The 72,089-nt window shown below is 42.9% G+C and overlaps 1 pseudogene; it reads right to left on the bottom strand.

The window, feature by feature from the left end:
• Positions 1-46,347: 46,347 nt before the first annotated feature.
• On the bottom strand, positions 46,348-46,465 carry LOC124796558 (annotated as a pseudogene).
• Positions 46,466-72,089: the final 25,624 nt, after the last annotated feature.

Raw genomic sequence — 72,089 nt, 5'->3', positions numbered from 1 at the left:
CAGCCTGGGGGATGTTTCCAGAATGAGATTGCTGCCATAGCTCATTAACTCCATATTTCGCCGCGCCGTCCTGTCGGATACGTTTGTCGTGCATCGCCGTTGAGGAGTGGGACAATCTGGACCAACAGTGCCTTGGTGAACTTGCGGACAGTATGCCACGAAGAATACAGGCATGTATCAATGCAAGAGGTCGTGCTTCGGTAGCTCAGATGGTAGAGCACTTGCCCGCGAAAGGCAAAGGTCCCGAGTTCGAGTCTCGGTCGGGCACACAGTTTTAATCTGCCAGGAAGTTTCATATCAGCGCACACTCCGCTGCAGAGTGAAAATCTCATTATGGAGTTCTGTGTTTATTTCTCGCAGTGTTGCTTGTCTGTTAGCACTCACAACTCTACGCAATTGCCACTTCTGACGGTCGTTAATTGAATGCCATCGGACACTTATTTGTCCGTGGTGAGAGGTAATTCCCGAAGTTAGGTATTCTCGGGACACTCTTAACACTGTGATCTTGGAATATTGAATTCCCTAACGATTTCCTAAATGGAATGTTCCGTGCGTTTAGCTCCAACTACCATTCCGCATTCCGTCGTGCGGCAATAATCACGTCGGAAACATTTTCACATGAATCACCTGAGCGCAACTGGTACCTCCGCCAGTGCACTGCCCTTTTTAACTTCTGTACGCGATACTAACCCCGTCGGTATATGTGATTATCACTATCCCATGAGTTTTGTCACTTCAATGTACACATCGATAATACGAATATAGCAGTGACTGAATTGGAACTGCTATATCGAACGGGGACATAAAATCCCTCTTTAAAAATAATTTTCTTTGTAACGGGAAACAAAACGGTGCTTTCTGGTGGCACTGGGCGTCACATGAACATCTGGTGAGCAGCGTTTGTTTGGGGTGACTCGACCTACACATTGCAGAAAAGGAAACTGCAATTGCCTGTCGATAGACCAGAGAAAATGTGCCAGTGGGCATGACTACTCTTTGGAGAGATATATGAAGGGCTTATTTCAATAGTGATACAAGTACATTTTTGTTTATTTTGAGATACAAGGTCCTAAAGTTACATGAGCGCTGAAAAATCTGCAGTTAAGATGAACCTTTCTTTCTGTTTGTTTGGACCATTAATTTCAGAAGCATTACAGGCAGAAAAGTGGAGGTAATGGACTTGTTCCACCATTGAAATAAGCCCTTCATATAGAGTAGCGCACTTAAACGTACGTTTCAACGCATATATCTTTCGAACAACAATACAAACTGAAAAACAACTTTCACTGGTGTGAATGTAAGGCAGGGGCGTGTGAAATGAAATACTATGGAACATTTCGGAACGTACGCAAATATTATTTTCGGCACAAACTAATGTGTTTTTAAAAAAAAATGCCCTGTATTATTTTTCACGCAATCGATAACATGAAAAATCACAAAAAGAATGGCGTTGCTTGCATCTCAATATGGCAATTTCGTCCCGAGAAATTGCAAAGCGAAGTTGACGCTTGGAATCAAAGAAACGTGCCGCTGTTGCATATCCCAAGATGCAAGAGTGACCCCCACGTTGCTCGTAATTGTGATGTGATTGACGTGCGTTGCAACAAAGACTGTTCTTATTTCCATTTACATTCTCATTAAGTGAACTAGAAAAAATACAGATGTTCAGTCTCACGCAATGAAAAATAAGAAAATGGCTTACTTGTTCATGCTTTTGTTGATCTTCTCTACAGTACTCAAATGGACATAGTGGTAACGAGAAAACGAATATCACCGGCCATGGCAAATATAATTAACAGCTGACCTAGGATCTAACGGAGGGGTAAATGGCAGAAGTACGTGAATGTGTGATTGGACATCTGTAATCTATGTTGTTGCAACACGGGGTGTATATTTAAAAAAAATAAGTTTGCATTGAAAATACGGTTTACAATGTCTCATGGTATTTACATGGTATTTACTTCTATGAATCGCCTACCTCACATTTACACCAGTGACACTCATATGAGAGAGAGACGTGGGAAGTACGGGAGGGGGTGCCAAGGGGGGCTATACTGAAGAAAAGAAGTTTCATCTTCTGAGAGTTTTTCGACACATTTAGAGTATCTGCATTTTGTTCTTCCTTAGAAAAAATAGCTGAATAATAAAATGAAAGATATGCTCGTTGTGTCGAAGACTTGACGAATTCTTCTCCGTAGAACGTGTCACTCATCAGTGAAGTATATTAATTTCGAGAGCGTGAAAGATACAGACAGTAGACTCACTCTGAACATAGAGAGCACACTGAAGTTTTGTGTGGCAATGATGTCCCGGCGACGGTAAACAGCTGTCGCTTCATGTAGTGATAGTCTACCTGCTTCTGGCGACGGGCGACACGCGCACATAGATGTCGCTGATGCTGGCAGGAGATCCCGGAAGCGGCTGAGCCCACAAATAGATGGCGCCACAGCCGCCGCCGAAGCCTCGGCCACGGCAGGTCCACTTGGCTACAACAACAAGCCACCGAACCAGGCCGGCGCTTCTCGAGTAGCCACTTGAGAAAACAGGCCGCCTGTGCCATTTGCTGATCCCTCTGCGTCTCTGTCGAGTGAATTGTAATAACTCACTACGTATTAGTGATAGCAACTTATTAGCAATAACTGTAAAGCATATTCATTCTTACGAAATTTGCTGTAAGCAACACAATACTTCCCTCAGCTGACAATAATTTACTCAAGTGCCAATGAAGATGAAGTAATCAATTAGTCATTTATTTGTTCCACTCCTGATCGTCGTTTCCGTCGTCTGTTTCTGTCTTTTGTCAGCTGTCTTCTTGATTTCAGCATAACTGCTGCATCCAACATCATCGACGACCTGTCTTACGTACTCAATATCTCGGCTTGCTTCTGTGACTCTCTCCCATTGTCATCCCTGTCACCAATGTTCTGAGAAACACTTCATGTCGTAATGGGTACCCAATCATCCTTGCTCTTTTTTTATTATTCAGTACTTGAAAAATATAGGAAGCTTCCAGTAGGGGAGGAGTAAACGAAGTGCAGCATATGCAGTGATAAGAGATTTGACTCAAATTAACAAATAACCAATATGATTTTGCACCCTGTCTGGCCAGCATGCATACACTACAATAATTCGATTTGTACACGCATCAAAAAAGTTTTGCATTACCTCGGTTCCGAGAGTTCCGGAACCTGTACAGAAAATTGGAATAGAGATCAACAAAAACATCATTTTCGCCCTTTTTATTGCTCATGAAGACCACACACTGTATGTTGTAATACCATACAGCGAGACCTTCAGAGGTGGCGGTCCAGACTGCTGTACACACCGGTAGCTCTAAAACCCAGTAGCACGTCCTCTTGGATTGATGCATGCCTGTTTTCGTTGTGGCATAGTATCCACAAGTTCATCAAGGCACTGTTGGTCCAGATTATCCCACTCCTCAACAGCGGTTCGGCGTAGATACCTCAGAATAGTTGATGATTCACGCCGTCCATAAACAGCCCTTTTCAATCTATCCCAGGCATGTTCTATAAGGTTCATGTCTGGAGAACATGCTGCCCACTCTAGTCGAGCGATGTCGTTATCCTGAAGGAAGTCATTCACAAAATGTGCACGTTGGGAGCACGAATTGTCTTCCATGAAGACGAATGCCTCGCCAATACGCTGCCGATATGGTTCCACTATCGATCGAAGGATGGCATTCACGTATCGTACAGCCGTTACGGCACCTTCTATGATCACCAGCGGCCTATGTCGGCCCCACATAATGCCACCCAAAATAGCAGGGAACCTCCACCTTGCTGCAATCGCTGGACAGTGTGTCTAAGGCGTTCAGCCTGACCGGCTTGCCTTCAGACACTTCTCCGACAATTATCTGATTGAAGGCATATGCGTCACTCATCGATGAAGAGAACGTGAGCGCTCCATTCAGCATGTTATTGGGCTCATCTGTACCGCGCTGCCTTGTGTCGTGGTTTCAAAGATGGTCCTCGCCATGGACGTCGGGAGTGAAATTGTGGATCATGCAGCATATTGCGCACAGTTTGAGTCATAACATGACGTCCTGTGGCAGCACGAAAATCATTATTCAAGATGGTGGCGTTGCTGTCAGGGTTCCTCCGAGCCATACTCCGTAGACTGCGGTCGTCCACTGCAGTAGTAGGCCTTGGGCGACCTGAGCGAGGCATGTCATCGACAGTTCCTGTCTCTCTGTCTCTCCTCCATGTCCTAACAACATCGCTTTGGTGCACTCCGAGACTCCTGGACGCTTCCCTTGTTGGCACAAAGTAACCATGCGGACGCGATGGAATCGTGGTACTGACCGTCTAGGCATGGTTGAATTACAGACAACACGAGCCGTGGCCGGCCGGAGTGGCCGAGCGGTTAAAGGCGCTACAGTCCGGAACCGCACGACCGCTACGGTCGCAGGTTCGAATCCTCCCTCGGGCATGCATGTGTATGATGTCCTTAGCTTAGTTAGGTTTAAGTAGTTCTAAGTTCTAGGGGACTGATGACCTCAGATGTTAAGTCCCATAGTGCTCAGAGCCATTTGAACCATTTTTGAACGTAGCAGTGTGAAATATGGTGGACCAAAGTTCGGCCATAAAGGGAAACCTTTGTGGAAACTATTTAACTCTGTAGTAATTCAGGCAATGAAGTCACAGTAGTTTTAATCTACTATCCACCATAAATTTTCATGGTAATCCCAATAAAACTTGAAATCGATCATATCTATAATAGTTTAGAATTCACTTTTAATGTGAAATTAACAAGTTTTGTAACAAAGACCTGAATGCTAAAATCTGAACGCTTTGGTCGATCTTAACGATCGTCATTTCATATAGAAGCCCATCATTAAAATGACAAATGTTGTAAATATCAGCTCTGTAACTTGATTTGTTTAAAAGGATAGTAAATTTAAATTGTCTGTTTTTTCAGTTATGCATCAGATCATCATTTCCTCCACACAAAACACATTGAACGATGAGAGTATGACACCTTATTGAATCAGTAGGCAACAGAATATTTGTCGTGAAGTTTAGTGCATAATACTTACTTTTGTTCTTTATTTATTTATCAGAAAGCACATTGGTACAAGCCTGCTGGCCATGACATACAAAGCTAAGACGGGAAATGTATTGGTTTTATGTAAAAGAATTTAACGTTTATTATGTAATGGATATTATTGTCACTTTATTTAGAACCTGAAGGTGGTCAAGCTTTGATTATTTAAATATTGTAGAATGAGCTGTAGCCAATCAGATGAACGGCTTCAGGAAAGGGAACTGCACTAGTCAATTGAGCGAGGATGTTCGGCGCGCGGGAAACGCGGCCGGGTACTGGCAGAAGGACAGTGCTGGTGGAGACGCGAAAGCGGACGGTCGGTCTTTAGGTAGCTAGGATGTGAAAAGACTTAGAAAATTTTGCGTTGTGTGGCATCGTGGGACTTAGTCTCTGAGCGGTGAGCAGCCGCACCCCTCTTTTCGCATAGTTAACGAGGTGGAGTATTGGACTTGTAATTCGCGATGAGATTGTGAATGGTCGAACAGTGTCAAATGAATATGCCCTCGAGAGTAACAGTAATTCTAAATACGACCACTTCCGCTATTAGTTTGCTTACTAACCAAATCACAACTGTGTGGCCTACATCATTTATGGGTCGTTAATTTAGCCCCCGTTATTATTATTAATGCCGTTATATGTTATATTAACGTTGTATGTTTCGTACAATTTCGCAAACTTGCCATCAGCAAGACAACTTAACCAAAGGGTCACAAGTGTCTAATTTAGAGCGTGTAATGCGACACGAACGGTTCAACCCCTAGACGAGTTTGAGTCAAGACATTTCGACGAAAAGGAACCGCATATGAGACCAAGAGATGAATACACTAAGCAGATTCAGAAGGATGTAGGTTGCAGTAGGTACTGGGAGATGAAAAAGCTTGCACAGGATAGAGTAGCATGGAGAGCTGCATCAAACTAGTCTCAGGACTGAAGACCACAACAACAACATGAGCCCGAACATCTTTAGGAGGTTAACTCGCCCACTCTTCTCGGAAAACAATAGGCTTACTCGCTTTCTCCATAAAACAATTTGTAATGCGATGTTTTTCTGCAGTAGGAAAGCGAAAATAATGTGCCGTGATTAAACGTTCGCCCATAATTAAATACTACCTCGCTATGGTCTTCTACATCACAAAGAGTCTGAAGAAGAAAGGAACAGCAGAACAAGAATGTGGCCACCACTAATATTGAAGCATGCTATCCCCAAATTTGTCAGTTTACACAGGATATTAATCAAACGGTGAAAGTATCACTGCTTTTGTCACAGTCCATAACAGGGCAGCGCGGGGTAGCCGAGCAGTCTTGGCGCCTTGTTACGGTCCGCGCGGCTGTCCCCGTCGGTGGTTCGAGTCCTCCCTCGGGCATGGATGTGTGTGTTTAAGTTAGATTAAGTAGTGCGTAAGCTTAGGAAACGATGACCTCAGTAGTTTTGTCCCATAAGACCTTACGACAATTTTTTTTCCCCTAACAGGACCATTTCTTTCACATTCGCATACCCTTTTCCAATCTAAACAAAAATAAATAAGCAGTTCAGCAACACACTTACCCCCCAGAATAAAAATTCATGAGGAAGTTAATCAAGCCACACGCTGAGTTATATAAGTTAGGACTGTACTCCCCAACCTCGACTGCATTCGGATGAAGCGCGCTCTCTCCATAATTATTCTCTACGGACCCAGCGACCATAGGATCCGTCACAAACAATAAGAATTCAATGTACTCACTCTGTATACGTGCTTGGTCTACAAATGATTTCATGCATCTGTAAACTCAGCTTCATTCTACATTCCACACGCAAATAATCTCAACTTATAATCTACACACGCAAACCTCATCTGAATTCGGATCTAGCAAGCTCTGTCTACATTGTCTGCGCAACCAGCGACCACCAGGTCCACTGGAGGCAGTGCATTTTCAAAGTACTCGCCGTTTATTCATGCTTACCCATTCAAAATAAATCACACGCGAATAATCCCAACTTATTTCTGCACTTCACTCGCATGTAAACTCAAGACTAGCACAGGCATAGCAAGCCTGGCTGCGAAGCATGCTTTTTGTATAAGACAAGAGCGCCTGGTTGATTAACTCGTTCCTACTCAATTTTCCTACGCAAGTAAATAACGGAAATCACCCACTCATTTATTCGCAGTATGGATTGGTGAGTACTTCAACCTAAATATTCTGCATATGATACCTTCGTTGTCAGCAAAAATAGCAGAGCACATAACTCAAGTCAACTGCCCGTCTTCAGCGCCAGCGTCCGAATACCCAACACGGTAGTACCAGCGACCAGTCCCATCTCCGCTAAGTTGTGGGTGGGATGGACTTTCTTTCAACCACAACCTACCACACCTGCAGAACCGTGCACTTTTTTGACCCGTCATTCCCGTTTTGCTATGCTTGGAAGAAAACACAAGTTGACAACCGAATGGGACTGCACAGGCAGCATCTATGAAAACCTCCTCTAACATCTGAGCAGATGAAACATTCCATGCCATTCAACAGTCAGACCAAACAAAAGAAAAATGAAACACATAAATATAATCACTAAGACAATAAGGACACTTGAGGATTGGTGAGGGATGTTCATTGGCCGGCCGGAAAGGCCGAGCGGTTCTAGACGCTACGGACTGGAACCGCGCGACCGTTACGGTCGCTGGTTCCAATCCTGCCTCGGGCATGGATGTCCTTAGGGTGTCCTTAGGTTAGTTAGGTTTAAGTAGTTCTAAGTTATAGGGGACTGATGACCTCAGAAGGTAAGTCCCATAGTGCTCAGAGCCATTTGAACCATTGATGTTCATTGAAAAATAAAGTAAGTTTGTCCATCCCTTCTCCATATCAAACACTGGTGCCACTGTACCAAAATGCAATGAAACTATGCGCCTGTCTCGAATTGCCGGTCTAGCTAAAGTGGACGAACCTGAAATAGGAAAACTGGTTCGCTTTCAACACATCTCCTTTGAAACAACCTTTTAAATGGGTCCTAATAATTTCGCAACGCCCATTCTCTACACCCATACAGATTACTGCTTTAAACATAGCTAATCACGACTCTTATTATACACAGCTTTACAAAAACATTCAATCCGAAATTTACAACAGTGTTGTAATAGACGCGGTTCACTCCATGGTGTCTATACAACGAATCTTCTACCTAAAAGAGAAGAATGCGGAGGTACGTTTATTTAAAAAGAATGTCGTTACCAGAATGGGTTTGTTTTATGATACGACAGTTGCCAGTGAAATGCATCTCCGGCAGCTATGGCCGAGCGGTTATAGGCGCTTTAGTCCGGAACCGCGCTGCTGTTACGGTCGCAGGTTCGAATCCTGCCTTGGGCATGGATGTGTGTGATGTCCTTATGTTAGTTAGGTATAAGTAGTTCTAAGTTCTAGGGGACTGATGACCTCAGATGTTAAGTCCCGTAGTGCTTAGAGCCATTTGCACATTTGAAATGCCTCATTAGAATATGGTGAGTATTATAATCACCAGAATAGCAAAGTAGTAGTTGGAACAATGATAAAGATTAGAACTCCCAAAACTGCTTCCCTATTAAGCTTTGAATTTACGGTTCGTCTACAAAACCGTGGTGCTGAAAGATTTTAGTGACACATGAGCTCTTCACTTGAAAACCAGTAACCAATGATAAAACAGACACAACTGCACACTGGCATACTCTCCTCCAGTTCACTGCTTCCACACCCAATAATTTGGCCGATCGTTAAAAAGGTAATACAGTTAACACAAACTCCGAACAGGAACATCTCAGTAAGGTACATATCAGCACACAAATCTGATGATTTATTTTTTACCAATCCAAAGAAATTTTAATGAAGGTACAGTTCCAGTTATTCACTCTTCGATACCATATGAAATTTTTTCTACCTCACCAGACATCACATGACAGCATTTCCGTCGTATAGCACGTCATTTCCTCCATGTCATACAAAAGGGAAGGAAAAAGAAAAAATAAAGAAGTGGCACGAAGGAATTATCTGAATAGGATAGAAATTGATAGCTCTGACCTACATGTACAGACAAACAACAGAGTACAATTTCACAGAAACTCGATGATTTACTCAAGAGAAACAGCTTCACAAATTGAGCAAGTCATTAACGCGTTGATCCATTTCTGGTCCTTATGTAAACAGTTGTTCGGCTTAGCATTGATTGATAAGAGTTGTTGGATGTCATCCTGAGGAATGTGCAGAATTCTGTCCAATTGATAAGTTAGATCGCCAAACTCCCGAACTGACTGGAGGTTCCTGCCCATAATGCTCCAAGCGTTTTCAATTTGGGAGAATTTCGGCGCCCTTACTAACCATCGTAGGGTTTGGCACTCACGAAGACAAGCAGTAGAGACTCACGCCGTATGCGAACCGGCATTATTTTGCTGAACTGTAAACCTAAGGTGGCTTCCCATGAAGATCAACAAAACTGGACGTAGAATATCTTCGAAGTATCGCTGTGCTGTAAGGGTGCCACGGATAACCACCAAAATGCAATGAAACGGCCCCCCAGACCATCACTCCTGGCTGACGGGCTGTAACGCGGATGACAACTTTACTTTTTATCGTAAAAATAATGACTCTACACGGCACTTATAAGTTATAGCATATGATTAAACAAATTAACTACCTTAGCTCTATGCGACATTCAGAATACAAGTGGTGCAAGCCCAGAGAAAGTATTTCTGAGATATCGGAGGATAAAGATAAAGGGGAATAAAAAAATCAGTATAAAATTTACAAACATAAATTTACTTTATTTTGAGACAGACGATTTTACTTTACTTGTACCATGCAAAATGGAATACATAAAAATATATATTGGAGACTGTAACAATGTTTGAAACGGAAAACGTGGAAATGCTTCAGTAGTCTTCTGAAAATAATTTCGAACAAAGTAGTACACAATATACCAGTTCCATGTTCAATATTTTCAGTTCCATTCATGTACTGACTAGATTTACCTGAGTAAATTCACATACATAACAATTCATTATTGTCTTCACACTCCACGTCATTTTCAGCAACCCGTTTTGACGTGTGTTTGCAATGCAAGGAATATGTTTGAAGAAACGGTGGTGAATGGAAGGAATCAAAGGTAGCAAATTCTTCTCCTTTGCGTCCGTAACAGCACGTAGTTGCTTGTAAAGACTATCTTGTTCTGGCAGCTGACGTGCTGATCTTCTTTATCTTTCTTCGCCAAATTAATTTCATAGAACTGTATGTCAGGATCGAGGTTGTTTTTGTATTTCAGTTAATGTGCACATGCCTTTACGTACAGCAACTAATTAATGTGTAGCCATCAATGGTTTTATTCCGACTTACAATGGATGCTTCTGGTTTCTTTGCAGGTAAAAGCGTCAATATGCATCTTATGAACTATTTTAAAAGGATTTTGCTTCTTGTATTTTTTTGCAGTGGCTTTCAGAAACATTAACACAAACAGTGACACAAATCGCACCTTTTCTTACTAACATGTTCAACGAGGCACTACTAACAGGCAGAATTCCAAACCTCTGGAAAACTGCTAATCTAGTAAATAATAATCAGTAAATCACAAGACAAAGAGCCAACAACCCCAAAACGTACCGACCGATGTGTCTCTTAAACACTCTCGGCAAGGTACAGTAAAGGCTCCAGTGTAACCGTTTACAATCGCACAGACGCCTCTTTGGCCTAAGTCCCCATCAGTTCGGCTTCAGGGAAGGTAGATCAATAGAAGACGCCGTCAACCAAGCTCTGACCGTTACAAATAGCATCACCGACAAATACGCGGCTTTTGACAACTTATGGTGGCCGCCCCTCTTCGCCAGATTAACGGAAATGAGGCTATCAGCTTCCCTCTACAATAGCTCCCTCGACTACTGCAGAGGCAGAGTGGCGGAGTGGAGGGCTGGTACACGGAAGGTTGTCAAGCGAATAACAAAGGGATGTCCACAGGGCTCGATCTGCGGACCAATATTCTGGGATATCGCAATCGAGCCCTTGCTGAACACCCTGGACAGTGACGACAGGGTAAGAGGTGTGGTAGCATACATAAATGACCTGCTCGTAGTGGTGTCATCCAACTCGAGAGCAACACTAGAGACAAAAGGCACACAACTGCTTCAGAAAATTAAGTTGGTGCTAAGAAAATAAATTAAAAATAGCTCCCAACAAAACTGTGTATTTACTGCTCAGAGGGACACTACAGAGGAATCCAATTCTAAAATTAGAGAATACTTGCATACAGAGGGAGCAAGCCACACGTCTTCTAATCCACTCGGCCCTTCCGTTTCATCCCATATGTATAAAAAACCATTATTTTTCATTAAATGAATGTATTTCAAAATGGTACACATACAGAATCCTCTTATAGTATGTGGACAGTTTTGGAAACTTGTTTTCGTTTTGTAGATCAAAGGTCAGTACTTACAAGTCATCTGATATACTTGCTGCATCTACTTTCAAATTCTCACTAATATGAGCAGATTCTCATAAGTGTACGTCGCTTAAGTGCGTCATGGACAGCAATATAGCTTCTTTCTGGTCCACTGAAATATTTACTGATGTTCTATGTTCATCACATTTCTGGACGTACATACTGCACTTTTTGGCAATGGCCAAATCTGGGATTGAATATTTTCTTTCAGAATTTTTGTTTCGTGTGTAATGACCGTGATAGGCAGGAAAGCATTTTATTTGTTCCATACACCCGTGTCATCAGTTTTATTGCCTGGGGTCTTCTTGCCGTGACAGTCAACTATAGCACAAACGTCTGGCTGTGATATACAACGGTACAGTCGTCCATCGGATATTTGAAATATGCTTTACAAATCCGGATGCTTTGGTTTTTCTCCTCTAAGAAATACTTAAATGATGTTGATTTCAGGCTTACAAAACCATTTCGTGACCGTCTCCTTTGCACACTGAATAATCGCACTGTTCCCAGAAGATAAATTTTTTTTTTAATAGTGACCTAGGTTCCAGAAAGATTCAAACAATTTCCTAGATTGCTCTACGTTATTCTTCGAGAGTATTTTCATCGACAAGTGCAAATTATGGAGGTCGAAACCTGTCCTTTCACGAATTGTCCTTTTCTGGTTATATACTCTTGTCCAGTCTTTCGGAGAGTTTTCTTTTTGTTGGGCCTCCAGGTCTCCACATTCCGTGTGCGTTTTGTTCTTGTTTGCTTTAACAGTTACTGTTTTCTATGAAGCCCTCTCTCAGCCGTATAACAAAAAAAAAAATTAAAAGTAGCTATTACAAACACCAAAAGTAAAGAGTACTATATTGTATTTCAAAGCAGGTTATGTTTTTGTCTACCACTTATACAAATGGTATAAGTGATAAAAACGTGACCTATCTTTCGCAGTACATTTTGAATTCCATTAGTTTAGCTTCATTTTCTTCTGAACAGTTGTCTCTGTCCATATTAATGATATTTAGTATAATGGAACTACGATACTTTGAACCACAGCATGAAGTGTGGACTTGCTTCTCTTGTATGAAACAGTAAACATCTGTTTCAGTTGCCAAGCAAAGCTCTACCATCTGGCACCACTCAGCTCAACTAGGGACTTCATTCACTAGTTTTGGGACAATATTCCGTAATACAGAGCGTACTAGACCTCAGTTGTAAAATCACAATTTTTGTAGACTTCTACTCTAATCGTCTTATAAGTTACATTTCTGTTTTCTGTTGTGTAGTACATCCCCCCCCCCCCTCCTCACCATCTCATGTGAGTGACGCATTATGCGCCACGCTATCTGAAAAGGAGTACAAGCCGTCTCTTAATGTTCATGGCCGGCCGGAGTGGCCGAGCGGTTCTAGGTGCTACATTCTGGAACCGCGCGACCGCTACGGTCGCAGGTTCGAATCCTGCCTCAGGCATGGATGTGTGTGATATCCTTAGGTTAGTTAGATTTAAGTAGTTCTAAGTTCTAGGGCACTGATGACCTCAGAAGTTAAGTCCCATAGTGCTCAGAGCCATTTGAACCATTTAATGCTCATGTAGCCCAATGTGATTCTTCAGCCTGTTGAATAATCTCTTATACTGTAAACCTTATCACTTTGCGTGTCTTCAGTGACCTTGCCTGTCAATATCTCTGTAACGTAGGCTGTCTGATTTCAGTGCAACAAGCAGACCAATAAATATGATGAATTATAGGCACTGCCCATAACTCTTGTCTTTTGTTAAGGTTTCAAGATTTCTCTGGTCACATGTATTTATGAAAACTGAAATCACATGAGTTCAATGGTGTTAAGGTACGATCGGTTTCAAAAGTAACTACAGTTTAGCATTGCTTTTGCAGAATTATGACAGAAGATATGCTTACTGTATTCAGTGGCCTAAAGGTGATATAACGTAACACTGAAACCGATTTAAAATAAAAATGAGACCCATAAATACATCTGAAAGAGTCATTACTACTACATAAAGATATAGCAACATCTGTAGTCCCATAAAAAAAAACACTTCGTTCCGTTTTCGACTGCGTCTTGGAGCTGTGGTTTCCCCATACTTATTTACACCTCCGAAATGGTTGAAATGGCTCTGAGTCCCCTAGAACCTAGAACTAATTAAACCTAACTAACCTAAGGACATCACACACATCCATGCCCGAGGCAGGATTCGAAACTGCGACCGTAGCGGTCACTCGGTTCCAGACCGTAGCGCCTAGAACCTCTCGGCCACCCCGGCCGGCTACGCCTCCGATTCTGTGGTCGTATCCACATGTGGTGAGTTGACGTCAGAAGTGAGAGGATGTTAAGGTCCTCCCTTTCTACCGCGGTACACACCTTCCTTTTTTTTTATTTCACTGGCCACTCCGCAGCACGGCACACTGACTTTGTGACGTATGGTGAACATTGGTGCGGCCATGTTCTTCCCCTTGGTTTCTCGCCACAAGCTATGCAGCAAAACTAGTCCTTTTAATGCCCTGTGTGGGTGACAGGTGACGACTTGTCCACTCTGCCCATCATCTCCATCCTCAGCTATCGCACGCATATAGGATCTACTGCCTAATCAGAGCGACATTCCGGAATCTCTGTCCGGCCCTGCGCTCCCGATTAACAACACGCTGAACTCTAACACGCAAGTAACGTTCCAAGACAGTCTTAATATACATGAACCAATTGATTAATTAGTGCAAAGAAAGCAAAATCAAGGTTGCTTGTAAGTGCTAGTAAGGTCTGGTTACCCAGAATAAAATCTTTAACATTAACAGAACAGAGGTGCATTTGGCGCTTTAACGCTACTAAATTTGAAAGACACAAACGATATACACAGGGTGAATCAAAAAGAATCATCCGATTTAAAAAAACAAAACAAAAATTATGTTGTTTGGGTTACGTGCGTGAACAACGTACTGCTAGAAAGAGCAGTCTCTCTAGTTTTACGTAGTTACCGCTAGGTAGCAGTAATGTGCGTCCACTTCAGTGCTAGTAAAAATGGTGTCGGGACAACAGGAAGCGTTTTGTGTTCTACGTTTGCGCATTGTGGGTCAGTAATGAGGGTGTGGATCCTCCTACAGCATAGAGCATTGGACGATGGCATGAAAAGTTCCGAGAAACAGGTTTTTGTGTAAAGGGAAATCTCTGAGCCGTCCCCGAGTGTCTGACACAATCGTAGAAGGCAACCGCTATAGTTTCACAAGGAGTTTGGAAATTTGTGGTAAGTTTCAATGGGACCAAACTGCTGAGGTCATCGGTCTGTAGACTTAGACACTATTTAATCTAACTTGAACTAACTTCCACTATGGACGACACACACTCCCATGCCCGAGGGAGGACTCGAACCTCCGACGGGGAAAGACACGCGAACCGAGGCAAGGCGCCCGAGACCGCGCGGATACCCCGCACGGCACAAGGAATCCGAAGAGATCCTTTTGCCGTGCAACTCGACAGCTCAAAAAATATCGACGTTTACACATGAAACCATACGTAATTCAGCTACTGCAACCGCTCCGCGAAGGTGACAAACAACAACGTGTGGAACTTCCTGGCAGATTAAAACTGTGTGCCCGACCGAGACTCGAACTCGGGACCTTTGCCTTTCGCGGGCAAGTGCTCTACCAGGAGAGCTTCTGTAAAGTTTGGAAGGTAGGAGACGAGATACTGGCAGAAGTAAAGCTGTGAGGACCGGGCGTGAGTCGGGCTTCGGTAGCTCAGATGGTAGCCGGCACGGTAGCTCAGCGTGTTCGGTCAGAGGGTTAGCTGCCCCCTGTAACAAAAAAAACCTGAGTGAATGGATCTGCCTCGTGATGCCTGGGTGTTGTGTGATGTCTTTAGGTTAGTTAGGTTTAAGTAGTTCTAAGTTCTAGGGGACTGATGACCATAGCTGTTAAGTCCCATAGTACTCAGAGCCATTTTTTTTTGAGTGAATGGATCAATAAAGAACTTCAACGGGCGTCAGGTGACGTCCGCCACGAACAATTGAAAAGAACAATAACGAAAAAAATGAGATTACAAAAAAAAGATGGTAGAGCACTTGCCCGCGAAAGGTAAAGGGCCCGAGTTCGAGTCTCGGTCGGGCACACAGTTTTAATCTGCCAGGAAGTTTCATATTAGCGCACGCTCCGCTGCAGAGTGAAAATCTCATTCCAACAACTTGTGGAGTTCTGTAATTTCGTTCTTGGCAAGATGGGGGTGACAGTTTTCTTCCGCGCCCAGTTTTTAGTGACCAGGCAACATTCCATTTAAATGGAAAGGTGAACCATTATAATGTGAGAATGTGGGTACAGAACAACCACATGAAATTGTATAACATGAGAGGGACTCTCCAGAATTTGATGTGTATCGTGCAGTTTCACGGGAGAAGGTGCATAGGTTTTTTTCCCCGAGAACACTGTTACAGGAAGCACATATCTCGATATGCTTTAGAACTTTCTTTTTCTGCAGTTGGAGACTGATTCGAACAACTTCATTTACCAACGGGATGGGGCACCGCCATACTGGCATCTGGAAGTGCGGGATGTTTTATATCAAAGGATTACTGAACGATGGATCGGTCGCACTGGACCAAATGATTCAGCCTTACATTACTGACCTCCAAGGTTACCGGACACGACTGTATATGATTATTTCTTGTGGGGGTTTATGAAAGGCTCTGTTTATGTGCCTCTGTTACCAACAACTATGAATGAATTGAGACATCGCATAACAGCAACTGTGGAAGCTGTAACTCAAGACATGATCCCTGCAGTGCGGGAACAATTTGAATACCGCATTGACATGTGCCGTGCTTCTCAAGGGGGTCATATTGAACACCTAGGAAAAGGTATGAAGAGAGACTTTTTTAGTTTCTCGTTTATCAAAAAACAAAATTCATTGTACATGTTCACTAGTTTCAGAAATATGGACATGTTTGACACATTCTGTACATGAAGTTTAACAAAATAATAAAAATCTTCTTTTCTTTCTTTGACATCAGATGCACTGCTAGTAAAATAACCTTTAAAGAGAACACGTGTAACAAATCCACATTATTTATCTCAGACTCTAATTCACTTGAATCTACATGCACTAAATTTAAAGTCCATGATTATCTGATGCAGTGTGACGTTTTAATTTTAGGTGAAATTATATTACAAAAAACAGCGCTCCTAAGATTTCAAAACAAATCTTAATCTCTGCTTTAAATTAAATCAGTATACAAAAGCAACAAATTTAATCCCCAATGACTTAAAAACCTGACGAAGTTAGATACATGTTTTATTACACCAAAATTCTGTGATTTGTATAACTTTTATAAGTAAAACATATAATCGAGGGATGTATCACCATCTATAGGATAGAACCCAAGATTCTTCTGATCGGAACCAGCCGCCGTGTCTCAGTTAAAGGGAACAGTAGCTTGGAAGTGGTGATGACGTGAACGTTCTTGGTACTACAACACACCAAAATTTCAATTACACACACACAGCGAACATTTCTCTATACCATAGCAACTAAAAATAATAACATAACCTCCAACGACACTTTAACTAGAACATTCAGAACTAGTAAGTACAATCAAACACACCTCTGTCAAAATCGGAAAAAATTTACACGTACTTCCACAAATCACAGCCCGTTGCCAAACAAATGTGAGTTAGCGTTCATAGACGCAGCTTCGTTTTGATTCAAGTCAAGAATTAATCCGAACGACTCACAGACACATGTATCAGATCATCAAATGCTAATAGCAGTTTTGAGAATGAACGCATGGCCCAAGTGGGCTGTATTCATATTACCTGTGCGATCGGCCAATGTCATGCACGTATCTTAAGCTTCCCGATTTATTTTACATTGTAATACATCGCTGTGTCACATTAATGGGAGTACGACCTGAAATTAACTAGCAATCACCGACCCACACCGTTAAGAGCTTTGAACAGGAACCCTCACCAGAATTAATGACTGAGGTGCAGTTCCACCGGTGCTATTCCAAGCCCTTACACAAGTAAAGATTGGAGTCCTAGGCTCTCAGGAACGTCTTGCGCAGAAAATTTTCTTTGCTGAACCCCGCAGTGAAAGTACTGTCCCGCACTAGGTGATCATTGGCCATCCACAAGGTGCCGTGTCGATTCACTCGCGTTCTGACTCCCAAAGCACAATCCTGATCGTTGTATGCTCTCCCTCTTGCGCAGTCGCGGCAGGTGTTTTAGTTTCTCCCCACTACCTTTCTGTAAAGCGAGAAGCAGCACATCAACTTCTAAGGAGAGACCTTCGGGGTCAAAAGATGGATTCCAGACGACCACGACTCAGTACAATTGGATGCATTAAAACATACCGTGGAAAGTGTTAAGCTATTCCATGAGTGAATGGGCAGTGAAGTTGTGGTTTGTATCTTTCCGACAACAGACTGTCCCAAGTGACACAGGCGGACACCGTAAAACAAGCTGTACAAAACACAGGTATTCCGAAGTCGAACATTCCAACATCAAGCACTCCAACTGGACTATTTTCATTTGAATTAACCTGTGCGTCTTTGCGAAAAGCTAGAATTAGGTGTGAAGCATGAAAAAAGTGACCAAACAAACGAATGGATGAACTTCATGATCCAGTCTTAATCAGCATTTTGCATTATTCGAATATCCTTTCTCTACTGACAGCATTTGAAAACATTTTTTATCAGCAAAGTGCACTTACGTATGGTGAGAACTACATAGCTGCACCATACCGAAAGGGAAAAAAAGCTTAACAAAGACGTCAACAGAATTAATGTCGACATTCCCCTCTGGAAATAATCTGCATCTCGCTGCTAAACTGGACGTCTCTGTTGGTAGTGCTAACACACTGGTTCACCAGTTGGGGGTACTCGTGTTCCCGCTGAGTTCCTCACCGTCCAACAGAAGACGCTACGAAGGGCAACGAAGGGCAATCTGTGCAGTGAAGGATGCTCTCCACGGGAAGCAGTACATGGATGATGGGCAGGTTATTGATCCAGCAAGACGTTGGCCCTGACGTCGACCGGTGGAGTGGTACCATGCAGACAGACAGGCCTTCACAGTAAAGTGGCGTCAAGCCGTCGCATTGAATGGAGGTTTTGTTAAAAACAGGGTTTTGTAGCCAAAAGAGTAAGGAATAATCTGGTATGTTGGAATCTTGACTGAAACCAACCTCCTTGAAGAAAAAAAATGCATTGCTTTACTTACTGAGCTCCCCTCGTACACGATTAGAGTTACAATTCTCTGTGGTGTTACCAGTCCTGGTACGATATATAACGGGATATAAGGGGCGTGAACACCGTCAGATGTTGAGTGATCGCTGTGATGGAAATGGAGGTGCTACGTACTCGTGTGAGGCAGCGTTATCAACACCTAATAGGCTTTGAAAAGGGCCTAATAATGGGTCTCCATGTTGGACCGCATTCGAACATAGGAGCAGGCATAATCGTCATCAAGGTTCCGGTCGACCACAAGCGGGGACAGCCGTATTGTGCATCAAGCATTTCGTATTACTTGATATCACTGCTGTTAGTGACTGAGGGAACCCTGATCGCTCAGCGGTACTTCATGGACATCTAGGACCCTCACGTTATCTCTCATGCAGTAGTGCGATGGTGTCATTTTTCAGTAGGACATTGCTCGTCCACACATGGCGCGCATCTCTTTGAACTGTCTGCATGATGTTGAAGTACTCCCATGACCAGTAAGATATCCAGTCTGTTGCCGACGCAACACGTGTGGGAGTAATTCGGACGTCAACTCCGTCCCATTGCCAGTATCCAGGATCCAGGATGTTGTCAAGGATCAGTTGCAACAGTTGTGGACCAGCTTTACTTTATGATACTCTGAAACCGAATTAGTGCATGCATCCATGCCAATGGAGGTGCACCGTCATACTGATAAGTGGGCTCATGCTCCCAAAAAGTTCTTCGAAATTTGACTCAATCGTGTAATCACTATAGTAACGTCACATTTGCTCCCAGCCTGTGAAGTTTCTTTTTGGCTCCTCCTCTCCTTATGCGTGCTTCATTTCTTTTGCCATGCGGTGTATTTATTACCTCGATGAAATTACAGATCGATGTACAAATCCTTACTTGATAACAGGAACTAAGTCAGAGCCCTTAGTTTTGGCTTTCCTCCTCATTCTAAGACAAGCTGTGCTCTACTCAGACTAACACTCGCTCCCAATGCTCGAGAATGTTCTCCCCTGTCTCTCCAGAAATGTCGTTCAAGTTGGTCAAGACGGAGGACTCGTTTTTCCCAAAAAAAAAATTAGCGTATGGCATTGGTGGCCGGGAGACCTCTCGCGGGCCGGATCGGCCGCCGCTCCACAAGTTCTTTAACGACACTACGGCGACTTGTAAGTAAATGAGGATGAAATGATGATGAAAGACACACAACACCCAGTCATCTCGAGGCAGAGAAAGTCCCTGACCCCGCCGGGAATCGAACCCGGGACCCCGTGCGCGGGAAGCGAGAACGCTACCGCAAGACCATGAGCCGCGGACGTTATTCGCAAGAAAACTAGCTTTACATCTTTACCTCCTAAATTATTACGACTTTCACTGTTAAATTAAGGTTCAAGTACTTGTAGCCTTGGAGTCCAAGAAGTGAAAAGCCTACGGTATCCTTCATCCCTCTTTTACCTACTTTATCACAGTATTACGTTTAGTCGTAGTTTGGTTCTCATGTGAGGTGTGGCTTCCTCTCTGAAAACCCCACAATTCCTTCTCAATAGTATAAAATCGCCAATTCCTTAAAAAAAAAAAGATAATTAAAAACATCATATGAGGTACATTGACTGGCTAGGACAGTGTTCTGTTCTTTCATGACCACTTGTGCGCTAAGAGTATTAGGTTTTTAGAGAAACGTATCATACAACGTTACAGATGTTACGACATTCGTGATTGAAATTCTGGGAACAGCTATTTTTCCCAGTACATCTTCAGTCCATAACTAATATATCTACATCTATATCTATACTCTGCTAGTCACTTTGCTGTGTGTGTGATGGAGGGTACTTTATGTACCATTGTCGCTTGCTCTCTTTCCGTTCGCGGAAAGAACGACTGTTGGTAAGCTTTTATGTGAACTCAAATGTAATTTCACGTTCATGGTGTTTCCGCGAGATATACGTAGGAGGAAGCAAATATATCGGTTGACCCTTATAGGAACGTACGCTCCTGAAATTTTAACGGTAAAGCTCGGCACGAGGCAGAATGCCTGTCTTGCAGAGTCTGTCATTGGATTTTCTGAGTATTCCCGCGATGCTTTCGCGTTTGCTTGATGAACCTGAAATGGAACGCCCTGCCGTAATTTGGATCTTCTCTGCTTTCACTATTAATCCTCACTGGTGCGGATCCTTTGTGGATGTACAATACTTCCCGATGATTCTTCCAATAAATATCAGTCTGGCATCTGCCTTACCTGCGATAAGTTTCATGCGGTCGTTGTCTTTTAAATCGCTCCGCACCCATACTGCCGATATCTAATGGATGTGATGGCCAGATATTCCATACTTGAATATCACGGCCGGTGTTGTCTTCAGTTGAAACTTTCGGGCTGAGAGGCCGTAGTCGATGTATAAAATTTCTACCTGACGTTTCGTCTACATCTGCGGAAGACATCTTCTGAGGTCGTCCGGCTACTGCCACTGAGGCTCCAGGTACTCTAGCATTTATAGACCGCATAGAGGGCACCACCATTCGAATGGTGCCTTTACCTTTCCTAAAGTCAAACTGATAGTCACCTAACACATCCACATTTTCTTCCAGTCTTCTGTATATTATTCATGTGAGCAACTTGGATGCATGACCTGTTAAGCTGATTGTGCGATAATTCTCTCACTTGTCAGATCTTGCAGTCTTCGGAACTGTGTGGATGATATTTTTCCGAAAGTTAGGTGGTATTACGCCAGATTCACACATTATACAACCACCGTGAATAGTGATTTTGTTGCAACTTCTCCAAATGATTTTAGAAATTATGATGAGATGTTATCTGTCCCTTCTGCCTTATTTGATCTTAAGTCCTCCAAAGCTGTCTTAAATTCTGATTCTAATACTGCATCGCCTACCTCTTCTAATCGACTCCTGTTTTCTTCCACTATCATACCGAAAAAATCTTCCCCCTCACAGAGGCCTTCAATATGCTCTTTCCACCTATCCGCTCTCTCTCTGCATTTACCGTGGAATTAATGTTACCGCCCTTGGTTTTGATTTCAACGAAGATTATTTTGACTTTCCTGTATGCCGAGTCAGTCCTCAAAAAAGTCATTTCTTTTTCGATTTCTTCACATTTTTCATACAGCCATTTCATCTTAGCTTCCCTCCACTTCCTATCTATTTCGTTCCTCAGCGACTTTTGTTTCTGTATTCCTGAATTTTGCTGAACATTTTTGTACTTCCTTCTTTCATCGATCAACTGAAGTATTTATTGTCTTACTCACGGTTTCTTCGCAGTTACCTTCTATGTAAGGAGTGTTTCACTTTCCAGTTTCTGTTATTGCCCTTTTTTAGAGATGTCCTGCCTATTGAGCTATTCCTTATTGCTGTCTCTACAGCCTTACAGAACTTCAAGCGTATCTCGTCATTCGTAGATACTTCCATATCCCATTTCTTTGCGTAGCGATTTTTCCTGACTAATCTCTCAAATTCCAGGATCTGATTTTGGAATCTCTGCCTGATGACGATGTAATCTAAGTACAGCTCCTCCTATTGTTATTCCTGAACAGAGTATTCGCTATTACTAGCTGAAGTTTATTACAGATCTGTACCTTTTCTTCTGTAACCTTTGCTTCTATTCCTTCCCCTTCAACTGCATGCCAGTCCTGCATGACTACTAGATTTTCATCTTGCTTTATGTACTGTACAGCCCTTTAGGTATCCCCATATAAATTTCTTTCTCTCTTCATTTTCAACTTGCGACGTTGGCACGTATGCCTGAACTATCGTTCTCAGCGGTGCTTTGCAGTAGATTCAGATAAGAACAACCCTGTCCCTGAGCTGTTCATAGTAACACACTCTCTCCCTTACTTTTGTATCCATAACGAATCCTAATCCATTATACCATTTTTTGCTGCTGTTGATATCCTATACTCATCTGACGAGAAATCCTTGCCTTCTTTCCATTTAACTTCGCTCAACTTGCTGTATCTAGTTTGTTTCATTGCATTTCACTGTTCAGATTTTCTAGTTTCCCTACCACCTTCAAGCTTCTGACATTCCAGGCCTCGACTTGTAGAACGTTATCCTTTCGTTGGTTATTCAATCTGGTTATTCAATCTCTCTGGGGAGTCCCCTCCCAGAGATCCGAATGGGGCATTCCCGACTCTTTTGCCAGTGGAAAGATCATCGTGCCTCTTTTTCAATTACAGGCCATATGTCCTCTGGATGCATGTTATTCGTCTTTAATGCAGTGGTTTCCATTGCCTTCTGCATCCTCATGCCGTTAATAATTGCTGATTCTTCCGCCTTTGGGGGCGGTTTCCAACCCCAAGGACTTGAGGGTGCTCTGAACCTCTGTCCGCTCCTTCGCCCTCTTGACAAGGCCGTTGCCAGAATGAGTGTGACCTCTTATGCAGAAAGTCTTCGGCCGCCAGTGCTGATTAATATTACCTTTAGGTGAAGTCTAGTAATACAGTACAAGACAGCGGGGAATCGATTTACCGGACTTATTATTGCCATCAGTCATTCGGAAGATCGAAAATCCGGATAAATGAATGAAGCAAAGCGTTTTCTTATTATTAACCCTAGAAAGATGACCTAAATGGCTAGCGTATGGTAACTGTTAGGTACTTTGTCACATGATTACCTTTCCAGAATTAATACATAAAGCTAGAGGCTTATTAGAAACAACAAAAACAAATTAAACTTATTAAAGTCAACAAAAGTTAACGTTTATGAGGAGATTAGAGACACGTCGTATGCACTTACATATTTTCTTAAAATTACTAAAATACTGCAACCTTAACCTTGAAATACCTAACAAAAGTCGTACAATACAGTCACCGTAGTTTAATTTTGTTTAAAATATTTGGCGATTGTCATTTGACGCAAACAATTTTATCTCCTCTTCGTTTTAACTGCAATATACTCACATTGATTTTTTGAATCCTTTGAAAGCTGTTTCCAGAGCTTGAAACGCTTCCGCATGAGATGATCCTGCCTCGTTTCTGCATCTGCGTTTTCTTCTGTTTCATCTTCTTGCATCTGGTGCCGTTCGTTTGCCTGCAATATGTTTACAGTTCCGTCATTCGCCATGATCCGAAAATCTTGACCATTACTGTCACAACTGGGCTATTCTTTCGTATCATTTTATCTTTTATCAATACCACCAGTCTCTTGCGCTTTGGCGTTTTTAAGCACAGACGCGACAAGCGCAGCGAGGGGCAACTGTCTAATTCAAATAACAATGAAACGCTGGGGCAGAGATGATGCATGGTGAGGACGGATAGTGCCAGCGTGACGTATCCGTGCACGCACGGACTGGACTACAAATGTGTTTATTCACGGCTGACAACTGGATAACCGCGAATCCGTGTCACAGTTTCGGATAATCGAGTTTCCATTGTATGTGAGACGTGTTACTTACTGGAATAAAGGAAAATGTGGAAGGGAGGACCCACCGATATAACTTTCTTTTCGCATAACCTGTTTTATCAATACATAACCATAAATTTTGTTTTTTTTTTTACAAATGAACAATTCTGCAATATTATTTTGACCTTAAATCTTAAGATGAATGAGCTTTACGAAAGAAAGCAAAACAGCAAACAATTTGACAATGATTACAAGACGGCCGGACCTGCAGCCCGCCCGTTATCGGGTGAAGCAGTGGTGTTTACTACCGCACTGGACACAGTCTGTCTTCTTAAATGCCCTTCTGCAACATATGAAAACTACATAAGCACCGTTGAGTTCAAGGGTCATTCAATTACTCAAAACAAATGACATAGCTTTTAATTTGAAAGCTGTCTATCGAAAGGTGCGGGGTTAAAATGTGCAGGTGCGCTTAAAGGTTGAACGGATTAGGAAACAATATGACAATGGTAAGGCTTACTTCAAACCAACCAACCTCTTAATTTCAATCGGCAAAAGAAGTGCGACTGGATCCCAACCGGTCCCTTTTGAGAATCTTATTTTGACTAAAGCCCTGGTGACAGTTGGCTGTTAATATTTTCAAAGCTAAACTGATTGTCAGTTATTAAGACCGCTTTGAAGGAATGTCTTAAAACATTACTTGTGAACACTTATTATATGAGAACTTACTAGGCGGAACCACAAGATCCAGCTAAAATACACCAATAATGAATTGGTCTTTCAAACATAGCGACGCACAGTTTAGTACAACAGATTGTTCAGATTATAACTAATGACTGAGAAATGCAATTACAATCAAAGAATTGAACCGGTTAACAGCTGAATCTAACCACGTTCAGAAATGTCAATAGTGAGAAACTTACCATAATAGGTGATCACGAGTTACGTAAAATTAAGGATTTCGGCTACTGAGGCAGTAAAATAACTCATGATGGACGGAGCACGGAGGGCTTAAGAAATCTACTAGTATCAAACATATGTCTTATCTAGAGGAAGTAATTTCTGAGAATGTACGTTTGGTTGGTTGGTTGGTTGGTTGGTTTGGGGAAAGAGACCAGACAGCGAGGTCATCGGTCTCATCGGATTAGGGAAGGACGGGGAAGGAAGTCGGCCGTGCCCTTTGAAAGGAACCATCCCGGCATTTGCCTGGAGCGATTTAGGGAAATCACGGAAAACCTAAATCAGGGTGGCCGGACGCGGGATTGAACCGTCGTCCTCCCGAATGCGAGTCCAGTGTCTAACCATGTACGTTTGGAACACAGCGTTGTATGAGAGTGAGACATGTACTGTGGGAAAACCGGAACGGAATAGAATAGAATCATTTGAGATGTGATGCTGCAGAAGAATGTTAAAAATTACTTTGATATGATAAAGTGAAGAATGAGGAAGTTCTCCGCAGAATCGACGAGGAAAGTGATATATCCAAAAAATTTATAAGAAGGGTCATGATGATTAGTTTTGATGTGGTTTCCCTATTCACGTGTGTGCCCATCACAGAGTCTGTAGACTTGCTGTACCATCATGGATTTATTTAAACATATCCAGACGTCATCGTGTTTTCCTCATGGTGGAGAATGTTTCAACCAGCCGGACGGCGTCGCGATTGGGAGCCTAGTAGCTCTAGTTGTGGCCTAAGTCTTTATGGAGCATTCTGAGGATATCAATTTGTACACGGCTCGTGCAAAGCCTAGTTTTTTCTTTTTTTTTTTACCTCTACGTCGACGAGGCCTCATTGACATGAAAAATACAAGTAGTTCCTGGAACATATCTAAAACATCCAAGACCACGCAATGTCCACGACGGAAGCAGAGAAGGACGCCGTTCCTGGTCGACCTTGTCCGCCGTAAATCCAGTGGGTGTCTCGGTCACAGCGTTTGCCGCAAGCCCACCCATACGGATCGGTATCCGCACGCCACAAGGGACCAGAGCACAGAAACGGTCTGTTCTGAAGACCTTCGTACATCGATGAAAATGTCTCAGACGCCGAAAACCTGCCGAGGGAACTTAGTCACTTCCGTAAAGACAAATGTCGCAAGTAGTTTCTGCAAAGCAGCGAAATCAGAAGACCTCCGTAGAAGACAAGAAGATTGCATTTTCGCGGTCTTGTGGCTGAATAACAGGGAAGATTATCCGCTTCCTGAAGAAACGTAACATCGGTACAGTCTTCAGGCCCCCAGCAGAGATCCGGCAACTAATGAAACCTGTGAAAGTCGATGTAGGCCTCAGAACACCGGGAATATACAAAATACCGTATGGGTGTAGGCAGTTTTTGTCGGTTAGACTGTCCGTACCCTCGAACAGCGTCGCGTAGAATATGAAAAGTGTTTCCGCCTACAGTGTGCGAAAAACTAGTTGCAGCGGGGCATGCTCACTGGAAAACGGACACCTAATTGCATTCGACGATAGCTATGTTATTAAACGGACCAACGGATTCTGGGATAGCATAATACATGAAGGAATAGAGATCAAAGTATCGGACGACACCCTCAATAAAGGCAATGGATTGCAGCTGAGTACGGTCTGGGATCCCGTGATCGAGGAGTTGAAGCGGGTGCGGCGGTCGCGTCACTAAAACATTGCTACAGGAGGGTTGGAACTTAAATAGTGGCAACTATTTATTCACAACCGATACAAAAGAGTTAAATGAAACTTCCTGGCAGATTAAAACTGTGTGCCCGACCGAGACTCGAACTCGGGAACTCTGCCTTTCGCGGGCAAGTGCTCTACCATCTTTTTTTTTTTTTTTTTTTAAAAAAAATCTCATTTTGTTCGCTTTTGTTCGTTGCATCTGCTCGGGGCGGACATCGTAAGACATCCATTGAAGTTCGTTGTTGATCGATTAACTCAGTTTTTTTTTTTTATTACAGAGGGCACGTAACCCTCTGACCGAACACGCTGAGCTACCGTGTCGGCATTTTTTACCACATCTTTCAAAAATTAATCAGCATAATAAACACTTATGTTAAACTATAGCCGAAAGGATACTGCGGAGACATGGCTTAGCCACAGCCTGGGGGATGTTTACGGAATGAGATTTTCACTCTGCAGCGGAGTGTATGCTGATATGAAACTTCCTGGCAGATTAAAACTGTGTGCCCGACCGAGACTCGAACTCGGTCCCGAGTTCGAGTCGGTCGGGCACGCAGTTTTAATCTGCCAGGAAGTTTCATATCAATGCACACTCCGCTACAGAGTGAAAACCTCATTCTGAAAAGAGTTACATGTTTGCATCTGTTACTGTCCTTAAAAGTAGTCACCAGCGTTGTGCAGAACCTGTTGCCAGCAATATGGAAGGCGTAGTATACCGATAGCAGAGCCTGTTCTGTTGATGGTGCGAATGGAACAGCCTATTGTCGAATCTCTGGAACAGTTTTGATGCGAATGCGACGAAGCCAAAACTGAAACGCCAGTCCAACGAATGGCGTCATTATGGGTCGCCGCGAAAGTCGAAAGTGCATCAGAGCCCCAGTATGGTGAAAGATTTGGTGATTCTCGTGTACGACTGTGATGGTGTTATCCCAACGCATTACGTTCCTCCACGGCAGACAGTCAATGCACAGTACTGCTGTTCGTTTTTGGAGCATCACCTGCGACCAGCTTTGCGAAAGAAGCGGCGACGCTTTCTGAGTAACCCACCCATCACTTTGCACGACAATGCCAGCTGTGGCTGCTCTGTTCGGTCGATGGACTGGGAGGTACTGTACCATCCACCATGCTCCCCGGAGTTAAGTCCTTGAGACTTTGATTTGATTCCGAAGATGAAGGAACCACTTCAAGGCATTCGCTTCAGAACTGTTCCAGAGATTCGACGGGCAGTAGACCGCCCCATTCGCACCATCAACAGAACAGGCTCTGCTAATGGTGTACTAAGCCTTCCACATCGCTGGCAACGGGTTCTACACAACGCTGGGGACTTTTTTGAAGGACAGTGACAGGTGCATACATGTAACCCTTTTGTATCGGTCGTGAATAAATAGTTGCTACTATTTAAGTTCCAAGCCTCATATTTGCCACGGGACTAGGGACACCAGTGACGTCACTGTAGGCGGCGTGGCTACATCAGCGCCGCAGCGGCATTCAGATGACAGTCAACCACTTGACAATGACAGATATCTACCGAAAGCTTGCGGGCGGTCAACCACTTGTCGTAGCTGAATGCGAGAATATTTTATTAAATAAATAGATGACTTTTAATATGAATACAGGCTCACTTTCGTACAAATGACATAAACTGTTTCATAGAGTTGTATTTATTCTGCATCACAACCTGCGACGATTGTCTGTGAGAGTCTAAACTTCTCAAATCTCTCACATAAAAGTCCAAATCGCAATAAATCATGGATTACCATGAGACCTGAACCTCATGTGTAATCTATTACTCGTCTATGCACTAGCAGTGCATAGATCTTCGTATACATTCAAGAGTAATTATAGGTATTTTTAAAAGTCAGTGGGTTTCAATAACGTTTGCTTACTCACTGTCGTATAGTCAATAAACAGAGCTTAACGCAGGTCTCTGCCTTTAACATTTATTGGATTAAGTTTGTCGTTAGCGATAAATGTTGGTTTGCCGCCTACGTCGTACCCACTCCCTCAATGGCACTGTCAACTTGGGCTTGTCACCTGTCACATATACTCTCATTATTATAAAAAATAAAATTTATGTACTGAGCTTAAATATACTTACAATAACAGTTAAAATGGACCTCATAAAAAAATAAAAAGCAGACGACACAACATGGCCAAATTTCCGCCCGCATTCCCGTAGAACGTGAGCGCATACTCTGTCTCCACTGCTCCAATTTCTATTTTCGTCAAGGCTAAAATCTTCATTTCTTATTGGGGGCAGTAATAGAAGTTGATAGATGCGAAACTTTTCAGGAGTGTAGATAGTCCCATGGTATCTCTGGCGAACTCCCGAATGTCTGTGCCTTGCTGCCACGATATTTCACTTCAAAGTCTTCTGGCCACCTTCAGGTATATAAACAAGCATGCACTGTTCCACAGAAAGCGTCTGAAAATCAGCATGGTGTTACGTACAGGCAATGTGATTTGTTTCTCTGTTATTGTTTTTATCAGTTTTGGACTATCTTTGGTGTTAATTGCAGCTTTGTAACGACCTTCGCGTATGATGGCCCAACAATTTGCGCGGCGACCTTAATACCCTCGGCGTAAAGCGAAAAACTGAACACAATACTTGTCATTTGTTTTTGAGAGGAGCCAGATATGAACAATTAATTTAATGTGATGCTCAATCATGCGTAAAATTGCGTCCGGGCGTGCTGGTCGACAAACAGCAATTTCACGCCGGGTATTTTAACAAAGTTGACACAGTTACGAAAGCGAAGCTAAAATTGCTTCGAAGAGCACACTGTTACCTAGACCCGTGTGTGGAAGGCAATTGCTTGTAAATACAGCTGGTTATTGACTGCACAAAGAAAGCAGTCATAAATAGTGTTCTGAAGTGTGGACTGGTCAACATGTCACTTTGTTTTCTCTAGTTTAAACTTTAACTTTTGAGTTAATAAAATGGAGTTACCCCGGGTTTCAATACCCTGAAACCTTATCCCCTTTATATGAAATAAGGCTCATAAGTGAAGCCGGCCGGAGTGGCCGAGTGGTTAAAGGCGCTACAGTCTGGAACCGCACGACCGCTACGGTCGCAGGTTCGAATCCTGCCTCGGGCATGGCTGTGTGTGATGTCCTTAGGTTAGTTAGGTTTAAGTAGTTCTAAGTTCTAGGGGACTTATGACCACAGCAGTTGAGTCCCATAGTGCTCAGAGCCATTTGAACCATTTTTTCATAAGTGAACAAATATAATTCGACTATATTTTAGATTTCGTAGTGAACTCTTTTCTTAGCGCAAAGGAATAATTAAAGAGGGCGTATAACATCAGCGAAATCAAGACAAAACTGAAACTGTAAATCTTACAACAGATCAAATGAAGTTGCTCACTATATGTGGAACTACACCTTATAGGTGCAGTTCGTATAATGCAAACGTGTCTGCACTCTGTATTTTGCAACACCCAATAAGTTGAAAAGATTTCAGGTAGCGTGATAGCAAAATGTTAAAGTCTACATCACTGCAGCCTAGTGCCCCGTAACTGCAACACGAACCGGTTGAAATTTTCATTTAAAAGTGAGAAGTCACCATTACTGCTGAAGGCAGTTTCTTCTCCCTTTGCTTGAAATTTATTGAAATCGAAATGTAGTTCGTCCAAGAACGTAATTCTTAACTGAACACATGTGAAAATTGGTATAAAGGTAATCATGCCTAAGAAAAAGGCTATAAGCTTGCTCTGTCTGCCTTTAGTTTTAATTATACACCTATAGACTAAGAGCAAAATTTTAACCCCAAATGAAAGGAAATGAAAACGCTATATTTTAACTGATTGAGAATATACGTTGTACCTTACAAGACAGTAGATTTTACGGATTATTTGTTAACAGTGAGAGGTAGTTCCACGAACTATTGCTCTTATAAAAAAATAGTGTTAGCAGATGTAGTCTAGATTATCTCTTGGTGGGAATCTACGTTTTATATCCAGTTCAGTTGCTCTGCTGGAGTACTGGTTATTCTTCACAAGCAAATTGTATTTCAGAGGCAGGCGGACGCAATTTGGGCTGTATCTACCGTAGAAAGCTGTGATGGTTGTGTATACCACAGATAATATTTTACTCCGTCACGTAACAGTTAGCAATAAATACCCTACTCCGTCACGTAACAGTTAGCAATACAGGAAAAAGGTTATAAACTATGTTCTGTCTATATACAGTTTTAATTACATATCATTAAACCAGGAACAGATTATGAAGATGACACAAGTGCTATATAGAAGTTGTGCTATCTATTTTTCATATTACCTAGCAGTATTTACAATATGTCCCCTCCTATATGCTACTAGTATGCTGTAAATTGGAAAGTGTTCTGTTGTACGCTGAAGTGTTACAAACTGTAGACCTGCGAGTAGGAATACAGGGAGAAATGTTCCTGACGTGTTAATTCCTCTTCCCTCGAGTCGTTTTAGCACTGATGTTGGATTAGTGGAGTATGATTTGTCCGATACTCTTTATCTGCAACCTGTATTTGGAATTGTAAAATATTTGGGATCACCCATTGAAAGCAGTCTATAGTGTAATGATTCCACAAAACGAAAGCATTGAACATGGACCCTATATTGATTACTACTGATAAAATCACAAGGAGTTCACTGATTTGGGGGTGGGGGTTTGAGGGTGGAGGGGGGGTGGGGGAAATTACGAAAGTGTTCTTTACACAACACGAATAGGAAGTTCTCAGTGATTCATCACCAGCAGAATAATAGAAAAGTAGTACTGGGTCTCTTCGCCTAACTGTATGCAGTACAGTACATTCACCCATGTCTAGATCCCTGTCAATCACACTTCCTCGGCCGGCCGTGGTGGCCGAGCGGTTCTAGGCGCTTCAGTCTGAAACCGCGCGACTGCTACGGTCGCAGGTTGGAATCCTGCCTCGGGCATCGATGTGTGTGATGTCCTTAGGTTAGTTAGGTTTAAGCAGTTCTAAGTTCTAGGTGACTGATGACCTCAGATGTTAAGTCCCATAGTGCCCAGAGGTATTTGAACCATTTTGAACCACCCTTCCTGGCCGCGCGAGATAGCCGCTCTGTCTAAGGCGCTTAGCCACGGTTCGCGCGGCTCCCCCCGTCGGAGGTTCGAGTCCTCCCTCGGGCATGTGTGTGTGTGTGTGTGTGTGTGTGTGTGTGTGTGTGTGTGTGTTGTACTTAGCGTAAGTTAGTTTAAGTTAGATCAAATACTGTGTATGCCTAGCACCGATGATCTCAGCAGTTTGGTCCCATTGGAACTTGCCACAAATTTCCAATTTCCATCCTTCCACTGCAGATCACTATGAACCTCTTGATAACTTACTACAACGTAAAATTAAAAAATCAAGTTGCATTCCCTGTTGGCGTTAGAGTCCATCAAAAGGACATGCGCTTGAACTACAGCAGTTTCCAGTTGAGATAGGTTACCCAACTTCTAAACTGTATCGCATTTACATGCCTAAAGAATCAAATACTATAAACGACACTCAGGTTTAACAATCTTAAAAGCATGCACTGACAACCATACCCTCGAATCACATACAAAGAAACTCCTACTTTATTGGTCGGATGGAATCGCTATCCTTCTTCGTATTGCAACTAGTGGTTTATTGTGTTTTATGTGAGGAGTCGCTTAAGGATGTAATCCTTGTCCGAACAATGGATCACCTTACGCTTATAAGTTGGTTCTGTGATCATGACGTCAAAGCCGGTTACTACACCAAATTTCAGAACACATGTTGACACTGCTGATGAAATCGTGTAGTATGATTGACTGGTTAGAGCTGTTTCCGATGTGTGATGGGAGCTGTTGACTTCACTGATCCAAATAGTTCAAATGGCTCTGAGCACTATGGGACTTAACTTCTGAGGTTATCAGTCCCATAGAACTTAGAACTACTTAAACCTAAATAACCTAAGGACATCACACACATACATGGCCGAGGCAGGATTCAAACCTGCGACCATAGCGATCACACGACTCCAGAATGTAGCGCCTAGAACCGCTCGGACACCCTGGCCGGAGTTCACTGATCCGTCGGAATATTTACTGCTGCAACGATACAGACGACATCATATACACCGATGCGACGAAAGTCATACACCAGTTTTTTTTTTTTTTTTGGTCATCAGTCTACTGACTGGTTTGATGCGGCCCGCCACGAATTCCTTTCTTGTGCTAACCTCTTCATCTCAGAGTAGCACTTGCAACCTACGTCCTCAATTATTTGCTTGACGTATTCCAATCTCTGTCTTCTCTACAGTTTTTGCCCTCTACAGCTCCCTCTAGTACCATGGAAGTCATTCCCTCATGTCTTAGCAGATGTCCTATCATCCTGTCCCTTCTCCTTATCAGTGTTTTCCACATATTCCTTTCCTCTCCGATTCTGCGTAGAACCTAATCATTCCTTACCTTATCAGTCCACCTAATTTTCAACATTCGTCTATATCACCACATCTCAAATGCTTCGATTCTCTTCTGTTCCGGTTTTCCCACAGTCCATGTTTCACTACCATACAATGCTGTACTCCAGACGTACATCCTCAGAAATTTCTTCCTCAAATTAAGGCCGGTATTTGATATTAGTAGACTTCTCTTGGCCAGAAATGCCTTTTTTGCCATAGCGAGTCCGCTTTTGATGTCCTCCTTGCTCCGTCTGTCATTGGTTATTTTACTGCCTAGGTAGCAGAATTCCTTAACTTCATTGACTTCGTGGCCATCAATCCTGATGTTAAGTTTCTCCCTGTTGTCATTTCTACTACTTCTCATTACCTTCGTCTTACTCCGATTTACTCTCAAACCATACTGTGTACTCATTAGACATTCCATTCAGCAGATCATTTAATTCTTCTTCACTTTCACTCAGAATAGCAATGTCATCAGCGAATCGTATCATTGATATCCTTTCACCTTGTATTTTAATTCCACTCCTGAACCTTTCTTTTATTTCCGTCATTGCTTCCTCGATGTACAGATTGAAGAGTGGGGGCGACAGGCTACAGCCTTGTCTTACACCCTTCTTAATACGAGCACTTCGTTCTTGATCGTCCACTCTTATTATTCCCTCTTGGTTGTTGTACATATTGTATATGACCCGTCTCTCCCTATAGCTTACCCCTACTTTTTTTAGAATCTCGAACAGCGTGCACCATTTTATATTGTCGAACGCTTTTTCCAGCTCGACAAAGCCTATGAAAGTGTCTTGATTTTTCTTTAGCCTTGCTTCCATTATTAGCGGTAACGTCAGAATTGCCTCTCTCGTCCCTTTACTTTTCCTAAAGCCAAACTGATGGTCACCTAGCGCATTCTCAATTTTCTTTTCCATTCTTCTGTATATTATTCTTGTAAGCAGCTTCGATGCATGAGCTGTTAAGCTGATTGTGCGATAATTCTCGCACTTGTCAGCGCTTGCCGTCTTCGGAATTGTGTGGATGATGCTTTTCCGAAAGTCAGATGGTATATCGTCAGACTCATATATTCTACACAGCAACGTGAATAGTCGTTTTGTTGCCACTTCCCCCAATGATTTTAGAAATTCTGATGGAATGTTATCTATCCCTTCTGCCTTATTTGACCGTAAGTCCTCCAAAGCTCTTTTAAATTCCGATTCTAATACTGGATCCCCTATCTCTTCTAAATGTACTCCTGTTTCTTCTTCTATCACATCAGACAAATCTTCATCCTCATAGAGGCTTTCAATGTATTCTTTGCACCTATCTGCTCTCTCCTCTGCATTTAACAGTGGAATTCCCGTTGCACTCTTAATGTTACCACCGTTGCTTTTAATGTCACCAAAGGTTGTTTTGACTTTCCTGTATGCTGAGTCTGTCCTTCCGACAATCATAGCTTTTTCGATGTCTTCACATTTTTCCTGCAGCCATTTCGTGTTAGCTTCCCTGCGCTTCCTATTTTATTTCATTCCTCAGCGACTTGCATTTCTGTATTCCTGATTTTCCCGGAACATGTTTGTACTTCCTCCTTTCATCAATCAACTGAAGTATTTCTTCTGTTACCCATGGTTTCTTCGCAGCTACCTTCTTTGTACCTATGTTCTCCTTCCCAACTTCTGTGATGGCCCTTTTGAGAGATGTCCATTCCTCTTCAACTGTACTGCCTACTGCGCTATTCCTTATTGCTGTATCTATAGCGTTAGAGAACTTCAAACGTATCTCGTCATTCCTTAGTACTTCCGTATCCCACTTATTTGCGTATTGATTCTTCCTGACTAATGTGTTGAACTTCAGCCTACTCTTCATCACTACTATATTGTGATCTGAGTCTATATCTGCTCCTGGGTACGCCTTACAATCCAGTATCTGATTTCGGAATCTCTGTCTGACCATGATGTAATCTAATTGAAATCTTCCCGTATCTCCCGGCCTTTTCCAAGTATACCTCCTCCTCTTGTGATTCTTGAACACGGTATTCGCTATTACTAGCTGAAACTTGTTACAGAACTCAATTAGTCTTTCTCCTCTTTCATTCCTTGTCCCAAGCCCATATTCTCCTGTAACCTTTTCTTCTACTCCTTCCCCTACAACTGAATTCCAGTCGCCCATGACTATTAGATTTTCGTCCCCCTTTACATACTGCATTATCCTTTCAATATCCTCATACACTTTCTCTATCTGTTCATCTTCAGCTTGTGACGTCCGCATGTATACCTGAACTATCGTTGTCGGTGTTGGTCTGCTGTCGATTCTGATTAGAACAATGTATAAAAGAGCAGTGCGTTAGTGGAACTGTCATACGTACTCAAATGACTCTTGTGAAAAGGCTTCTGACGTGAGTACTGCCGCACGGTGGTAATTAACAGACTTTGAACGTGGAACTGTAGTCGGGGGCGAGACTCATGAGGCATCCCATTTCGGAAATCGATAGGGTATTAAATATCCCGAGGACCACAATGTCAAGAGTGTGCCGAGAATACCACATTTCTTCTCACGAAGGACAACGCAGTGGTCTACGGTCATCACTTAGCGAACTAGGGCAGTAGCGTTTGCGTAGAATTGTTAGTGTTAACGAACAAGCAGCACTGGATGAAATAACGGCAGAAATCAGTGGGAGACTTACGGAGAACGTATCCATTAGGGCAGTACGTCGAAATTTGTCATTAATGGGCTGTAGCAGCTGACAATGGAAGTGAGTGCCTTTGCTAAATCACGACATCGCCTGCAGCGCCTCTCCCGGTCTCGTGACCATGTCTGTTGAACCCTTGACGACTGGAAAACCATGGCCTGCTCAGACGAGTCTCGATTTCAGTTGGTAACAGCTCACGGTAGGGTTCGAGTGTGACGCAGAAATCCACGAAGTTGTGGGCTCCAGGTTGTTAACATGGCTCTTGCAAGCTGGATTTAGCTCCATAGTGGTGTGGGCTGCATTTACATGGAATACAGTCGGTCTTCTGGTCCGTCTGAACAGATCATTGAATGGAAATGCTAACGTTAGGCTATTTGGAGACGCTTTTCAGCCAGTCATGGACTTCATATTCCCAAACAACAATGGAATTTTTGTAGATGACAAAGGGCCGTGTCACCGGCCCAGAATTGATCGCGATTGGTTTGAAGAACATTCTGGACAATTAGAGTGTATAATATGGCCACCGCGATCGCCCGGTATGAATCCCATCGAACATTTATGGGATGTACTTTAGAGGTCAATTCGTTCACAAAATAATGCACCGGCAACACTTGCGCAATTATGGACAGCTATAGAGTCATCTTGGCTCAGTATTTCTGCAGTAGGCTTTCAGCGACTTCTTGAGTCCACGCCTGGTCGAATTAATTCACTATGCCGGTAAGAAGGAGTTCCAATGCGATATTATGAGGTGTTCTATGAGTTTTATCACCTCATTGTGTGTGGAAATGGGTTGTAGTCCCACTTCCGATTTTCAAGTGCTACTTTTCGTGGTGTTTTCTCGGCCTGTTATGTACTGCAAACACCGTATCTCGGAGACCTTACTGATATAGCGCTGGACAAATAACAGTGTACGTGGAAATGTGCTGCAGTGCCGCTACGCTGTTGGTAATAAGCTGGCAGGACCTGTAGCAGCAGTGAAGTATCTGTCCTGACAGATCTAAAACTTGAGTTATTTATTACATGCGTGACGCTTTCCGGGAAATGATTCCGATTTTCAAGTGCGGCTATCGTCTGTTATTCGTGGTGTATTGCGTAAAAATGCAGCTGGCTACGAGAAAGCAAGCACACTGAAAGTGATTGATATATAATACATTGCCAGTGGAGCTGTAAGCTTGCCACTACTTACAGAGATACTTATCGATCAGGTCTGTCTCTTTTCACTCCCAGCTTGCTGAGGAATGTCTATGATGAAGCAGTTCCACAACAGTCCGCCCACTCCACATGTGTAGGAAATGAGAGATGGGAAAAGTGGCACAGTGTTATTACTGAAGGACCACACAAATTTTATTATTCATTTCAGTTTTCGTTTGCTTTTGCTCTTCATGGGTCACAAAATTTGGCAATACCTTGTAGGAACAAAAGTTAGGTAATGTCTTTCACTATCCCCATGTGAAACAGAAATCATAGCTTACCATTTGTATGTAAACAAAACTCAAATTTAATGCTAAATAAAAGAAAACATGGTCTGCAGTAGGCTGTAATGTAGACGATCTGTTTTAGTATTGTATGATTAGCTAATTTTGACGAATTGTCATTTTTCAAGCAGATCTGTACTATTATGTATTACATTTTGTTACTGTCAAATTATTTTTCACTGCACGTAAAACATAAATTGACAGTTATGACATGTAATGCAGTAATGAAGTCAGTATAAAGGCAATCACGACGCAATTACATAGTTTCTTTCATAAGACGAGTAACAAAATAATATGTTTGCATTTTGTGGATGGCAGTTGATATAAAGGCACTCACTGTCCTGTTGTGTTATTGCTTTATTTGTACTTTTTCCAGCCTGCGTTCTTCCCATTTGCCTTAGAAATTCCCTTGTGCGTTAATTTCGTCCGGGTTTGTATTAGTTGTAGTGAAATTGTCGCCCACTCTTTTTTCAGCTCACATACGGCCTCGAAATGCCTTCAGTGGCGATATATACGCCTTGCAAGTGCTCCTCAAAGGTTTTCCACGGGACTCAAATCCGAACCAAGTACAGGCCAGAGCAAGACGTCGATATCTTTACCACAATTTCTGCACATTCTTAGCTGCTGATCGGTTCACGTATCACGCCAATAATATTAAAATCCATCGGGCCCATCTAAACTGAACTTCTTCCCGGCCGCTGTGGCCGAGCGGTTCTAGGCGCTTCAGTCTGGAACCGCGCTGCTGCTACGGCCGGAGGTTCGAATCCTGCCTCGGGCATGGATGTGTGTGACGTCCTTAGGTTAGTTAGGTTTAAGTAGTTCTAAGTTCTAGGGGACTGATGACCTCAGTTATTAGTCCCATAGTGCCTAGGGCCATTTGAACCATTTTTTTCTTCTCATCACTATCACTTTATCCCATTCTTAAGTCCATGACATATGTTTTTCGGTAAACTTCAATGTAGCGTAATTATATCTGGGTGTTAGAGCAGGTTTCTAAAGTCGTTTCTTGAATGCGAGATTTTTGTAATCTGACAAAATCTGTCGTGCACGTCTGGAAGTTACTAGCAATTGTAAATCAACAACAAGTTGAGAAAAACAATGGTTTTTTGGTCCTTACTTTGAGCAGAAGTAACCGTTTCGATACCTCAGATAATTTTCTACATTGCCTATATTTTCCGTTCTGTCCATATCGTGTGCCCATTCTAACGAAGTTATCAGTAGTTGCACTTGAACGGATTTGACAATTAGTTACCCATTTACTTGGACGCACCGATTTTTGTTGTTACATCACATGATAACTGTTTTCCACGTGGATTGTCACAATCGTGGTTTATGTACGGACTGTCACTAATGGCGTCTGTTTCCTGTCTGCAGTAATGGCACGCACGCACATACTAAAACAGCACAGTCTCACCATCCACCACTTGAATCATTGATATCTTCTGAAATATTGCACTACTGACATCAAATGCGATAACATTTGATTGTACTTTTCAGTATATTGGATCTCATACTACTGCATATCCACTGTGCACAACAATTCCAACCGACAATGTGAATTTTCCTACAAATATCCATGCTTGTATACTGATTTCTACTGCTGTGTTACGAACCATTTCGTGATCGATAGCACTCGCCATGCTTCCTGCAACACAATCCTTGGCGGGAAAGGGGCGTGGCACGCTTGCCACGAGTGCCGTGATTCCGGCAGAGGCAGTGGGCGTAGCAGCACGGACAGCGCAGGCCGGCGGGGCGATTGGCCGGCTATTTGTTCTACCACCTTGGCGACTTCCAAGTTGGTCCGGCTGAGCATCTTCCGGACACAATGGACCTGCACAGGAAACGGGAGTCGACGCACTGTTCCTTTGGCTGACCATGTCTGGAGGTGAGCGGTAGGTCGTCGTTATCTACACATCTTCTGGTAGCTCCAAGTTTTTCCACCGTTTGTCGCTGCACAGCGGCTTTGGACGCTCGGTGGGCTACTTTGAGTCCGTTGCTTCGGTGACGAGACCACGCGGCGTTCGTGAAGACTGATCTCGCTCTTCGCTGTGAGGATGATAATTGTGACTGGCTGAATTCGTGCACCTGTTTGCGCCCTGCTGCTTATATATCGGATTCGGTTCAGCCTTCTGTTGCTGTTGTTCTCCGTTCCTGTGTCTGGACAAACGATTTGAGGAGCGTGTCGCTCGTATCGAAACATAATGGTGTGTGTGTGAAATCCTAAAGGACCAAACTGCTGAGGTCATCGGTCCCTATACTTACACACTACTTAAACTAACTTGTGCTAAGAACAACGCAAACACCCACGCCCGAGGGAGGACTCGATCCTCCGGCGGGAGGTTCAAATGGCTCTGAGCACTATGGGACTTAACATCTGAGGTCACCAGTCCACTAGAACTTACAACTACTTAAACCTAACTAACCTAAGGATATCACACACATCCATGCTCGAGGCAGGATTCGAACCTGCGACCGTAGCAGCAGCGCTGTTACGGACTGAAGCGCCTAGAACCGCTCGCCCACAGCGGCCGGCTCGGCAGGAGGGGCCGCGCAATCCGTGACATGGTGCCTCAAACCGCGAGGCCATTCTGCGCGTCCTTCCATTTGGTAGCTGTCATAGACTTGTGATTTGATCGTGTGTTTTAAGTTATCGGGGTTTAGTAAATTGCTTTAATTTTTAATGTGTCATTATTTAGCATGTTCAAAACATTTTTTTTGTGTGGTACGTTGTGCACTAAATCGCCAAATTCCTTTTTTTAATTATTTGAAGCCAGCAAGCTTATGCGCCTTACCAGGGCAAATCTTCCTTTCCGCGCGATGATTATTCACCGTTTCCGTCTTGTGGCGTGATTTGAAAATGAACGTCGGTTGGCTGCTGAACTTCTTCACTATCTGGTGTAAGTGGGGGTTGTTTCCTTGGCTCTTTTACAGACTTCTCATACGTGTTTTGTGTACGCTATCAGCATGTAATCTGAAGACTAAAGTTTTTGCTTGTTTTACTTAAAAAATAGTTCTCTGTTCATTAGGCTGTCATTGTATGTTTGTGCCTCGGAGCGCGTTGCCATTAGTTATTTAGGAAAGGAGTGTGGGGAGCAACGTGTTGGGCCTGCCCTAAATAATCTCGGGTCCGTCCATCTGGACCACATTGTGCGACGTGAGGTGGTTTCATATCACGGAGCTTTAATTGTTTTTGTTTCGTTTCAATGAACTCCTTATTCGTTAAAACTGAACCATTTGTTGTATTTTAGTCGAACACATTGTGTAGATATTTGTGACATGCCTGTTTTAAAGACTGTTTTCCTCAAAGTGCCAGAAGATTGTCACCATGATTTAACGGGCAGAGGGTGCGATACTGAACTTTTCCTTTGGAGGAAGGTAGTGTGGCGCCATTCCATGGATTTTTGTTTCCGGATCGGCTATATTAAAAACTATTTAAAAGAATGTAGACGGTCTTCAAGTGTATCTGAATATTGTGTGATTAAAAACAAAGTAACACATACAAATTTAATGTCGTTGTTGTGGTCTTCAGTCCGGAGACTGGTTTGATGCAGCTATCCATGCTACTCCATCCTGTGCAAGTCTCTTCATCTCCGAGTAACTACTGCACTCTACATCCTTCTGAATCTGCTTAGTGTATTCACCTTTTGGTCTCCCTCTACGATTTTTACCCTCCACGCATCCCTCCAATGTTAAATTGGAGATCCCTTCATGCCTCAGAACGTGTCCTACCAACTGATCACTTATTCTAGTCAAGTTGTGCCACAAATTCCCCTTCTCCCCAATTCTATTCGATACCTCCTCATTAGTTACGTTATCTACCCCTCTAATCTTCAGCATTCTTCTGTAGCACCACATTTCTATTCTCATCTTGTCTAAACTATTTATTGTCCTTGTTCCACTTCCATACGTCTCTACACTCCTTACAAATGCTTCCAGAAAGGATTTCCTGACACATCTATACTCGATGTTAACAAATATATCTTCGTCAGAAACGCTTTCCGCGACAGAGAGTCTACATTTTACATCTTAGCTGCTTCGACCATCGTCAGTTATTTTGCTTTCCAAACAGTAAAACTCATCTACTATTTTAAGTGTCTCATTTCCCAATCTAATTCCCTCAGCATCACCTGATTTAATTCGGCTACATTAAATTATCCTCGTTTTGCTTTTGTTGATGTTCATCCTATATTTTCCTTTCAAGACACTGTCCATTCCGTTCAACTGCTCTTCAAGTTCCTTTGCTGTCTCTGACAGAATTACAAAGTCGTCGGCAAACCTTAAAGTTTTTATTTCTTCTGCATGGATTTTAATTCCTACTCCAATTTTTTCTTTAATTCCCCCTGCTGCTTGCTCAATAAACAGATTGAATAACATTATGGGTAGGCTACAACCCTGTTTCACTGCCTTCTCAATCACTGCCCCGCTTTCGTGTCCCTCGTCTCTTATACCTGCCCTCTTTTATCTGTACAAATTGTAAGTAGCCTTTCGGTCCCTGTATTTTATCCCTGCCACATTTAGAATTTGAAAGAGAGTATGCCAGTCAACATTGTCAAAAGCTTTCTCTAAGTCTACAAATGCTAGAATCCTAGGTTTGCCTTTCCTTAACCTATATTATAAGAGAAGTTGTACTGTTAGTATTACCTCGCGTTTTCTAACATTTCTACGGAATCCAGACTGATCTTCTGCGAGGTCGGCTTCTACCAGTTTTTCCATTCGTCTGTAAGGAATTCGTGTTAGTATTTTGCAACCATGACTTATTAAATTGATAGTCCGGTAATTTTCACACCTGTCAACACTTGCTTTCTTTAGGATTGGAATTATTATATTCTTCTACAAGTCTGAGGGTATTTCGCCTGTGTCATACATCCTGTTCGCCAGGTGGAAGTGTTTTGTCATGGCTAGCTCTCTCAAGGCTATCAGTAGTTCTAATGGAATGTTGTCTACTCCCGGGGCCTTGTTTCGACTTAGGTCTTTAAGTGCTCTGCCAAATTCTTCACGCAGTATAATATCTCCCATTTCCTCAATATTGCCCTCGAGTACATCACCCTTGTCTAGACCCTCTGTATATTCTTTCCACCTTTCTACTTTTCCTTCTTTCCTTCGAACTTGTTTTCCATCTGAGCTCTTGATATTCATACAGGTGGTTTCTCTTTTCTCCGAAGGTCTCTTCAGTTTTCCTGTAGGCAGTATCTGTCTTATCCCTAGTGGTATATGCTTCTACATCCCTGCTTAGCCATTTTGCACTTCTTGTCGTTCTCATTTTTGAGACGTTTGTATTCCCTTTCGCCTTCTTCATTTACTGCATCTTTATATTTTCTCCTTTCATGAATTAAATTCAAAAATCTCTTTTGTTACCCAATGGTTTCTACTAGTCTTCGTCTTTTTACCTACTTCATACTCTGCTGCCTTTACTATTTCATTTCTCAAAGTTACCCATTCTTCTTCTACTGTATTACTTTCCCCCGTTCTTCTCATTCGTTCCCTAACGTTCTCTCTAAAACTGCATACAACCTCCCCATCTCCTTAAATTCCTACCTTTTTGCAGTTTCTTCAGTTTTAATATACAGTTCATCACCAATAAATTGCGGTCAAATTCGACATCTGCCCTTGGAAAAGTCTTACAATTTAAAACCTGGTTCCTAAACCTCTGTTTTACCATCATATAATCTACATGAAAACTACCAGTGTCTCCAGACCTCTTCCACGTTACAACCTTCTTTCATGATTCTTAAACCAAGTGTTAGCAATGATTAAGCTATGCTCTGTGCAAAATCTACCAGGCAGCCTCCTCTTCTATTCCTTACCCTCAGTTCATATTCACGTACGACTTTCCTTCTCTTCCTTTTCCTACTATCGAATTCTTTTATCGCATGATACATTTCTTCAGTCGCTTCATCATTTGTCACAAATTCCATCATAAATGTAATACAAACTACATATTCTCTTAGTAAAGTATACTGTAAGATTACTATTTAATTATTTATTTGTTGAGAAAGTGTTCTTTGTTTCCTACACCCAGCCCTCTTCCACATAACACCCTTTAGATCGGATCCTGGGTTCCTATGCAGAATAAAATATCGTAAACAGAGCAACAGTCATTGTAAACTGGAGATTGAATGTACAACGTATGCCCAATTGAAAAGGAGACCTTCACTGTACCGGCGTTGTATCTAATCCCAGTGGGTGAATGTGTTTACCGATGAAAACCGTGGTGATATTCTCCGTTGTAATATCTTCATTTCTGGAGATTGTTTCCGCAGTTCTTTGCACGATGAATTTCTCCAGGTCAGCAGAAATAGCGGTTATCCAGTTTCTTAGCACAGAAGGGGAGAATGCTTCACAAATTTATCGCAGGCTGGAAGATGTGTATGAAGAGTAGTGTCTCGCACCCTACACAATATTCCGAATGTGTCAGCACTATGAGACGGTTTCAAAATGGCTCAAATGGCTCTGAGCACTATGTGACTTAACATCTTAGGTCATCAGTCCCCTAGAACTTAGAAGTACTTAAACCCAACTAACCTAAGGACATCATACACATCCATGCTCGAGGCAGGATTCGAACCTGCTGCCGTAGCAGTCGCGCGGTTCCGGACTGAAGCGCCACTGCGGCCGGCTATGAGGCGGGACGTGGAGACATCAAGGCTCTCTGAGCAGGCACAGTGGCACACGTGGTCACTAGTGCCACGATTTCAGCTGTGGAGGGGCTCATACCGAAGCATCGTTGGATCACCACAAGTGAACTGTTGAACTGCCGATAAGTAACAGAACTGTGAATCGCATAACCTTCTTAATGGCAACGTTTGTACGCACTTTGTGCACAAACGTCTTTGAGAGTATCAGAAGAAAGCGGAATGTGTGGTTGCCTGATACATGTGTTGAAATACAAGGAGCAAGGAACGGATTTCATTGCACAGATTGTGTGGCATGTGATGAAACGTGGCGCCACCACTTCTCTCCTGCCTCCAAACGGATGAGTATGGAGTGGCGGCATCCCGTCTCCCTTTGTCCAGAAAAATCCCACTGTGCTCCGTTTATTTTTCGACGAAGAAGGACGTCTACTCTTCGACTGGTTACCACTGGGTACAACAGTTAATGCCGAGCTGTTTAGCAAGCCCTCGAATGGGATAGTGCTTTTCCAAAATATAGGCCACATGTGGCCAAAATGACCCTCAGTCTCATTAAAAAATTTCGATATGAAGTCCTCGAACATCCATCTTACGGCCCTGATACCTCCCCATGTGACTCGCAAATCTTCGGCCGCTTAAAGAAATCTCTGGAACGTCAGAGGTTTGCCTGTGACAAGTAAGTGCAGGACCCTGTGGAAAACTGGATCCATCAGCAACCCAGGAGGTTCTACACTGAAGCCATTCACTCCCTTCATATGAACTGGTATCGTTATAATATCGTCATTAAAATTTCTTCATATAAAAGTTTTTCAGATGGTTCAAAAGGCTCTAAGCACTATGGGACTTGACATCTGAGGTCATCAGTCCCCTTCACTTAGAACCACTTGAACGTAACTAACCTAAGGACATCACACACATCCATGCTCGACGCAGGATTCGAACCTGCGACCGTAGCAGCAGCGCGGTTCCTGACTCTAGCTCCTAGAACCGCTCGGCCACCTCGGCCATCGACAACTGCGTGCCCAGCTGGCCTAAAGTGAGGTGACGAAACTCATGGAGTATCTCCTAATATCGTGTCGAACCTCTTTTTGCAAAGCGTGGAGCAGCAGCTCGACGTGACAAACTCAAGTCGTTGTAGCCCCCCCCCCTCCCCTCTGCTTCCCCCCCCCCCCCTGCAGAAATATTGAGCAATGCTGACTATATAGCAGTCCATACTTGCCAAATTATTGTCGGTGCAGGATTTTGTGTACGAACTGAAGTCTCAATTATGTCTCCTAAATGTTAGATGGGATTCATGTTGGGCGATCTGGGTGGTAGAATTGTTCAGTATGTTCTTCAAACCAGTCGGAGCAATTGTGGCCCGGTGACTTGGCGCGGTGTCTTCCATAAAAATTCCATAGTTGTTTGGGAACAGGAATTACGTGAATGGCTGTAAATTTCCAGTCAGTGATCGGTTCAAATGGGCCAGAGGACCTAGTCCATTCTATGTAAACCCAGCCCAAAACATATGGAGCCACCACCAACTTGCACTGTGTCTTGTTGACAACTTGGGTCCATGGCTTTGTGGGTCTGCGCCACACTCGAACCCTACCATCAGCTCTTACCAGCTGAAATCGGGACTCACCTGAACAGCCCATGATTTTCCAGTCGACTGGGGTCCAATCGTTATGGTCACGAGCGATCTTACTTCAGTAAAGGAACTCTCGTCGATCGTCTGCTGCCATAACCCATTAACGCCACATTTCGCCGCAGTGTCCTAAAGGATACGTTCGTCGTTCGTCCCTCATTGATTTCTGCCGTTGTTTCACGCACTGTTGATTGTCTGTTAGTTCTGGTAATTCTACTCAAACGCCTCTGCTCTCGGTCGGTAAGTGAAGGCCGTCGGCTACCGCGTTGTGTGTGGTAAGAGGTAATGCCAGAAATATGATGTTCTAGGCACGGTCTTGACACTGTGGATCTCAGTATATTAAATCACCTAACGATTTACAAAATAGAATGTTCCATGCGTCTAGCTCTAACTACCATTCCACGTTCAAAGTCTGTTAATTCACGTCGTGCTGCCATAATCACGTCGGAAATCTTTTCACATGATCCACCTTAGTGCAAATGACAGCTCCACCAATGCACTGTCGTTTTACTCCTTGAGTAGCCGATACTATCGCCATGTGTATGCGTGCATATCGCTATCCCATAACTCATGTGAGTATAACGCCCAATGTGACACGCCGGTTCCGCCTCCCGTAGGCGGAGCCCTATGGCTGTCTTAATAGAACTAAAACTAAACTCCTCCCGCACAGGCCATGAAGGCCCAAAGGTACCGACTGGCCGCCGTGTCATCCTCAGCCCACAGACGTCACTGGATAAGGATATGGAGTGGCATGTGGTCAGCACACCGCTTTTCCGGCCGTAGGTCAGTTTCCGAGACTGGAGCCGCTACTTCTCAATCAATTAGCTCCTCAGTTTGCCTCAGACAAGGGCTGATTGCAGCTCGCTTGCCAACAGCGCTCGGCAGACCGAATGGTCACCCATCCAAGTGTTAGCCCAGCCCGGCAGCGCTTAACTTCGGTGATCTGACGGGAACTGTTGTTACCACTGCGGCAAGGCCGTTGGCTGTCTTAATAGAAGGACGGAGCTTTTCTCAGTCATAGCCGGTATTTGCTATGGGCGTGGATGGTTAACGTCTTGTATGGGATCGTTACAGATGAGAGAGAGAGAGAGAGAGAGAGAGAGAGAGAGAGAGAGAGAATGAGTGAGTGAGCCAGCAGGGGCGGGGATGGGGGCAAATGTAAGAAACTGTGCACGTAGCCAAGCGATTGTTTACACGGCACGAGAGCGTTACCGAAACAGGAGTATTTACAAGGAAGGCACTTGGCACCGGAAACACTATCAGAAATTCGAGAGCCTACGTACCAACATGCGTGATTCCTCCAACTAAATATGAGATTTAACGCGCACTCATGTAAAAACAGAGAGGTTCGGACGTACTCAGGACGTTACCGAAATACTTTATCCTCGGGCGCTGAACGTAAATGGAACAGGAAGACGGCATAATTATTCTGGTTCAAATGGTTCAAAAGGCTCTGAGCACTATGGGACTCAACTGCTGTGGTCATCAGTCCCCTAGAACTTAGAACTACTTAAACCTAACTAACCTAAGGACATCACACACATCCATGCCCGAGGCAGGATTCGAACCTGCGATCGTAACAGTCGCACGGTACCGGACTGCGCGCCTAGAACCGCGAGACCACCGCGGCCGGCAAATTATTCTGGAACACCATGCAGTGTCCGCTACAAAAAGTACGGGGGCCGGAGGTGTGTACACGTAAATGTGTACGGGATATTGTCCTGCTATGCGTTTCAGTACTTTTATCTGTGACATTCCTCTCCTCACACTGGTGATGATGTATTATATTAAACATTATCTGCAAAAGAGACAAATGTGACGTTTCGCAAGTAAATAAAGCTTACATGATATTTAACAATGACTGTGCGCCTCATGAAATGTTCATTTTAAGTTGGTTATTCAACAAAGTTGTGTACAAAGAGTGATGAACTAGATGCTAGAAAATGTAGATACACTTTCACACGATAGAGAATGCGACTAATGTCAACTCATAGCGTTTAGTTTGTGTGTTTATCGACGATTTTGCAACATATATTTCGCTGTTCTCATAAATTTCAAGACCTGTTTTTCACTTTCTTTACTTTTATTCGATTTGCCTACAGAGGAAGATGAATCGATAGGGAGCTGCTCGGGGAGTGATAAAGTGCTGGATAAATTAAATAGTGCTGGATAAATTAAGTAGTATTTCCATAAATAACAATTTACTATCTCTTAAATCTTTTGCTAAAGCTCTTTGTGAATTTATGATAGCTCCATCGAGAGGTGGCTGAAGGAGTGAACTGTAGTGGAAGATAAAGTCTTCTGGGTTGTCAGGCAGCATCATATTTGTTTTATATACTCGAGGTTTCGACGCCTCTGTTGGGATGATGTCCAGGATCTTGTAGTGTCCACGGTTGACTGAACACTGAATATATACCAACAGACACCCCTCGATGTCGCTATCCAAGATTTTCACAAGGAGCCTTAGCAAAAGGATTTGCCCTCAACAGCCGTGAAAAATTACGCTTAGTACCAGTCCTTTAGATTATTAATAAAGTTACAAGATTAGCTGTGACCACTACAAGAAATTGTAGCAGAAGATAACCTACCAACAGGACAGTGGAATTAAAAGAGACGCCTTGGGACAACTAAATTTAAACGCTCAATTAGGGAACTAACAGGTAATGGCTGTCTACAGTCAGCAGTACAGTAAACTACTTGCAGTAAAGTGCACACGTAAAATTAGTTGTCCAACGGTTTTACAAAGACATAAGGTACCTCCGTCCAATGTCTGATGAACCTCCTGCTCCTTTTCCTCCTCTTTTATTGAGTAAACTCTGAACCTAGTTCCACTCGGAGCCACCAGACCGGACAGTACATCAAGGCCTGCTTCCGAACTCTCTCTTGAATTCAGCACAATAATCATCATGAAATGACCGTTAGCTCCCCTGCAATAGACAAACTGCATTAATTCAAGTACCACTAAAACATGAAAAGATATGTACCAATGAGTGGGCAAAGTTTGGTGAGGGTAAGAGATACAAGCGCTAAGAATGTTTTACAGCAGTTCCTGGAGCATGCAGCTGCCTAGAAAATATATAAAAAAAAACACCGAGCTTGTACAGGCGCTGACAAGACACGCCACTCAGCAGAAAGCTGGCTGAAGCCAGAGATAAATTCAGCCGAAATTTTTACAAAGGCACAGACGGTGTTTAGAAAGGATAGATTGCATGCAACCGGTGGTGGCGTGTTTGTCGCTGTTAGTAGTAGTTTATCCTGTATTGAAGTAGAAGTGGATAGTTCCTGTGAAATATTATGGGTGGAGGTTACACTCAACGACCGAGCTAGGTTAATAATTGGCTCCTTTTACCGACCTCCCAACTCAGCAGCGTTAGTGGCAGAACAACTGAGAGAAAATTTGGAATACATTGCATATAAATTTTCTCAGCATATTATAGTCTTAGGTGGAGATTTCAATTTACCAGATACAGACTAGGACGCTCAGATGTTTAGGACGGGTGGTAGAGACAGAGCATCGAGTGACATTATACTGAGTGCGCTATCCGAAAATTACCTCGAGCAATTAAACAAAGAACCGACTCGTGGAGATAACATCTTGGACCTACTGATAACAAACAGACCCGAACTTTTCGGCTCTGTAAGTGCAGAACAGGGAATCAGTGATCATAAGGCCGTTGCAGCATCCCTGAATATGGAAGTTAATAGGAATATAAAAAAAGGGAGGAAGGGTTATCTGTTTAGCAAGAGTAATAGAAGGCAGATTCAGACTACCTAACAGATCAAAACGAAAATTTCTGTTCCGACACTGACAATGTTGAGTGTTTATGGAAAAGGTTAAGGCAATTGTAAAATGCGTTTTAGACACGCACGTGCCGAGTAAAACTGTGAGGGACGGGAAAAACCCACCGTGGTTCAACAACAAAGTTAGGAAACTACTGCGAAACCAAATAGAGCTTCACTCCAAGTTTAAACGCAGCCAAAACCTCTCAGACAAACAGAAGCTAAACGATGTCAAAGTTAGCGTAAGGAGGGCTATGCGTGAAGCGTTCAGTGAATTCGAAAGTAAAATTCTATGTACCGACTTGACAGAAAATCCTAGGAAGTTCTGGTCTTACGTTAAATCAGTAAGTGGCTCGAAACAGCATATCCAGACCCTGCGGGATGATAATGGCATTCAAACGGAAGATGACACGCGTAAAGCTGAAATACTAAACACCTTTTTCCAAAGCTGTTTCACAGAGGAAGACCGCACTGCAGTTCCTTCTCTAAATCCGCGCACAAACGGAAAAATGGCTGACATCGAAATAAGTGTCCAAGGAATAGAAAAGCAACTGGAATCAATCAACAGAGGAAAGTCCACTGGACCTGACGGGATACCAAATCGATTCTACACAGAGTACGCGAAAGAACTTGCCCCCCTTCTAACAGCCGTGTACCGCAAGTCTCTAGAGGAACGGAAGGTTCCAAATGATTGGAAAAGAGCACAGGTAGTCCCAGTCTTCAAGAAGGGTCGTCGAGCAGATGCACAAAACTATAGACCTATATCTCTGACGTAGATCTGTTGTAGAATTTTAGAACATGTTTTTTGCTCGAATATCATGTCGTTTTTGGAAACCCAGAATCTACTCTGTAGGAATCAACATGGATTCCGGAAACAGCGATCGTGTGAGACCCAACTCGCTTTATTTGTTCATGATACCCAGAAAATATTAGATACAGGCTCCCAGGTAGATGCTATTTTCCTTGACTTCCGGAAGGCGTTCGATACAGTTCCGCACTGTCGCCTGATAAACAAAGTAAGAGCCTACGGAATATCAGACCAGCCGTGTGGCTGGATTGAAGAGTTTTTAGCAAACAGAACACAGCATGTTGTTCTCAATGGAGAGACGTCTACAGACGTTAAAGTAACCTCTGGCGTGCCACAGGGGAGTGTTTTGGGACCGTTGCTTTTCACAAAATATATTTAAATAACCTAGTAGATAGTGTCGGAAGTTCCATGCGGCTTTTCGCGGATGATGCTGTAGTATACAGAGAGGTTGCAGTTTTAAAAGTTGCAGTGAAATGCAGGAAGATCTGCAGCGGATAGGCACTTGGTGCAGGGAGTGGCCACTGACAACATAGACAAATGTAATGTATTGCGAATACATAGAGGGAAGGACCCTTTACTGTATGATTATATGATAGTGGAACAAACACTAGTAGCAGTTACTTCTGTAAAATATCTGGGAGTATGCGTACACCGTTGGGTGGCTTGCGGAGTATAAGTGTAGATGTAGATGACAATAAAATGCCAAAATTACCAATGGTACATTTAATGACTAGCCCACGTTCGCCACAAGTAGCGAAACGTGCTCAAAACGACTGGAGATAGTCCAGTACAGAAACAAACGAACGCATAATGAGCCAGGGCAGCCACAGGAGAATCACTCACAAACTGGGAAGATAAGCAGGATGTCTAGGGCCACAACACTTGTTTATTATATTCATAATTACTGTCCGTTGCTGGAAATGGGCATTCACCATAAAAAAGACAGTCCTGAGGTGAGACCATTGCCAAGCCAAGGTTGCGTCTCCAAATGGCTGAATGTCTAAGAGTTCGAATTCCATTCGGCACCTCAGCACTACCAAAACACACCGCCAGGCTGCCGACATCTCGCGACGTTCATCCCACAGGGATCTCAACACACCCACAACAGCGTAACCTGAACCGCGCACAGTTCCGCTGCAAGACAAGATCCCCTAGTATGCTGCGCACGTCCATATACTGCCGAGCGGCGTCGCCTATCTGCCTTTGGCGGGAATGCACCTTCGGTTACCCAGCAACCGGTCAGAGACATTTCCTGTAATCGGCTTCTATCTATATGGAAGGAATAAGCTGGGCTCAGTAGACTAACGTATACCACCACAGTTTGTCAGAGCTAAGAGTACGTCTAGGAGTGAGGACAACGCTGTGCCTCATTGCATTTTAGTGACAAAACAATATACCTTGTTGGACATTCAGAGCAAATGAAAATTGAAGCAATCAGTATACGACGCGTTTGTGGAGATAAGTTCAAAGAAAGAAACTAGGGAAATGTCAAGGTAATCATGAGAATCAATCGTTGATAAAAATGACTGTACTCTTTTATTTCGTGAACGGGGTAAAGTATTATAACGATGTTTTCGGCGAATGACAGAGCACTTACGGGCAAGTGGAACTGTTTTGTTGTTAATGCTTTTAATTCTTATGTAAAATGAGATCTTGAAACAGGTATTGCACTTTTTTTGTATACAGGGTGGTCCATTGATAGTGACCGGGCCAAATATCTCACGAAATAAGCATCAAACGAAAAAACTAAAAGGAACTACACTTGTCTAGCTTGAAGGGGGAAACCAGATGACGCTATGGTTGGCCCGCTAGATGCCGCTGCCATAGGTCAAACGGATATCAACTGCGTTTTTTAAATAGGAACCCTGATTTTTATTACATATTCGTGTAGTACGTATAGAAGTATGAATGTTTTAGTTGGACCACTTTTTTCGCTTTGTGATAGATGGCGCTGTAATAGTCACAAACGTATAAGTAAGTGGTATCACGTAAGATCCCGTCAGTGCGGACGGTATTTGCTTCGTGATACATTACCCGTGTTAAAATGGACTGTTTCCCAATTGCGGAAAAAGTTGATGTCGTGTTGATGTATGGCTATTGTGATCAAAATGCCCGACGGTCCTGTGCTATGTATGCTGCCCGGTATCCTGGACGACATCATCCAAGTGTCCGGACCGTTCGCCGGATAGTTACGTTATTTAAGGAAACAGGAAGTGTTCAGCCACATGTGAAACGACAACCACGACCTGCAACAAATGCTGATGCCGAAGTAGGTGTTTCAGCTGCTGTCGCGGCTAATCCGCACATCAGTAGCAGACAAATTGCGCGAGAATCGGAAATCTCAAAAACGTCGGTGTTGAGGATGCTACATCAACATCGATTGCACCCGTACCATATTTCTATGCACCAGGAATTGCATGGCGACGACTTTTGACGTCGTCTACATTTCTGCCACTGGACACAAGAGAAATTACGGGACGATGACAGATTTTTTGCACGCGTTCTATTTAGCGTCGAAGCGTCATTCACCAACAGCGGTAACGTAAACCGGCATAATATGCGTGCGGTATTGGGCAACGGAAAATCCACGATGGTTGCAACAGGTGAAACATCAGCAACCTTGGCGGGTTAATGTATGGTGTGGCATTGTGGGAGGAAGGATAATTGGCCCCCATTTTATCGATGGCAATCTAAATGGTGCAATGTATGCTGATTTCCTACGTAATGTTCTACCTATGTTACTACAAGATGTTTCAGTGGATGACAGAATGGCGATGTACTTCCAACGTGATGGATGATCGGCACATAGGACGCGTGCGGTATTGAATAGCATATTTCATGACAGGTGGATTGGTCGTCGAAGCACCATACCATGGCCCGAACGTTCACCGGATCTGACGTCCCCGGATTTCTTTCTGTGGGGAAAGTTGAAGGATATTTGCTATCGTGATCCACCGACAACGCCTGACAACATGCGTCAGCGCACTGTCAATGCAAGTGCGAACATTACGGAAGGCGAACTACTCGTTGTTGAGAGGAATGTCGTTACACGTATTTCCAAATGCATTGAGGTTGACGTACATAATTTTGAGCATTTATTGCATTAATGTGGTATTTACAGGTAATCACGTTGTAACAGAATGCGTTCTCAGAAATGATAATTTCACAAAGGTGCATGTATCACATTGGAACAACCGAAATAAAATGTTCAAACGTACATACGTTCTGTATTTTAATTTAAAAAAACCTACCTGTTACCAACTGTTCTTCTAAAATGTGAGCCATATGTTTGTGACTATTACAGCGCTATCTATCACAAAGCGATAAAAGTGGTCCAACTAAAACATTCATACTTCTTTAAGTACTACACGAATATGTAATAAAAAATTGGGGTTTCTATTAAAAAAACGCCGTTGATATCCGTTTGACCTATGGCAGCGCCATCTAGCGGTACAACCATAGCGCCATCTGGTTCCCCCTTCAAGCTAGACGAGTTTCGTTCTTTGTAGTTTTTTCGTTTGATGCTTGGTCACGATCAATGCACCCTGTATAATCATACCGTAATTTCTTTCTAGTTGCACAACATACCGATAACTTCTTGATAAATTTGAAGCTAGACCCCTCAGAAGTTCCAGTATGAGTAAACAGCAGCTTTACGAAAATATCGACTTTCCCACAAAATGACGTAAACAAGGCTGCAGCTCCGAATTTATACTCTTACGGCGCAGGTGCGGACAAAAGGCCAATTCAGATTGGTTGCCACGGCACCATCACGTCAAGGCGTACTCAACTCGGATGGCTGTCCTCAGCTGCTTTTCGCAGGAATTGCGATCTTACCAAATTTATTTTCATCTGTTTTTAAGTGCGAAATGCACACACGCAATGCGGTAGGTTAAGTGGATGCTGCAGTCCACATTTCTATGAAACTGACATTGTTTTGGACTCAGAGTTAGGAGAGTAGAAAGATTGAAGTGCAAAACAGTGGGTGGTTCCGAAAAAAGGCATTACGTGTTACAGAATGAGAATGTCACACATTGCGCAAGGAACTAGAATAAGAGGGTTCTGGATTTTATAAATCTTTCAGAAGGCCGAAACACCAGGTTTTTCATTTCTTCCGTCCAATTGCACCCAGAATTACTTAAAGGAATGCATTGTTACGAGCTGTCGACGCGTAAAGCTAAAAACTATTTTATTTAAGGTTTAGTTTAGTTGTCAGTATAGTGCAAATTTTTGTGCAATACTCATATCTCCCTCAATATCTTTCTCTTCACGAGTTATAGGTTTTCTTTACATCTTGTATTTGGTTTTTAATAGTTCAAAGTGCCGTATTTGTACTGGGGCTACCTAGTGAAACCACACAAATATTGACGACTGATGCTTGCTAAACTGTTTCACACAAAATCAAGGAATAACTTAACAATAAATAAGCCTGCCACAAACACATATTTGAACAAACAATTTTAATCGGCCTAAATTACTTGACATATACTTCAAAAAAAGAAAAAAAAACCTTTTTCCATTGTTGCAGTGCCTGAATGTTTCAGTCCATTTCCTTATGAGAAATCACAAATTCCTGACGAAATGAAATACATCCACTTACTAATGAATCTGATTCTACCCACAGGTCTTTTTCACTTCAAGTTGGAAAGATATGCAATCCATTTCAATGTAAAATGTTAAATAAGTACCGGTACGCATAAAAATCCACTTCATAAATTTTGTATGCCGGCCGGGTGGCCGAGCCGTTCTAGACGCTACAGTCTAGAACCGCGCAACCGCTACGGTCGCAGGTTCCAATCCTGCCTCGGGCATGGATGTGTGTGATTTCCTTAGGTTAGTTAGGTTTAAGTAGTTCTAAGTTCTAGGGGACTGATGACCTCAGAATTTAAGTCCCATAGTGCTCAGAGGCATTTGAACCATTTTGATTGTTGTAGAGGAAAAGTAATTTTGCTCGCCCAGCAGAGTGGCCGCGCGGTTTGAGGCGTCCTTTCACGGACTGCGCTACCCCTCCCGCCGAAGGTTCGAGTCCTTCCTCGGGCATGGTTTTGTGTGTGCTGTTCTTAACATAAGTTAAAGTAGTGTGTAAGTCTAGGGACCGGTGACCTAATCAGTTTGGTCCCTTAGAAATTCACACGCATTTGAACATTTTTGCTCTCTCATGTCGTAGATTCTACTGGTGCCTCACTGCTTCAGTTAATATTTCGTCATTTATCATAAAATTATATATTTTAACAAAATAAATAACGAAACAAAACAATTTATAACAAATAAAAAGAATAACGAACAACAAACAACTAATATCAATCACAAAAACCACGACGAAATGAAACATGCCGATCCGCGCATGACAGTGTATCGGGAGGAAATGAGTTTGGGGGACAAATGATCAACAGACGGATGACGTCAGGCGTCAAAGATTTCTTCCCCAGAAACCTTAACGGTGACCTGACGTGACTTGAAGGGACAGCCAATGTGGATTCCGATATCTGGAATACATTACAGAATGTTTTGACGGATTCCGGAAACAGCGATCGTGTGAGACCCAACTCGCTTTATTTGTTCATGATACCCAGAAAATATTAGATACAGGCTCCCAGGTAGATGCCATTTTCTTTGACTTCCGGAAGGCGTTAGATACAGTTCCGCACTGTCGCCTGATAAACAAAGTAAGAGCCTACGGAATATCAGACCAGCCGTGTGGCTGGATTGAAGAGTTTTTAGCAAACAGAACACAGCATGTTGTTCTCAATGGAGAGACGTCTACAGACGTTAAAGTAACCTCTGACGTGCCACAGGGGAGTGTTTTGGGACCGTTGCTTTTCACAAAATATATTTAAATAACCTAGTAGATAGTGTCGGAAGTTCCATGCGGCTTTTCGCGGATGATGCTGTAGTATACAGAGAGGTTGCAGTTTTAGAAGTTGCAGTGAAATGCAGGAAGATCTGCAGCGGATAGGCACTTGGTGCAGGGAGTGGCCATTGACAACATAGACAAATGTAATGTATTGCGAATACATAGAGGGAAGGACCCTTTACTGTATGATTATATGATAGTGGAACAAACACTAGTAGCAGTTACTTCTGTAAAATATCTGGGAGTATGCGTACGGAACGATTTGAAGTGGAATGATCATATAAAATTAATTGTTGGTACGGCAGGTGCCAGGTTGAGATTCATTGGGAAAGTCCTTAGAAAATGTAGCCCATCAACAAAGGAGGTAGCTTGCAAAACACTCGTTCGACCTATACTTGAGTGTTGCTCATCAGTGTGGGATCCGTAGCAGGCCGGGTTGACAGAGGAGATAGAGAAGATCCAAAGGAAAGCGGCGCGTTTCGTCACAGGATTATTTGGTAAGCGTGACAGCGTTACGGAGATGTTTAGCAAACTCAAGTGGCAGACTCTGCAAGAGAGGCGCTCTACATGGCGGTGTAGCTTGCTGTCCAGGTTTCGAGAGGGTGCGTTTCTGGATGAGGTATCGAATATATTGCTTCCCCCTACTTATACCTCCCGAGGAGATCACGAATGTAAAATTAGAGAGATTCGAGCGCGCACGGAGGCTTTCCGGCAGCCGTTCTTCCCGCGAACCATACGCGACTGGAACAGGATAGGGAGGTAATGACAGTGGCACGTAAAGTGCCCTCCGCCACACACCGTTGGGTGGCTTGCGGAGTATAAATGTAGATGTAGAATGTGAGGTGACGAGGTAGCCAGTGTGAATTGGCCATAACGTGTTAGGTGTGCCGTGCAATGGGGCTAACGAAAAGTTGGCAGCTTCAGACTTGTACGCTTGGCGACAATTGTATACTATAGAACTGTGTATTAAAGAAGTGTCGTGTATTAGCAAAACCGACTCAAAGGAAGGCCTCGGCGCCTTTTGGTGACGTCACCTCAGCTAGGCACGGCGAACGCCAGGTCTGTTGCAGGCAGAAACGCCTGGGCGTGCTTATCTCTATAAATCTGTTATTTTTGGACAAAATGTTTAGTATTGTTTTGGATTCAGCAGTTTTATTTAGATGAAAGATTTTCTTACTATCGTAGACCTACAAATAAAGATCATATCTCTGTATTACTGAATCCTTCGGAAATTTTACATTCAAGTAACTATTTACTTGATCCATTTTGTTATCGAAACTTTCCCCAACCCCCAAACAATGAAATCGTTTCTTTTATTTATTTATTTATTTTCGTTTGATATCGTCACTGGAAATGTGAACTAATTTACATGTGTAAATGTCCAACTGTTGCCAGTCATTAGATTACAGTCATTTTCAACGAAAGGAATTCTAAACAGGAGACAAAATAGCTTCATACATCGAAAATACTGCTGAACTTAAACTTTTCTAAAGATGCACATTAGAAAAGATAAATATTTCCCTCTTGCAACTGAAAGGAGAAACTTTATGAGATAAAAAAAATTTATTTGATAAAACAAGTATGTCTCTTTTGCCTCTTGTTCTGTCCCCCACCCCCTCCCCCAACGTGTACAATCTCAAGATATTTCATTGACATTCAGTGCTCCTCACCCCATAGTCAACCAAGATACCTAAAGAAGAGCACCAGTATGTTCACCGTTTCTTGTAAAAGCAACCCAGTACAAACGTAACTTCCTCAGATTTACAAATAAGGTAAAGAAGCACGAATTCTGTTGCTGCTGGACCATGAAGTTGTTTTTGTATGTCAATCCTTAAAACAGGTGGAAATTGAAGTTGAGGAGTACACTATTTGTTAAGAAGTGTATTGAAATGCAAAAATTCAAATGGCTCTGAGCACTATGGGACTTAACTTCTGAGGTCATCAGTCCCCCTAGAACTTAGAACTACTTAAACCTAACTAACCTAAGGACATCACAAACATCCATGCCCGAGGCAGGATTCGAACCTGCGACCGTAGCGGTAGCGCGGTTCCAGACAGTAGCGCCTAGAACCGCACGGCCACTCCGGCCGGCTAATGAATTGCACAATTAATTGATTGGTTGCAGAAATCTCTCAGAACAATGTGTGCTGGTCAACTGCCGCCAATAGTTTCACATTTTCCTGTGTCAGGGAGGGAGACACCACCATTATGAGTATGCGTGCGTTCGCCGTGCCTAGCTGACGTGACGTCACGAGCAAGCGCCGAGGCCTTCTTTTGAGTCGGTGTTGGATTAGAGGCATTACAGACTCCCTCGGGACGTGGTTGGGCCTGGTTTATGTTCAGGCACATGACGGACAGGCGCCACGAGTAGTCGATTTTTACGAGAAAGTAGTACGTGTGAAGCGAGGTCGAGGTACCCGCCGCCGCCGCCGCCGCCGCGTCGTGCATAGCCACGCGGAGGCCGGCCACGCTAGCGCACGCCGTGCGCACTCATCGAGAAGGCGGCGCAACAAATGCCGGTCGGGGCAACAGCTGCCTGTCGCACGCGGCCGCCAGTGCGCTGCCGACAGCCGCGCGGAGAGGTCGACGGTGCTGTGTTGTCCGGCCGTCCCACGCTGGCGCTGCGCTCCGCGTCTTCCCCGTGGGGCACGTGCGTCCGCTCACGTGCCGCCGTCGCTTCGCGTACGAACCTGGGACGTCACCTGCCGGTCTGCGGAATAAAACACCACCTGCCCCCACAAATAACCTCACTTCCTTCTGCAGCCGTTCCCTCTCTTGCGCCGTGACACCAGTTATTTCCGTCGATGACGCCCTTTCCTTTCTAACACTGCCGTAGTTTCTCTCTCGCAACTTGCTGGCGTCACTTTTGCGATGTAAGTGTTTTTCGCTTACAAGTTCCGCGCGACTTAACAGCCGCGCGGCGGTACATTGCGTAATCTCGATATCGGCGGAAGTCGGCGACAACTGCGCAGTGGTGTGCTAGGAGCCACGCGCTATAGCCGCAGTAGGGAACGTAAAACGCCTGTGGGACGCCTCCGGCGTAGGTGGCGCAGCCTCGAGTGGCGGGCGCGCCGAACAGAAACTTGGCAGCAAGGACGACCCCGCCTAGTGACCGAGCGAGGTGCCTATTCCCACCAGGTTGCCGACTCGTTGGCACGCGCCGTAGTCTGCGTGGCTAGCGGTACCGCTTCGTCACGTTGCCGCCAGCAGAGACTATCCCAACCGCAGCTGCGTGTTCTTATCTTGCCGCATGGTGACTCGGAAAACGGCGCCGCGTGCACCGCTAGCGTCTTCCGGGCCTGCTGCTAGTTATGGAGTGCGAGTGCGGTGTTAGTGTTGTGGTGATTGTTAATCGTGCGACGAGTAGCGAGTGTGGATTGCGAGAAGAGCCCCGCTGCATTGCAACTCCGGGAGCGCCGAGACAAAGGAAGTGTGCTCTGCCCGGCCTTCACCTGGAATAACAGCTCCCCACCGTTCCAATCAGCTGACCGGACGGCCGCCACCAGCCATGGTGAAGTCCAAGAATACGGGAACCAAGGCAAAGGCGGTACGTACCAAAACAGATTTGCCACAACGCTGTTGTTGCAACAAGTACTTAGCAGGCACAGCACATGAAATTGCGCGAGCGTGTGTTTCTTTCACGTACGCCTAGAAAAACACTCCACAATCGCTTCTGTAGCAGCATAACTACAGATATTTTAAAAGTTTGTTTACGTTCTCCACAATCTCAACGTTTTTTGAGAATGAAAACAAGGTTCAAGTAGGACATATTCTTTATATTATCCCTGGAATTGGCCAATTTCAACGGTGGGTCGTGTTCAACCACGTATCTTAAGCTGCCAGCTTAGGCTTAAGATATGCTGAAAGCTAAGGTTATGTGCTTGAAAAAGACTCTCGGTTGAAATTGTCAAATTGCGCGGATAATAAAAAGAATACAGCGTACTTGAACCACGTTTTCATTCTCATAACTACAGACAGTTGTGACCAATCCTTATGTACTGTTACTCCGTTTACATGAACTGGTTTTCGAGCGGAACATGATTTGTACACTGGAGATCCATCACTGTAACAAGAAGATTGAAAACAAATATATTGCCATATGCAATAGTTGTAGGCCAAATTGGGTTTACTTTTTCAATGTGGCAAAGTGGACACCATTGGTGTTAAAATCATACATGTAGCTTTGATAACCAATTCCTGGCCGTCACAGAGTTACACTGTTCGTTGTTTGCTTCATTATTTTGAAGTCGCTTTCGTGTTCTATGTATGAATATTTCATCTACATACAAGCCTGAGGTTACTTCAAAACTAACTCATGAAAGGAAACACGTATGATAGTGACTGGTTGCAGTGTTCAGTTATTATTTTGTTCCATATACAATCAGAGTTTTCTAAAAAAATTCGTAGTGTATAAGCTTCGTTTGTTAAAATAATCTCCTATTTTCCAGGCGCATTTCATGTCCAGCTACGACTGTCTTATGATTTGCACCGCGAGTTACGATACAGCTCGTATGTGTCTTATTGCGTGTATCGTTTTATTTAGATCCCGCGGAATCGGGTCTCTGGGATATACAAAGGAGTCGATGATGCACATTTTATTTAAGTGAAATGCAATAGAATGACTAGATTATTTTGAAATAGTATAATTTCATTTTGCTAATATTAATTGTATTAAAACCTAATATAGTAATTCCGAGAGTTTCGTGGAGATATTACCCACTTGCGTAGAAGCAGGAATGCATCTGGAGTTTCTTTAATTTAGTATCTCTATATTGCCCATACAACATTTGGTTCGTATTGTAATCTTCTTTCGAAAATCAATTTATTTGCCAAAATCGCTATGTTAGCATACCTAATGGATTACTAGTTTCGGCAATATGTATTCCCATCATCAGATCCATAATTACAGCATTCAGTGCTCACTCCACTCTGTCACACGAGGATGTGTATAAAAAAGTCGAGGCATTACAGTGACATGCCAGATGTGCTATCAGAATGTATGTTTAATGTGGAGTACGAATTGCGCGACCATATGCCTATTGTATAACCCTCATGCGTTTGTATCGTATAACTACCACTGCCCGGTTTTATCGATTTTGGAATTGAAGTACAAATTTCCGAAACTAGTGACACCGTAATTGTCTTAACATAGTGGCTCGGAAAATTAATATGTTTTCCAAAAAAAAAAAAAAAAAAAAAAGACTACAGTGCAGAATTATAGGTCCTCCTGCATTGAATGATCATGTCAGGCAACCATAGCATTTGGTGTGCTCCAAAAAATGTGCTCCGACAGGTTATTAAGATAAGTGTGTACGTGTATCTGGCTCCATATGAAGTCTTCGCATTGTTCGTGAGTAAAGAAGTCCATGGATATATGCATTGTAAAAATTTTATCAAAGTATAAGGTTTTTTGAAAAGATTGAGTGTAAACAATCGATACCCAATGTTAGTCTATTGTATTAAGAATTTATAAAATAACATAAAAACCATTCGCTTGAAAATTAATGAATTTAGTTTCGGTTCTCAAAGAGATATTCATGACATAGTAATTTACAACTTGTTGTTTGCACTTACATTTTTCGTCAATCTTGAGACAAATTATACCGTGACAAACCTGAGTCAAATTTTCATCACGAAGCTTGCCGCATTTCGTTGTACATAATTAAAATTACTGAAGCTCTCAAAATAAAGCTGATGGCTACAGAAACATCGTTTTCAACATGTGTAAATAAAAAGATAAATGTTAGGCGCAGGTATGACGTAGTTACTCGAAACTGGTCTGGAAGAAATAAAAAAAGTGAGAAACAGCTTCTTTATTCTGAAAAAAAAGTGCGTTATAGATCAGCACTTGGGGTTTCCTTCAGCTTTTCTCCAGGAAAGGAAAACAAATACAAGTTCTTTGACTGATGCAATTATTTTTCATCTCCAACTTTTTTTTTGTTTTTGTTTTGTTTAAGATAGGGTGTCCGTTGATCACATGCTTCCCAATGCGACGGCGAGCTACTGGCATTTGAGGCCACTGGCGTGATATACGGAAGACTAGCATACGAGGTCCAGCAGTGCTGCAAAATTCAGCTATCACTGCAGTACAAATAAATAACATTTGACAAATTCTTCTTGTGATTGCGAATCTCATTTAAATATGTACACAGAAGTCTTCGAAGGGCACAAGTGATAGCTATTCGCCTAGTGATCGAAAGGTTTTTTTCAGAAATCGAAATAACCAATCGTGAAGCTGAAATAATTCTTCTTTCCCACTGGTGAAAGTGCACTTATGTCAAACAGAATTGTTTTGTGCCCTAAAATGTTTCATCGTAGCTGTCTGATATGTAGTTAGGGTGCGTTACGTTCCGAGCGACTCCGTAGAAATTGTCGTCGGATTCTCTCAGACAGCAGCGCCTATGTGCAAAATTTATTTGACGAAGCACAGATTTGCTGCAAGATCAACTCTACTAATTGTAGCCTTGAGACACTTTAATGACATACAGCAGCAAAAACCACTGCGCTTTGCTGTTTTATGATGTGTTATTCCTGGCCTAGTTTTTTCGTCGACTGGGCATCTTCTAGCAAACAAACATGCAGAAACAGTAACAGTTCATTTACAGTCTTTTTATTTTTGGAAGATTTGTTTGAATTATCTACGTTACAGAAAATTCTGCGTGTAAATAGTTACCGATACTAGAAGAAAGACACCGCTAGCATTTATTTCAACTAGCAAGCTCGGAAATGTGACTAAGAGATTACTTACTTTCTTGCAGCTACTTTGGCCCAATATCATATCTTCTAGTTCTAAGGCCTATGTCAAGTTAGACCAGCTATTGCCGGGAACGATGTTTGAAAGTACTTGCTTCTCTATCAACTGATTACAATCACTAATGCAATCCCTAATATTTTTTGTATGATATCTATTTTGTGTACTTTCTTAAATTTCTGTACATGTAATGGAACTTAAAAATATCAAGAAAATTTCATTAAATTCGTTCGTTCACACAGGTTTGTCGCACTAAGTACAGAATGTTGTTACTCAGTGTGTTTCAATATTGATCCTTTCTCATCCAGTGGATAGCTCTATTAGATGTGCCTACCTCAGCTTAGATTGCTACATACATGGTCACCTGCACTGTATGTAGTGGGCGAAAATTTACGTACACTCTGCATATAACCCTGAGTGTCCAGAGTCTAACTTTTTTGACTCCACATGCAACTGTAACTAGGTTTTCTTGATTTTAGAAGTATAGAGCACTATCGATACGTTAGTAAGAACAACAAAATGGAAATAGCATATGGTTTGACCAAAAATATTTACAACAAGAAAAGTATATCTAGAAAAACAAAACTAAAACACTACAAGACAGTGGTACGACCAGAATGTTTATTTGGATCTGAATACCTAACGATGAATTATAAGATGGACAAACTAGAGGCACTGGAAAGAAGGATTATTAGAAAAATAATGGGTGCAATGAAAACTACAGATGGTTGGAAAATAAGAAGTAATGAGATCTACAAAAATATAGAGAAAATATCTGAAGTAATCCAAACGAAGATTAACCTTTTTTGTACATCTCTACCGAATGGATGGAAATAGACTAACAAAACAAATACTCCTATATTTCCGGAAGAAATCGACTATAGCATGGATTACGGAAGTAAGAAAAGATCTTGAAAGAAACAACATCAAAGAATCAGAAATAGCAGAAAGATACCGTTTTAAAAACAAAATACTAAATTTGGAAGGCTTTCAAAGCAGAAGAAATAAAAAATCGGGAACAACATGGACAGAAGAAAGGAAGAGACTCCATGGGGAGAAAATGAGGGAATACTGGAAAAATAGGAAACAACAACGAAGGAAGAAGAGGAACTGAAGTTGTTAACGTGATCCTAGTTGGTCAATACGATTGTAAAAAAAAATACTAATAATAATGCAAACTACGCTAAAAATATGTATAACGGAATTTAGTCACTGGGCACTAAAGCAGATTCTCAGATACTATCGACCGAGCGAGGTGGCGCAGTGGTTAGACACTGGACTCGCATTCGGGAGGACGACGGTTCAATCCCGCCTCCGGCCATCCTGATTTAGGTTTTCCGTGATTTCCCTAAACCGCTCCAGGCAAATGCCGGGATGGTTCCCTTGAAAGGGCACGGCCGACTTCCTTCCCCATCCTTCCCTAATCCGATGAGGCCGATGACCTCGCTGTCTGGTTTCCTCCCCTAAACCACCACCTCAGATACTATCAAATGATGTTTCTGACGTAGTTCACAGTGAACTAACTCGCGGTTGTCTTATACGTTACAGCTAGTAATGTGTAAGAGTGTATCGACGAGTGACAGGCAAGGCGTAAAGAATGTAATGCGAGGCATAACGTTTTTCTAACACCACCGAAATACTTAATGTTGCTACATATAGAAATTATCCTTGTAATCATATGGTATTTCAATAATTATCCCACAGTCTTCTGATACAAATACTGGAGCTCCCCAAACGAAAATCGTAAACTTCGGGGAAGTAGGCCTAGGCGAAAAGAACGTGTCGTAAATTCGTAGGCAAATGTTTGTTCCGCAGTGTATTATAACTTATTGAATACATAATTTCTAACTATAAATATGACGTGAAAATGTTTTTCTTTCACATTTTCAATCAAGAAAGATACTTAATTTCGCTCCCTGTTCCCAGCAACCTGATTCGGAAAAATGAGTCTGAAATGCCGAATAGGTAGTGAATCTCATCGTAAATGGTAAAGGCTCCTAATATGTGGCAATGTCTTTCGCGCCAGCACTTACCCGCGAGGCATGGCGTTTCGCATAAATCATGTCTGCTATGGCAGCATGATCTAGTTTCGAAATGCTGTGGAAAATTTTGTTCTTCGTAATATCGTGCAGAACTGTATGCGGCGTTCATAAAGGACACGACACAGTAGGATCAGACAAGAGATTTCTAATACTCTTATATATTCTTCTATCTGATTGCAATTGAAGTTTGGATGCTGCACATTCCCTTAGACTACTTTTTACGTTCTGGTAAACATGTCTTACACACACTACCATAAAGTGACGAAGCTTGCATCTTTCAAAAGTATTTCTGCGAATGCGGAATGTCGATTGTTGGGGTGTTAGATCCTTTGTTGTAATTGTGTTAGCAATACTTTAACTGTAATAGATGTTACTCGGGGGGCGCAGCGATACAAATTTTCCTGGAATGCGACTCTAGTCATACAATTGCCTTCGGATAAATCTGTCAACGGAAATTTATGATGTACTTAAAAAAATCATCCTTTATGATACATACAACGATAATAAGTGCACCTGTTTCTCAGTACCAAAACTTGGCGGTTGGGTTTTTCCGCCAAACGCTGGAGCAGCTTTTTCGCTTCTTGTCGGCCAAGTATTGCGGCACAGTGGTGTAATAGTTTCGCAATAACCTCAGCTCCGCAAGCTGGGAGCAGACCTACCTTACGACTGAGGTTTGTAGCTTAAAAGTGGCCTAGACAGGTGTTCAGACGGGCCCAAAGATCATAGCCTCCTGATCGTTTAGCGACCGACTGCTAATGAAGCACGCCGTTGCGAAATGTGGTGGCGCTAGACAGAGGCACGGATTTCGCGCTACTTAGCGCAGCGGTTTGCTTCCATGCCTCATGCTCATTCCAATCTGTGAATAACAAGAACCTCTTAGTATTGCGACTGAAGAACGTGCTTGATTGTTTGCTGTCTTGTTATAGTTCCAGAAAGACAAAACCAGATTAAATAAAGCAACAACAGATAAAATCCCTGAAATCTGCACAAATTAGCTTGTACTATGAAATATATGTGTAGTTTAACATGTTATTAATTTTGATGTGTTGTGTACGCTTTGCAAACAAGTTCACAGTTAACCAAAAGAATTCTTTTACACACACTCAGATTCAGTCTCTTTTTAGCTGGCATCAGGACCTTGACGGTACTTCCGCCGTTCTGTAGAATCCTTCGTGTTGTAACCTTGGCCCGTCTGAAACAGGTGAGTCAGCATTTAGGCACAATGAATCAGATGTTGCGCACAAGACAATGGAACGAGGTTTAGAATTATCCATCACAGATGTCGGGCATAGGATTTTACAGTCATTTTCATTAAACTATGACAGGGTACTGTAGATGACAGCTGTTTATTTTTAAATGATAGCTTTGGCTTCTTCCAACTTGGCACCTACTTTAGTGTAAATTAATAATGAATGTGGAAACGATGCAGCTCATGTCCCGAAAGCACTTTATTATGGTGTCCACGAAGATACGTTAACTGTCGGCAACTCTGTTTCTAAACGATGTTAGGTTCCACTTGTGGTTGTCTATATTTTACTATGCACTATTGGAATTCATGTCGTTTTCACTGTCAGTTAGGGGTACTAGACGGTAAAAAAATCAGAGTATAAGGATGGAAACTATGGTCGTATATTTTCCATCCTTTATATCTTGAATTGGTATCGTGCAGTGGCGAAATGGTTTCTTCTTGAAAATTCCATTAATGCTGAAACTGCAATAACACGTGACGAAATCTAGACAGCCACAAGGGAACATGACCGTATAAAAATGCCTTGGATCCGTTCCTCAAAATGTGGAGAAGTGTTTCAGGATGAACGAAGACACGCATTTTTTTTTGAGTAAAAAGCTGAAGCAGTTAAAAGAGAAACAAACAGAAATATTGCGAGTTCTTGTGACTGTAATATATTATTGAGACCACAGTATGTATCTAAACACGTATGTACAGTAGTAGGTTATATTAATTACATCATCGTCGTCGTTACAGATTTATAACATTCAAATCCACTTTTCTCTTCTGTTGCAGGTTATCAAGTAAATTATCTTTTTTATAATTTTTGCAGAAGGATCAATTGCTACATAATTTATTATAAGGAAATAGCTCTCCGTGTTAAGGTAAACATTCGATATAATGCTCCAGAGACAGTGTTGGTTTCTATATGCTCGACTAAACTCGCAGAGGTATGCAGAAAATCGGTACACGCGTTAAAGCATGTCTTCGTCCGTACGCTCACGTAATCTGATCCATCTTGAAACAGTTCCGACGATTCCGCAAAGTTGCCTTACAGGTGTGCAGGCATGCTTGTGCCCAGTGCATATCATGTGTGTGCGCATGCGTGCATTCCAAGCTTGCAGTTACGTGTGTAATCGCAAAGTCCGGCTTCAGGGATTTTTGCCGCCCCGTACGGAATTTTCAAGCCCATCTCTCCGCCCTCCCCCCCCTCCCTCCCACACCACCCGCCCAGCGTTAACCCTCCTTAAAAGTTCTGACACTGACATTTTTTTCACAATGTCACTCATCCATTACATCTTATTTTCTCACATCGCATTTCCTCATACTTTTTTTTATGTGAGTACATCTTTAAGACCTGAGGCAGTTGTGGGGCACCAGCCAGTGAAACAGAAGAAACGTTTACAGAGTTTTACAGTTATTAAATTTTGAATTATAACTTCAAAATTAATTATACAACCAAAACTTTTATGTCACTCGCATGATATATAGCTAAAATCTGTTCACTTCTTCTCGTTCCCTGAACAGAAGGGAGCATGCAGTGTGAGACGTGTAACAACCACAACAGCTTAGCATCGCACTGTCGACATCATCGTCGTCACTTCGGTTGTATAAAAGTGGAAGGTCATAGGACAGCGAGTAACTTACACATAAATGCTTTATTTGTTGGAAAAAAGGTATAAACCTACAGTGCCTACAGTGTTATTAGTACATGAGGGAAAGACGGTTGTGATCGAATATCGAGAAGGCGTGCTTTCCGACATGCCACGACGATGATTTATGGCCCAAAACAAACAGGTTTGACAGCTCTTTCATTTATTGTAGCGAGAAGTAATCATTATATGCTAAATAAAGTGTGAAATGCGGCAACAGTTAGTGCAATGCATTTTATTTTCTTCTGCCCCGACGGCCGGTGTGGCCGAGCGGTTCTAGGCGCTACAGTCTGGAACCGCGCGACCGCTACGGTCGCAGGTTCGAATCCTGCCAGGGGCATGAATGTGTGTGATGTCCTTAGGTTAGTTAAGTTTAAGTAGTTCTAAGTTCTAGGGGACTGATGACCTCGGAAGTTAAGTCCCATAGTGCTCAGAGCCATTTCTTCAGCCCCAAAACAAGGGTGACTGGTTTTTTCGTAACATCTTAAATTGATTAGGATTTCAGCACAGCGATAAAAAAGGGAATGGAGGGAAACTTAAAAGAAGCTACAGACAAAACAGGAAAAAAATAATGTACAGGACTGTGACAAGAAGAGCAATATAAATGGCGTAACCGGCAGATCTGAAGAAGAGGTAGTGGTGGGGGAAGGATGCCATAGAGCTTTTCACGTTTAAATGTCCCTTAATCACAACGTCTGGATTCAAGAGACGATGGCACAAGAGGGGGAAGTGCTTATTTTATTTATTACAATATATTTCTCAGCGATTTTTCTGTAGGTATTTTAGGAATTGTCAGGCCTTCATAAGGGAACGTTTAATTTTGTCTCTTTATTATAACATTTGTTTGCTTCTGTAAGAGCTTTCAAGCTAAGGTAGGGTCATTTCAGTTGTTCTACAGCTCGCATGTTAGGAATGTAGTTGCCAACACTGCCAGTAGCAATCTTTGCTATTTTGAAAGATGCAGCGAATGTGACCAAACTCCAACGCTTTTTTCTTCATCTATTTCACCATAAAGTAGACAATTTCCAGTAATACGCTAGATTTTATGAATGATTTATATTTGCAACTTATTCTCACTCTTCATTTATACTAAACTTTCACTGTCATTTTTAATACACGCTTTTGGAAAATATTAAAACTTAAGATTTTGCCGCCCCCCAAAAACCTGCGTGGCTGGGCGGTGACACGAGTCACCCTGACCGCCCCACCCCCAACACACTTGGAGGCGACCCAGCTGCATTCTCGTATGGATACAGTAGTTTCTCTCATTGGTCAACATGTCAGTTCTATTACTGAACTGATAAAAAATTAAGAATATCCAAGTTACACATTAACGTCAATTTCTGGTCTGTCATTGCGGAGACTCTGGAACACGTTTCGTGACATCTTACCTCCGTTGAAGTTTCCCGTTTATCAGTGGTGAGTGGTGTTACTTTATTTTCGTCTTGGTAACGTATATTAAGTGACTTAATTTACTCAGTAAGGACTGTAGTGGAGGGGGAGGGGGGGTTATGACTGGTGTCTCCCTATTCGCATGTGTAATATTTCAATTCCTAATCGAAAATTGTTAATTACTAACGTGAGTACACGTAAATAACAAAATCTAAGTTGACGTAATGCTACAAAAAGACAGCGAGAACGTGAAACTTACGACCAGCAATGAACATTCGTCTCTAAAGTAGAACCAGATGTTCGGAATGTAGCGCATCCAGAGGTCTGATCAGCATTAGCATCGCCCTATGGCGTGACTACCAGGGACATCGCCGACGGGTCTGATATCTGTTCTAGAACATTCGCGCGCAAATAAGTACGCCAGCAGAGTCGCCCTCCTGGCGGTGAGACGAACCATTTAACACAAACAATACACGGCGCGAGGAGGTACAGCTGCGGCTGGGAATACGCAGACGGTAAACAGACGCTAGAATAACACTTGTGGGTACGTGAAGTGTGTACAATTGGAGTCCTTGACTGTACGCCATTACTAAATACGGTTCCATAGTTTCAGTGGAACCATGAACTCTTAATACTTTGAGGAACGTGAGCGCCAAAAAATTGTTCTTGGGGCAACATTAGGTGACTAACGTCAAATGCTGCACTAGGGGAACACACACAGAACACTCTCTCTCTCTCTCTCTCTCTCTCTCTCACACACACACACACACACACACACACACACACACACACACACACACACACACTTATGTTTTTGGGAAAAATCTGAAAGCCGACATTAACGAATGTTATATATCTGTAATCATGCTTGCAAGTGCTTTCGAATTCCGTTAAAAAAGCAAACACTGAGGTGACAAGTCATGGGATACCTGCTGAATTCCTGTCGTACCTCCTTCTCCCGCAGCAACACGACGTAGCATGTACTCGGCAAGTCGTTGGAAGTCCCTTCCGAAATATTGTACCACGACACGTCTACAGCTACCCGTAACTGCGGAAGTATTATCGGTGCAGAATTTCGTGCAAGGACTGACCTCTCGATTAGGCCCCATAAATGTTCGATGGGACTCATGTCGGGCAGTCTGGGTGGCCAAATCATTCACTCGAATTGTCCAGAATGTTCTTCAAACCAATCGCGAACAATTGTGGCCTGGTGACATGGTACATTGTCGTGCATATGATCTCCATGGTTTTTTTGGGAATATGACGTCAGTGAGCGGCTGAAAATGGTTTCCAAGAAGCCGAACATCCAGAGCTCCCAGTCATTTCCATATAAACACAATTCATACCGTAATAGAGCGACCACCAGCTTGCACAATATCTTGTGGACAACTTGAGTCGATGGCTTCTGGGGACCGCACCACACGTGAACCACAGCGCTTACCAATTGAAATCGGTTTCCCATGAGTGTAGCGTCCAGCCGATATGGTCACGAGCCCACGAGAGACGCTGCAGGCGACGTAGTGCTTTATCAAAGGCACTAGCTTCGGTCGCCTGCTGCCATGGCCCATTAACGGCACATTTCGCCCCAATGTCCTAATGGATACGTTCGTCGTACGTTCCACATTGATTTCTGAGGTTATATCATGCAGTGCTGCTGCTTGTCAGTTAAAACTGATAAATCTACGTAAACGCCGCTGCTGTCTGTCGTTAAGTGAAGGCCGTCGGCCACTGGGTCTTCCATGGTGAGAGGTAATGTCTGAAATCTGCTACGCGCGGCACCCTGTTAACACTGCGGATCTGGAATATTGAATTCACTAACGATTTCCGAAATAGAATGTGTCATGCGTCTAGCTCCACCTACCATTCCGCTTTCGAAGTCTGTTAATTCCGTCTTGCGGCCATAATCGCGTCGGAAACCTTTCCACATGAATCACCAGAGTTCAAATGACATCTCCGCCAATGCACTGCCTTTACATAGCAGGCGTGGTTTTTTTAAGTAAGTACCGTTTTGGAATTAAAAAAGACCTGCTAAAATATCTCAATAATTTTATTTTTACATGAAAGCCTGTACCTTAATCTACACACTGACGCCATTACAGTCTGATTATTCCCTGTTTGCGTTGTGTACTGAGTGTTTAAGATGCCTCCGATAATCATGAGTCCCGCCGACTGTGAAGTACGGGCTGTTATAAGATTTCTTAGTGCTAAAGGCCTAAAAGCGATCGATATTCATCGTGATATCTGTGCAGTTTACGGAGAAAACATTATGAGTGATGGAATGGTAAGAAAGTGGGTGAGAGCATTTAAAGATGGCCGCACAAATGTGCATGATGAACAACGGAATGGGCGTCCTTCGGTCGTTAAAGAAAGTTTGGTGCAGGAAGTGGTCAATAAGGTGAAAGAAAACAGACGCTTTACGATTTCCTCCTTGCGGGATGACTTTCCTAAAGTTTTTCGTAGTGTTTTGTATGGCATTGTGACCGAGCACTTGAATTACCGAAAATTGTGCGCACGTTGGGTACCGAAAATGTTGACGGATGTGCACAAAACGGAACGTTTAGACAGTGCATTGACTTTCCTTGAGCGGTACCACAACGACGATGATGATTCCTTAAGCCAAATTGTTACGGGCGATGAAACATGGGTGGCCTACGTCACACCAGAATCAAAGCAACAGTTCATGGAAGTCGAGCAAGGGCATCGTTTTGCTGCAAGACAATTCCCGTCCGCATGTGGCGAATCAGACCAAAGATGTCATCACATCTTTTCAAAAAAATGGCTCTGAGCGCTATGGGACTTAACTCGGAGGTCATCAGTCCCCTAGAACTTAGAACTACTTAAACCTAACTAACCTAAGGACATCACACACATCCATGCCCGAGGCAGGATTCGAACCTGCGACCGTAGCAGTCACGCGGTTCCGGACTGAGCGCCTAGAACCGCTCGGCTACCGCGGCCGGCGACCACATCTTTTCGATGGAAAACTCTAGATCATCCTCCGTACAGCCCCGATCTTGGGCCCAGTGCCTTCCATCTGTTCTTTAAACTTGAAGAAACACCTGGGCGGTCAGCGTCTTCAAGACGATGACGAAGTCAAAACA

Source organism: Schistocerca piceifrons, chromosome 4 (genome assembly GCF_021461385.2).
Source record: "Schistocerca piceifrons isolate TAMUIC-IGC-003096 chromosome 4, iqSchPice1.1, whole genome shotgun sequence".
NCBI classification, from domain to species: Eukaryota; Metazoa; Arthropoda; class Insecta; order Orthoptera; family Acrididae; genus Schistocerca; species Schistocerca piceifrons.
The sequence above is the reverse complement of the archived record's forward strand: the minus strand, read 5'-3'. Positions and strand labels throughout refer to the sequence as shown.